Below are 72,089 nucleotides of genomic sequence, written 5' to 3' on the forward strand. Positions count from 1 at the left end.
ACCTATGCAAACCAGCCACACCAAAGCAAGAGTATCTCATATCATCAGGGTCAAAAGCAAGAGTATCTCATATCATGCTTTTTCCCTGTCTTTTCCTTTGCCCTTGTTCTTACCTGTAAGACAAGGAGAAAGAGAGCAATCAGTCAGCACTTGGAATCAAGCTTCCAGTTAGGAACTGACTGCCTGGAACCCCATGCCTAATTACTTACCTGGCATTGCTCTCGGGTACTCATCTTCAACATCTTATGCTTCCAGAAAATATACCACATCTGCCTGAGGAACAAATAGGGCAAGTGAGAAGGATACAAGGAAGCATATGGAGACAAGCGCAACATAACACATGCCGATTCATCTATTACTTCGTCAACAGCAAAAATATCTCATATCATCAAGGTCGAATGCACTCTTAATTTGATGGACTTGTTTTGACCCTCAAATTCTTGAGTCGGCCTTATACTCTGGAGGAAACCAGAAAACCCTCCAGCCTAGTTCAAGAATAAGCCTGTGGAAAGTTACTTCTTCAAAAGCAAAAGAATCTCTTATCATCTCTTCTCCATTTGCTTCTCCTTATCCTTGGTGCTATTTACGACACAAGGAAAAGGATAAAAATCAACCGGAAGCCGAAGTCGAACCTCCGATCCAGGTTACTTGCTTAGAAGTCTGATTGCTTACCTTGTCTGTTACCTCATTCGGCAAATCTCCTAGCTCGACGACTTGGGGGACTCCTACTATAAGGTTTGTAGCACACTTGACCAAGCCCGAAACTACAAGTAAGCTTCAAGCGAAATTGATACATTACCTTGTGCATCTTCATCGGTTAAAGATAGCACCCCTGGATGGAGGAAAAGTACTTCCAGAGAAGATGCCACATCTACATATAAGACAGATAAGGCAAGTGAAACTTCGGTACTTAGAAGTTTCATGATTACTCAATGGCTTGGATCTTGCAAGTCCCCAACTGAGGAGCTTCCTTCACTCAAGAACTTAGGGGAGCACTGTTTATACCATACTTGACCAATCTCGAAACTACTAAGCACCGGTCAACGTTATACCGTCAAGGACCCAGAAGAGTTTCCCTCCAACCAGGAGGCCAATCACAGCGTGACATGTGTCGACATCAGAAGTCAATCATAGCGCGACACGTGTTAACATCAAAAGCCAATCACAACACGACACGTGTCAATGTCAGAATGAAACTAGAAACTCTTTTCTATAAATAGAGATCATTCTCTCACAATATTTCCTAATGTCGTTTGTACTAAATCATTCACTAGTACTCACTAAAGGAGAGCTTGAACCTATGTACTTGTGTAAACCCTTCACCATTAATGAGAACTCTTCTACTCCGTAGACGTAGCTAATCTGGGTGAACCACGTACATCTTCTGTTTGCTTCCCTATCCCTATCCATTTACTTACTTATCCATACTAGTGACCAGATCAAACTTGCGAAGGTCACAAACTTAACACTTTCTGTTGTACCAAAGTCCTCGTTGATTTTGTGCATCAACATTTGGTAATCAAGCATATTATTGGGATAAAATTAATTTGAATAATCAAATAACATACAATATAATTGGAACCAAATTGACACAACACCACGGACGAAAGAAGTGTGCAAGTCCAGCTATCTGCAAGAAAGTAGATAACCGACGTCAAACCTTGATACCGGTAAAGCATCGGCCAAAGGCTCTCCAACGGTTAAGTTAGTAAGCGTTATTAAGACTTAAGCAGTAGACAAGAAAGTATTGTCTGTTAGGGAAGTGTTACCAAAGTTATGCCCTAGATGAGGGTATAATAGTTAAGACCTATGGAATCCGTATTAAGTTGGGAGAATTCAAGAGGATATTTAGAAGTAGATATTGTTTTTCTTACAAGTGTGATTACTTGCAGTGCATTCCCAACCCTTATAGATTGTAAGAATTTCCAAGTGTAGAAAAATCGTCTAATCCCCAGTTGGATTAAGTTTATGTGTGTTGCAAAAATAAGAATGGTCAATCTCATAAAAGTCATGTATCTTCGTACCCATACATATGAACCCAAGTATCACACTATCAGTCTCTGCGAAGCAATGAAGGCTTTGAGTTGAAATCAAAATTCATATCTATAAGCATAAGATACATATGATGCCTCAAGTCTGATAACTACTTGCAAACTACAACCAAAAGTTTTGTCATGTTTGACATCTGGTAAGCATCCATACGTTTAAACTTCTTAGGGGGTCAATGTTTAGTGAACTTGTTCAACAAACAAACACCTATATATCCACCATGTACCTAGCAAGTGTAGCACATTTTTGCTAACCCATTGTAAGTGAGGGGTCTTAGGTTCGATTCTGGCCAAAGGCGAAATTGAACCACATTATTGCTAGCCCATTGTGAGGATAAGACCACCCCTTAGACCTGGCATTCGTATCGTGTTTCTCGTTTTCGTACCATACCCGATAGCTTAACGGGTTGTGTTGTGTAATACTCATTAAAGTAAACGGGTAATATGACCCGACCCGTTACCCGTTAAGAAAAATATATTTTAAATCAATAAAAATGAAAATGAAAAACATAATTTGACCCAAAAAAATGTAAAACATAATACTAAATTAGTATATACATACTAAATTTCGGAGTTGATCCCTTCATGAAAGTTGTAAAGTTTTTCATTACGAGTGATTACATTTTTCACACTTCTACAATAATTATTATTAATTTTATTAATTTTGCACTCAAATAAAAAACATTGTTCATGAGATTTGGAGGGTTTTAAAAATCTAAATGACCATGTAACCATCGTCTAAGTGTTGAGGGTGCAATTATGAACGTTTATTATGCTTTCACATCTTTCAGACTTATACATTAATATTATAAATTTTGTTTATTTTGAACTCCTTTAAAAATACTATTCATGAGAGTTTGTATGGTTTTAAAAATTCAAATGATCATATACCCATCCTCAAAGCGTAGAGGATGCGACTACGAGCGTTTGCATATTTTTTTCATATTTTTCACACATGTAAATTAATTATTATAATTTTTTAATGTGTTTGGTATTTTTAAATTATTTGATATTTTTATTTTTAATGTGTTTTATGATTTTTAATCTCAATCTTTGCCTATAATATACTATAAAAATAAATAAATAAATAAAACTTAAATTTTAAAATAATAATTAATAAACAATATATACATATTCATTATATCTTGTATTTTATAGTAAGTTTTTTTAATAGTTTTAAAAATTAAAATCATCAAAATAACTTTTTTCTTATCATGTCGAAACAGGTTACCCGCGTGTTACTCTCATGTAAACTTGTTAAGGACCCATTATTAACGGGTTATTATCGTGTGACCTGATAATGACCCGATTAGTTATCGTGTTGACCCGAAACATGTTATTTTCGTGTTGTTTACGTGTTGTGTTAACGGATCATGTAAGAAATTGTCAGGTCTACCACCTTTCCCCCCTTAGACCTATCCTAATTTAATTTTATGAACATTTTAACCTAAAAATATTTAAATTCCAATCATTACTGAAAAATCACTAAACTGGCGCTATAAAACTTGTTGAACACTATAAAAGAATACAAAACACATGAAATAATTTTTTTTAAATTATTTTAGTTGTTGAATTTAAATTTGAACAGTTAGATCTTTTTTTTTTTACCGTTGGATTTTATCATATTAGATCTTAGTCGTTGGATTCAATAAATTTATAAATATAAAACTAAAACAAATGCACATATATGGTGGGCTAGCCCACTAACCCAGGGGAAATCGTGGGCTAAATTTACCCCATAAATGAGTTTTGGGTTCAAACTTATATTTGCCTCAAGGGTTGGAGCAAGTTAGTGGAGGTTTAGAACCTAAAATTTGAGTTTTACTCCAAGGGTTGAAGTAAGTCTAAGGGGGGGCTTAATTTCACAATGGGCTAGCAATAATGTGGTTTAAATTCACCTTTGGTGAGAATTGAACCTAAGACGAATTTGAACCACATTATTGCTAACCTATTGTAAGGCTAAGCCCACCCCCTCCCCCTTTAGTATAGATAATATCAATTGTTTAAAAAAAATACACCTATTGTAACTTAGTAAAACATAATTTTTGGTAAAAAGAAAAGTATTTTCATGTTATGTGGCCGTCTTGACTATTTGTAGCGTTTTTCTTCTTTTTCTATACATTTGGAACAAGATTCAGAGTTTTTAATTCGTTTTTCTTATTTTTCTCGTCCTTTGATCTTTAGCAGTCTTGAATTGAGTTGGGTTTTGTTAGCTACGAAAGGCAAAGGCCCATCTTAATTGCCCTAATCTAATATGGATCTAAATTCGCAATCTTTACTTGAAACTCTGGTGAAATTACATCGTACTACATGATCACACACAACATGCTGACATTGCTGAGCTAGCACATATCTTCAGCAAGATGGAAACACCTTTGGTGGTGTTAGATGAGTGAGACCCCACTTTATCATATGAAGTCACACGTGGCAGATGATCATTGATCAAACTCCATCCATGCAAATCCCTTCTATCTTCCCAAAAATTCTCCATCAACAGCTGACAAAACTTAATCTCGACCACCATCTTCACCAATAATATTTCTGACTCACTCACTCCAAAACTTACAGCTCTGAACCGAAAAAATGGCAGCAACCATGGCGACCGCATCAACCGTGATGGGGCTGGGCAGTTCCTCCCTCTCACCAAGCAGGACATGCCTCTCTTCAGGTTCATACTTCACATACACACACACGCACACGCACACACACATATATATATATATGTGCTCTCACTAAAATGCGCCTTTGTACAATATACTAATGTTGCAATGCTCTTTAATTGCAGGCTTTGTGAAGCCTATTGTGGTTGGCAACCCTCTGAGGCAAGTTAGGGCTTCTGGAGGAAGGTTCACATGGTAATTTACCTAGCTATCGTTTTTTAAGAAGATCATGACCGTTGATTTTGTTGTTGTAACGTAGAAATTGTTGTATGCGGTTGTGTCAATGTGTCGATCGTATTAATACAGGTACAATACGTGGTTTATATAAGACAATACGCGGTTAATTAATTATAATCAATGTTTAGCCTAAATTAAGCAGACAATTAATGGTCAGATATCCATGCAATCCATGCACTGATGCATATATGGTTTTGTTTTGTGTTGAATGTGTTGGGAACAAACAGTAGCTTTCAGAGAGATTGGCTGCGGAGGGATCTGAATGTGATTGGGTTTGGGTTGATCGGATGGTTGGCTCCGTCGAGCATACCATTAATCGGAGGTAAGAGTTTGACTGGGCTCTTCTTTGAGAGCATTGGTGCTGAGCTCGCTCACTTCCCCTCACCTCCTGCTCTCACTTCTCAATTTTGGTTAGTAACCCTTCTTCTAAATTTTGTTCCTTTAGTGTTTGATCTTGTTTAGATTGATATCACAGGTTTTTCTTTGTTTTTTTTTTTTTTCTTCAAACCCAATATTGCACTCCAAAGGGCACAATTACGACATCTAGGCCCAAATGGCCAAGACAAATACAACTAGCCCAGCAAAAAAAAAAAAAAAAAAAAGTTTTTATCACAAATGAACTCTAAAATTGACTCCCACCATCAAAATGGTCACTAAATTTGAAAATTCTAAATATGGATGTTGCAAATCAATGTCATCATTCGGTTGAATATTGGAGTGGTGGACCACAATGTGCCACATCAACACACTAACAGACTTTCTAACATAATTAAGATGGAAGGATGAGAGTGATTTGCAACACTCATATTCAAGAATAACATTGATCAATTTTCAATTTAAGGGACTATCTTGATAGAGTGGGTCAATTTCAGAGATCATTTGTGATAAAAATCCAAAATCTTTTATAGGGCCCCTACCACATATATGCAGCAAAACTCCCTTAAAATAATCCCAAACAACCCCCAATTCCCAAATTAAAAGTTTTTCTAACACAAGCAGATACTAGGGAAGGTGAATTGAATTAAGGTGATATGGGGGTAAAGTTGTAACTAAATGAGCTACAAACAGCTACAATCCCAAAATAAAAGGTTAAGTGGTCAAAAATATACTTGTACTAGCTCTTTTATATGTACTTGAGTGGTTAAGTAGGTTATCTCACTAATTACGTTTTATAGAGTGACTTGTTTGTATTCTCGATCAGTTTTGCATGTTTACTAATATATTGAGCTATTTCAAAGCGACATAAACTTGTCTATTAGATATAAGATTGATTAGGTCGTGTGATAAACTTAATCGTGTGATGAAGAAACGTAGCACTTCTTGAGATAAGGAATTAGGAGGCTGGTTATTATATGTTTGGCATTTGATTCTCAGTAAGTGTAGAAATAAAAAAGGGGGAAAAAGAAAAGAAACGAAGGTCCCACCACTAGATCAGTTCTTGTCAAATCTGTATTTTTGTTTTATTTAGTCAGTTCACTTTCTAGCTATCTAAAGAAAAACATTAATTACATTTTTTTTTTTAATACATCGATATTTTTACATTAAGGGGAGGGGGAGTTCGGCTATACCACACTAGGCTAATTACATTCTAAATCCTTTAAGTTTGGGTCATTTTCCATTGTAAATCCTTTAATTTAGGGTGATTTTCTAATTGGGCCATGAGGTTTCAAATTTTCATATTATAGCCTGAGGTCTTAAAATGGTATCAATTTGTAATGACAACCTAATATTTCAAAAATAATCCATTGGGAAACTTGAGATTAAATACTAAATACAACAAACAATTATTCTTTACATCTCTACTCTTCTTCATCCCTCATTTTCCCTATGTGTTTTTCCTCCACCATTATAGTTATCAAACGGGCTCTAATTTTTATGACTTAAACTAAAGTAATGAGCTGAACCGTCGTGCAAGTGTAAAGAAAGAGTACTACGCTTTTATAAGAAAAAGAGCAAAACTGGCATTCAATCTAAATTTTCTAATGTTTTTTGCTTCAAGTAAATATGACGAGGATATACAATTTTTTGAGCAGGTTGTGGCTGATAACATGGCACCTGGGGCTTTTCATCACCCTTACCTTTGGGCAGATTGGCTTCAAGGGGAGGACTGAAGATTACTTTGAAAAATGATCCATTTTTAATTAGTTTTTGTAAAATCTATATATATGCTTAATGTTCAGTTATCTCAATTTCTTTTCCTTTCGTCTCGTACTGTAACTGCACAACTTAATCCTCCTGAATCAATATTGTGTACCTTTGTGTAAATAAATATGTATTCAAGTCTGTCTACTGACAGTAAACACAGTGACCACTAGATAAAAAGAATTCTACTGACTGCAAAAAGAATCCAAAATTCTAAATTACGGTCTTCTGCAATACATTGAATACACCAATGTTTGTACGATTGGATTAAAACGGTTATAATCTAGTCATAAAAATAATGCATTCTATACATCGGTGAATAGTAGAATTCTCGCCTAAACTATCAGTAAAAGCGAGTTAAAAACTGAAAAAGTTGCATGTGTGATAAGTTCAACCAATTCACAAAAAGATTTCTGTTTTGATGTATCAGGTTTATAGACGAACTCAACATTTTGTACAAGTTTAGTTGAGACAACTGATTGCCATGAAAAGTCGGAGAAGAAGGAAGGTGGAATTAAGTCATTACATGTGGGTTTTTTTTTTTTTTTTTTGTCAAACAATAGATTTGTTAGATTAGATGTTAGATTAAGGAGGAGACGGGGTTGGAACCTGATAGTGATTTTTACCACCTGCAAAAGTAGAGATACAAGCACATAAAAATACTTGCAAGAGTATAAGGTTATTATAGTATAACAACTCAAGTAATGTCGTTTTCCATAAGGATTGCATGAATAATTTATACTAATCTTTAGCTAATTATTTAGAACAAAGTTGTGAAAATGATGTTTTTGGAATTTAAAATAATAAAAACGAATTTAAATTAAAAACAATTAAATAAATCAACTAAAAACCAATTTAAAGAAAATCAATTTGTAAAAGCCCTAGGGTTCAGCTGTTACCTTAACAATCCTACGTAGTTCTTCCAATTACTTATGAATTGCCCATATTTTGAAGGTTAGGTTTTCCTAATATATACTCTACTTGGAACATCCAACATAGAACGTATATCTAACATGCAACCCGTACGGACGTTCGGATCAAATATGAACATGAAAGACTCATTATGCTTTATGAAAAGCTATGCAACCCTTAAGACGTGATGTTCATCCTAAGTGAAATTACAATTATTAACCACAAGAAGCCAGCGCCAATTTTAGGGAACCTTTTGACCAAAATTGCATCAAATTACTTTTCTAAATATCCTAATGGTGGTCAATCATCAAGACAATTAGATAGTTTAAACCAATGATTAATAATTCAAAACTTGCATGTATAATATCATAAGCAAATTGAAAAAAAAACTACATATTCTTGCTAAGACTCGTGACCTCGTCCTAGCAAAAGAAATTAGCTACTAACAATCATAAAACAAAATATTATTAAAAACATGGATAGAAAATACCTTGAAAATAAACTTGAATATTCCAAAGTAGTGCGTTTGTTCCCCCCTTCTCCTCTCTAACCGTAATGGCTAAATATCTTTATTTATACTACTACAAAATAAAACCCTAAAAAATCTTAGAATAAAATTAGGAAACAGAATAAAATAATAAAACAGAAAATAAAAAGGTTTCCTATTTGAACTAAAATTCGGATTTCTCAGAAAATCAAACTTTTGACTAAGCAAATCAATTCCGATTTGGCCCCAAAAGGTTTCTTTTGAAAGCTTAAGTCGTCCCCTACAAATCCTCAGAGGGAATCTTTCTCAAAATATGCCATCTTGACCTCCAAAATACCCAAAATGTCCAAAAACGTCAATCTGGGAAAGCTGCGCGCTGAGCCTTTATTTCATTGCCACGGTCAAACAGCTTGGTAGAAAAATCTGGATTTTTGATACAATCATCTTGAAAGCCTCATGAACATTCTCCAATTAAAATCACTAAAATTCATCCATTTGGTCATTTTTTGCTCCAGAGGAAGTCAAATATCCTACATTGAAAATATATAACAAAGAATCAAAATTCTACCAAAATAACCAATAAACTATAACTAAGAATTAATAGGGTAAAATATATGGTATAATATGGACTCATCAAAACCCATACCATGGTGCAAGGACATCACTTCTCTCCACCACTATGGTACAGGGCCACTTGCGTTACATGCTGAGGTTAGGGTTTAGTGTTGAATTTTGGAGACTTTTGGCTCCTCGCTAATAGAAGAGGAGGTCTTGACTATCACGTGGATATGTCTATATTCCTTACAGGTTTAGTGTTGAATTTTGGAGACTTTTGGCTCCTCGCTAATAGAAGAGGAAGTCTTGACTATCACGTGGATATGTCTATATTCCTTACGGCTGTGAGCATTTCAATACAATGTTAGAGGGGATGCGGAAAATGAGCATCACAAAGGCCTCTAAGAGGGGTTTGCAAATTTTTACTTTGAATGAGTCATTTACAAAATTTCTCATATATTCTTTTGCAATGATTTTGAAAGACATTTCTAATCCTCGTGAAGGACATTTCTTATCCTCTCTATCTAACATTTTATAGTTCATTCTTTAATAACTTACCCTGAATCTCTTTGGACTTGAATTAAAAATCTTACGTTTAATATGATCATGAAAGACATTTCTAATCCTCATGAAGGACATTTCTTATCCTTTCTATCTAACATTTTATAGTTCATTCTTTAATAACTTATCATGAATCTCTTTGGACTTGAATTAAAAAATTTACGTTTAAAATTGTCACGAGCATGGTAAATAACATGTATAGTTATATCTCAGTTGTATATGATGTAGAGACTTTCCCCAACTATTAATTAGTGGTTTTGGTTTATTATGAAAGATGACTGACAGGTACGTTCATCTTTCAAGGTTATATTAAACCTAAAAACAATGGTATGGTTTGAAACTTTGAAGGTCCAACACTGTTATCCGACAGTTATCACCTACCTTCACCCTACTTTCAAACTGTTCACACAGTCAAGCTAATCAGGCCCGCCATGGGAATAAGATTAGGGTTTCTCTCTCCATTGCATAAGTTTGTCGTCATCTCGATACCATTTCCTCATCAATTATGCATGATGTAAACAGTACTTGGCAATTATTTGCTAAAGCCATCAACCTTTTTTGACCTAATTTGCTTTATATCATTCGTAAGTAAGATGCTATTATTTCATATCTCTGCTACATCATTTTGTGAATACACTTTATGAATCAGTCTGTGTTCTGATAAGATGCAAATCGACCTTGGCCAGCCCTGATTGCAAAGGTATACTATCTTCTATTGAAAGAGAACATGTCACAATCATACACACTGACTTCCTAAGAACTATATAGAACCATAGCTAATTAATAACAAACATTTAACTGTATCAGGTTAGGGTTTTTTCACAATTGGAACAGTTAGGTTGGAGTTTGTTCACAATTAGAATGGTTAAGCCAGATTGGGTTAGAGGAACCTGCTCTGATATCATATTAAGATTTTAAAGTCAAACTAGTAGCCCACTACTAAAAACACCAATATTGTCCCAATTTTACCACCCAAATTAACTAGTCAACAAGTGTTGAGTTTTATCATAAAAATTCTAGGTGTTGTTTGTTGTGGAACCATTCATTTATAATTAGTAGTATTTGAGGGAATGCTAGCAACCTTCTTGGCTTTCCTTCTCATTCTGCTATGTAGAATGATAACCCGAACGGCTGAACCATCTATTAAATAGGTCACTCTTTAAAGATATCTCTACAAAAAATTAGCTAAATCCAAAATCCTTTAGACATGTAACAATTATACAATAAATAGACGAACAATATTTTTTACTTAAACACTAAAATTTTGTGAACGTTAATTGAATAGTTAAATGATTGTTGATTTGGATGATATCTTTTTTGCAGAGTTGATTTTTAAAGGGTGATCTAGAATTTAGACGGTTCAGATCATGAAGCAACATTGTCAAATAAGGAAAGTCGAGAAGGTAAAACAAGAAAGTTCAAGTGAGAAGATTGCTATATTTATATGTAGTTTGAAGAAAATTCAATTTTGATCAAAACCAAAAGAACCTTGACCTACAAACAAATTTTCAAGGAAAAATAAGAATATATTACAAAAATATTTTTCATTCAAAAAGAAAACATGCAGTTCAATGAGGCATTGGGTTCTCCTCATATTCAAAAGTCAGAGGGAGGCCTTCCAAGTATTATCGTAGCTCTTATTATGTGTACACAACCTAACAATAATTTCTTCATTATTTGAAGCACATTAAATGTTTCCCGTTTTCAACGTTCCCTTATGAACTTGTTGTGTTCGTCCTAATCACATAATTTAACAAGAATACATCACCTTGTTAGGTAAACTACTACTTAGCTTTTTAAGTTTTACTTCTGTATCTCATTTGGAGCTTCTTAGAATATCGAATAATATTACAATCAATCACACATGAATAATGACTGGTTGATTCTTAATCTTTCATGCGTCATAGCCTCACTTGCATCAATATTAAATGTTTAGGAATCATGTATGCTTGTGTGATTGATTGATTGTAGTATAATTCAGATTTATTTACTCTCTTTCAATAAAAGATTAAAAACAAGATGGAAAAAGTATCATTTGCCCTTCCCTTATCCTAATCCTTTCTTTATTCACATCATTCCCACACCACACGATTTGTACATACGCATGTGAACAAAACAGTCCTAGCTAGCTATCGAGTTTTTATTTTCATTTCATTGGTTGTGCTAGGAAATTGAGGAACATGGTGTATTTGGTTGTAGATCCATGCTCCCACTGCCCGAATAAACACAACTTGTGGGGAAATGTTACTTGAAATTAAAAAAAAAAAAGAAAAAAAAGAAATTACGGAGCATGAACATGAACCACCAACATCAATATTTGGAATAGGATCATCTTTGGATCTTTTTTATGAGGATCCTAAGGATTAGTTCATCATATCCGTTCATCAATCATTCTGTGGTCATAAATCATTTTAAATTTTTTTATTTAAAATTAAACTCAAATAATGCCTAATGAAAATTGATTATACGATGTACGATAAAATACTAAGATAAATTGATTCCTAAGATCCTTATCCTCACTATTTATCAAGTTTGTTGTGAACGTGACAGTCCATAAACCTCAAGGATTTGAATTGGAATTAGCCGCAAAAGACATGAACACAATGGGCAGTGGCTTGGGATGCAGGTGTGGGGGCCCGCATGCATAATTATAAATATGTGGGCCTTTTTTTAGCAATAAATGTTTGAGTGTAAGCTCCAAATACAAACTCCAACCAGTCCCCCAAACACTTTGAGCCGTTGGTAGGGGCCCCCCTTCCTCTTGGGTTGGCCTCTATTAGAACTTTTCTTATGAAGAGGGTTCTTTTAGGGTTTGATTGACAGATTGACATGTTGTGAGCTTGACTAGCATTTTATGATAAGATGTTCACAATTATTATCATCCTACTTATAAAATTTGGTTTACGTCATTATTGTTTAGTATTATAATTTAATGATATTTTTTATTAGTAAATATAAGTATATTTTTGCATATAAAAGAATTTTGTTGACCCCAATTTATGATATTTCCTTCTCGTCATTCTATTTTGGTAAAAAGAAGTGATTTCAGCATATTTTCTTGCTCTTCTTGAACACTTTTGTTATTTTTTTTGTTTTTAGACTGAATATATTAAAACATAATCAAGAAATAAAAATCAGCAATGATGTGCAAAAAGTGAAAAGAGGTGGTGGAGTATCATTTTCATAGTTAAAAATTTCCTTAACCCTATGAAAAGATATGATCTATTGATTCCATTACTAGCTTGTTATAAGTGAACTTTTTCTTGGTCAATGAATAATTTAGTTCCAAGATTCCTAAAACTTACTTTATGAATTTGACACTAAAGTAGCTCAAGCAATCTAATATAATTAAGATAACATTCTCTTAATACACGAGATTACCTCAAAACGTTATTTTGTAAATCACCATGACCATTCTTGACATACCCCGATCAAGATCAAGGCATGTTGGCCGTCACGTGAGAGTAACGTAGTCATGTGCACAGTGCGGAAGCAATAGATATAAGAAATATACGAATAATTAAAAACCGAATTACTAGAGTGCACTACTAAGCAGGAAGTGATAGGAGTTAGTTACAACGTAAACACTCCTAATCAGAGCATAATAAGTCTAGGTGCAGTCTAGTAGGACAAGTACTAGTTATACAGTACCAGGAATGTCCTACTATTATTTAGGTAGATCAGAACTGCCGATGTCCTCAAGCCACCAACAACAAGCTTACTTAAAACCTGGAAGGGTGCAAAACAGAAAACGTGAGTGGGCAACAACAAATGTTTTACAAAACCATTTCATTTATCAACATATCTAACCCCTCGCTGTAAAACATGTATAGTTTTCCCAGAATCAAGATATAAGCATATACATAAATATATATGAAATCATATCAATTCAATTCATGTATCACATAATCATAATCATATATATATGCCATGCCAAGATATAATAGAATAAACAATTCAGGTAAGAACAATTTCATATAAACATAACATGTTAGCCGGAACCCCTACGATAGTCTGTACGGCTGAATTCATAGCTCAAAAGTCACTCTAGCCGGAGTCACTACTATGACCTATACGGCAATATATTGCACAAGAGTCGGAACCAAACAAAAAGGTCTATACGACAATAATGAGTGTAATACAATCATGCTCAATACTATTCTCACATAATAGCTGGGCGATAATTCGTCAGTCACTTACAAGTCAGAACCATAAGTAAGGTCTGTACGACAAAAATGTGGACCTAAATTGGATCCAATACGAGCATATGGTGCGGGATGTGACATAATAAACAGGCTTGTGCCATATCTATGGCTAAATCACAATCACCCTAAGTGCAGTTTTATGAGCTCAACATTATTCAATCACATATCGCATTATCGATGATTCACATAACCAAACACAACTTACCTAAGCTTACCTGAGCGTCCACAACACCAATTCATGTATGAATTATAAACTTATATGCATGGCATTTATGGCATATTATCATTCAAACACATTTTTCTGGGAAAGTATTAAGTATATAAATATATACTGAAAACCAAAAGCCCACTCACTGATATGTCGATAGGTCGTAACCCCCGAGTCGTCCTTGGATACGCTCGTCCTCGGGATAAGTCTCATCTATATGCGAATTAACTATAAAAACGTTATTTTAAAGAACATAGGCAAAACTAGCTAATAACTTCTCATATATAGCTCAAAATGGGTATATGAATATACCACAGGAACCTACACAACTTCAAGAACATCCCCATATTTTTAGATTAATTTTTGGACCCCTCACGCGCCGCCACGCGCCGGCGAGTGCACGTCAAAACTCGCGGCCACGCGCAGGGAGGATTCCCTAACTGTCGTTAGGAATATTCCGTTAAGTCCAACAGTAACCGTCCAAACTAATTGACGGCGTCAGCATATTCCGTCAAAACTGACGGAATATTCCCCTTTCTTCTCCGGTGAGTCGCTAGTTTCTAGGTAAAACTTTAAAATCACTATTCTCCTTTGATTCTTCACCATTTTTCATGAAATTGGTACAAAAATGAAGCTAATAACATGTAGAATCACATTATACAAGTTTCAAGGCTTAAATTCTACTAGATTTTTCCTGAGAAAGGTCGAAAGCTCGGCTTACCTAGAAACACGTTGATCTCAATCCTCCGACGTCCAAATCCTTCCAACGAAGTACCCTAGACTCGTGAGGACATTCTTAAGCTTCCTATGTCCTTAGAATTCCCTGAAACACAAGGTTTTACGTGTGCATGAACAGTGCACAAAATTGAGGTTAGGTTTCTCAGGTTTTCGAAGCATTCACGTCCAAACAAGGGTACCAATATACTCAGGAGGTTACAATGAGCAAGAACCTTACCTTTAAAGCTTCGATTCGTGCCTGAAAGGGGGAGTTTGAAACTTGTCCACACGAAAGAGGGAAGAGAAAGAGAGTCCGAGAGATGAGAGAGAGAGAGCACGAGAAGGAGAGAGAAGGTAGGTGGGTATGTGTGGTCCAAAAGCCACCAATCATAACTAAGAGAACACTTAGTTATAATTGGTTCCAATAATAGAGGAATATAGCTAATTGCTCCACACTCTTAAGTCTAACCCACAACATCCATAATAATTCTCAACGTCCAAGGGTAATTCCGTCATTTCACATCGTTGAAAATTATATATTTGGGACGGGCTGTGACAATTCTCATGTTAAACAAATGTCCTGATGCATTTATTGACACAAACAATATTTCACACTAAATTTATTTTGAAGTCGGGAGGATTTGAGTTCGAATATAGAGGAGAGAGTACATTGTTTAGTCAATTTAACTAAGTCTAAGGAGGGTGTATTCAATTGGGATGTTGAGGGATTTTAATTCTTTTAATGAATCTAGGGGTATTCAATCAGTAGTTTAAGTGATTCTTTGAAATTCAATGTGTATTCAATCAAGATTTTAAGATATTTTATTTAAATCCTTTGAAATCTAGGTGTATTCAATTAGAATTTTAAAGAAGTTTATAACATTTCAGGTGTATTCAATTATAATTAGAATTTAGAAAATTTGGAAAGGTTGAGGAATTAGAGGGAATTGGAGAGATTTTGTAGTGTATTTTAAGCATCAACAAATCTCACATATTCTCATGAGATTTCGAGGGAATTGAATCAAAATTTTACATAGAATCTCTACAAATCAGTTAAAATCTGTAAAAATCCATTAAAATCTCTCAAATTCCTAATTGAATACACCCCCCTAAATATACTAGTTAACATAAATTTTAAACCAAAACTATGAAGCAACAGACGATCGAAATAAAAACTCTCGCAAAGAAAGTCTCGGCGTCTCGCTATCATTTTTCTTTTTCTTTCCTTTAACCTAATTTCAAGTTTTAAATAGATAATTAAATAAGCACTTCTTCTTTTGATCTCATTCCTTACTTTTTTTTGGTCAAAGGATAAATTTTATTAAATTATAATTGAAATGTTTACATCTTCAGCAAGAATATTAAATAAAAACTTTAAATCAAGAGTATCCTAACGGAAAGAATCTTCATACGAAGCAATATATGATACTACAACATGAGCAGTGGGATTTCCATTCCTTACTTGGTGAATCATAATTTTGAACACAAGTAATTAAAAGTTAATTGCGTTGATTAGAAAAAGGAGTCGAGGAATAAGGATTAAGCAGAGAAGGTGCAAGATCCGAGGATAATTAAGCAAGATTAGAGAACATTCCAGCAGAGAGAGAGAGAGAGAGAGAGAGAGAGAGAGAGAGGGGGAAGGAGACAAATTAATTAAGTAAAATACTAAGAACCTAGTCAACATGGTGGGCCGTTTATAATACACATGCACGACCCTGATTCAATGCAATTCGATTCACATGTCCGCCACGTTATCACTCTTTCTTTAATCCAAAAATATAAAACCAAAAATTTTCATTTCCCAACTATAAATCAATCTCCACTTGACTAATTTTTGTGTGTACCTGAAACGCTTCAAGTAATGTTATTATTGTACGTGTTATTATTACTTATTATTACAATGTGGTAGTACTGTAGTATTATCTTTAATTTATAAGTGAGATGTTTTAAGTTCGACTGAAATAATAACACGAAAAAATATATGCAATCAATATAATTCAAGTAAAATAATAACACGAACTAATACATACAATGAATATAATTCAAATAAAATAATAACACTACTTGACAATAACATAAAAAAGGTTATTACATCTACTCACCTGTCTTCCTTTTTCACGCAATTTACATTGATTTGTCATATATTTGAGTTATGAGTATACTCCTGTCCTAGTCTTCTTTACTTCCCTCTCAAACATTTCTAAAACAAAATAAAGCTTCCATTGATACTTCCAAAAATCCCAAAATCCCACCCCTCACCTTCCATTTTTGATTAGTTTGACACCTTTATTGATTAGTTTGACACCTTTTTGAGCTTCTTTCATCTTCTTTAAGACTGCCCAAAAATCCACGAAAGCCCGGAATCCTTGACACTTTTTCTTCTTTGATAAATTCAAGGCTGACAGTTTGAAAATATTTACCTAAAAAGAAAATCTGTACACCATCATTATTTTATCATCAATGTACTTCCATCAACTTTTTTCAACCCCTTGATTTTTCATTATTTTTCTTCCTCCTCCAATCCAATCTCTCCATTCACTACCCAAATCTTCAACATCTTCCATTTGGGTCTCCATCATTTGCTCCAAAAGATTCACCCACACCCCAATTTCCCTAAAGTTTAACCCACCATTTTCTCTGCACTCTGCAGTCTTCTGTTCCAATTTCTATGTCTTGGAAAAACCACCAGCATTGCCACAGCTTGGTCGTCGACAGGCAATGCAAGATCAGGAAGCGCGGTGGGGGCTCGTCTTCCTCCTCGTCTTCCTTGGTCCATAGGTACAGACTCAAGAGGGCAATCCTGGTAGGAAAACGAGGCGGCTCGAGCACCCCAGTCCCCACCTGGAAGACTGTAAGCGCGGCGGCGGCAGCGAGATCACCTTGTGTGGCGACGATGATGTCAAATGGGGGTAAGGAGGACGATGAGATGGCAACGGTACAGCAGCAGCGGAGACCGGCTTCGAAGCACGGCGGCGGCAGCAGCGGAAAAGGGAAGGAAGTGGTTTCGGTTTCGGCGAGAAAGCTGGCGGCGACTTTGTGGGAAATTAACGAACAAGAACAAACTGCTTTGAGAAAGAAGGCTTCCAAAGTTGCTCAATTTCCTTCCTTAGCCGGTTCCTTGCCGCCAAAGTTATCAGATCCATCCTTTACTCCTATTTCTGAGGTAAGGATTATTTAAGGGGTGAATTTACGCTTCCCTTGTCTCTTTTTCCACTCATTTTGTGTGATCGGAATTTTTATTGATGTATTCAAAGAAAATGCAGGAGAAGAAATCTAAAAGAGTTTTGCAAACATCTTTCTCTTGATTTAGGTCTCATTTAGAAATGTTTTGAAATGACTGAATGCGCTTTTGATGAAAATATTTTTAGAACTAATTATTAATAAAATGCAAGTTAATATGAAAAGTGTTTTTTTGTGCTTCTTGCCAAAAGCACTTCAAGTGCTTTGGAATTCAAAAACATTGTCTTCAAAAATGTTTTCAATCATTTTAATAGCACTTTTAGTTCATTCTAAATGTCATAGGTCAGATAAACATGTGAGTGACGGGGTAGAAGATGTGCAAAAATCAATTACCTATTCTTTTTACTATAAGTTATATTTTGTACTAATTTATGTTAAAAGGAAAAAGAAAGAGTTTAATCATCACACAGTAAGGTTAAAAATGAAACTCCCAACCACTAAGACAGTACCATACTTGTTACCTATTTTCTTCGACATGTAGATTATTTTTCTGTTTGGACTTTGTTTGTTCTACTATATATTATGGAAGTGTAAATTTCTTATTTATTAAATTGAATTTGAAAGTATTAAATTTTGTTTTGGGAATTTTGTGCAGAGGAGAAATGGATCTGGGAATGCTGGACGCCAGAGAGGGTTGTCGGCCGTTTCTCGGAAACTTCCTTTGAATCATTACCAAATGGGAGGTTTCCAGACTCACACTACAAGTGCCAGTTTAACTCAGGTAAAAAAACAACTGCATTTCAATATGTATATTATGAGAAATACTAAGGAGACTTTCTAAAAAATGAGATTTCTAGTGGACTCTCTGTCATTTTATATTTTTGGCAAAATTTTCGTGTCAACATTATGAAATGTTAAGTAAAAACTATGAAGTGGCAAGAAACCAATAGAGTCTCACTTTAAGAAAGTTCATTTCTCATATATTATATATTACATTGGTGAAAAAATAAACAGAGGAACAAGGTTGCTGGAATTTTTATTTTTACCGTTTGTGTCACGTAAAATTATAAAAAATGACAACAAGATGTTGACAGTGATTCAATACAAATTGGTCCCCATAAAATTTGTCCAATAATAACCCATGGATCATAAATTTCAAATGTACTTTTCTGCCTTGTCATTTTCAATGAATAAAATTTTAGTTTTTTTGTTTGAAAAAGTTGATCTAGCTCTTCACTTTCGTGTTTAAAAATTGGACAATTAACTGGAATTATTATTTTTTATATTTAACTGTAGAAGTGATTAGTTTTTAACAATTACGACGGCATATTAATCATATACCGATAACACAATGATGATGTAACGACCATACAACGATGATATAATGACGATATGGTAAAAACTGATCATTTCTACAACGAAAATGTCAAAAACTGATTAGTCCTGTAATCAAATGTAAAAAAAATGATCATTCCTTCGATTTGCCCTTAAAAATTAGCTCTTCAGTTTAATGACTTTCTCCTGATATAATTAATCTAAAGCATTTGTTTAATGGTCAACTAGAATGTTTGTCTTAATGAATGAGTTCTTAGCTAAGTTAGTTAAGAGCATTTACTCTCTCCATTCGAGTTCACTCCCTCACTCCTCTAATATCTCTTCTAAAAAAGAATGTTTGTTACTTAACATAAATTCTATGGTGCTCTGGAGTATCTCCCACCATAAAAATTCTTATTGCTTAAAGCACTCACTCCCTGCTCCCGAGATTTCGAGTACGCTTTCTTACTCTCTCATATCGCTTGTATCAAAAAGAAAGTTTGTTACTTAACTCTTGAGCACAGCTATTTTGAATCTTTGAGTAGACATGTTGATTGCATTAGACTGCATGGATTCCTAGGATGATGAATAAGTAAGCATGTTGATTGAATTTCACAATTTGCAGCTCAAAGATCAATCTTGTGTGAAACCTGATCGAAATTGCATACACGGATTTAAGACCTGTTTGAAGGATGTCAGTAGTGGCCTTTCTACATCTAAAGAGCTTGTAAAAGTTCTTACTCGCGTTTCGGGTCTTGAAGAGCAGCATTCTTTAAGTACAACCTTACTCTCGGCCCTACGAGTTGAACTTGATCGAGCTCGTATCCAGGTTCATCAAATGATCCGAGAGCAGAGGTCTAACTGCAACGAAATTGAGTATCTCGTGAAGAAATTAGCAGAAGAAAAGGCGGCCTGGAAAAGTAAGGAGCGAGAGAGGATACATGCTGCAATAGCGTGCGTAGCAGAAGAACTCGAGGTGGAGAAGAAGCTAAGAAGACAAACAGAAAGGTTGAACAAGAAGATAGGGAAAGAACTGGCAGATAAAGAGGCAGCTCTGTTGAAGGCCACGAAAGAGCTTGAGAGGGAGAAGAGGGCAAAAGAGATTTTTGAGCAAGTTTGTGATGAGTTAGCCACAGGTCTTGGGGAGGACAGAGCACAAGTTGAAGAGCTAAAGAGAGAATCGGAGAAAGTTTGTGAAGAGGTGGAGAAGGAGAGGGAAATGCTTCAGCTAGCTGATGTGTTGCGCGAGGAGAGAGTCCAGATGAAGCTCTCCGAAGCCAAATATCATTTCGAGGAGAAAAATGCCATTGTGGAACAGCTGAAGAATGAACTAGAGGCTCACTTGATATCCAAAACGTATGAAGGTAGTGGCGGTTCTCCAGACTTCAGTAAAATCAAGGAACTCGAGGCTTATTTAAAGAAGATCAATTTCGGATCATTTCAGAACATGAAGTTAGAAGGGAATGGAATGGAAGTTGCTGCATATAGAGAAGAATGTGAAGACGATTCAAAAAGGACTTCGGTTGATAGCGATCTTCATTCCATCGAGTTAAGCATGGACAATAACAACAAGAGCTACAAATGGAGTTATGCCTGCGGAGATGATACTGAAGATGATTCAAAACGGACTTCAGTTGATAAACAATTCAAAGGGAGGAGATCACTCTCCGAAAAAATACAATGGGAAAGCATATGCTTGAACAAAAATTCCAGCGGCATTGATTGGGAGTTTGGCGTAAAATCTCAAGGGCAGTCAGACGGGCGGCTTATGGAAATATCAGAGCTTGTACCGCAAACTCAAACGCCAGAAGATGAAACCGAAACAAAGAAAAAGGGTTCTGCTAGGGGTCTCACAGACCATAGGTTATCGAATTCAAAAGTAGTTCCGATCCACAGCTTACCCGGTACAACTTGTCAGTTTCAATCCTTGCCGATGAAGGATCCTGGAACCGGAGTGTGCGGAAGTTAGACGGATGTTCCACAAGAATGATTCGGAGCTCCAACTAGCAGGAAGAAAAGGCCAATGCCAGGATCAAGAGTATATAGATGTTTTCATGCTATTTCTGTTGATTTCTGAGAATTATACATCGTTTTGCAGCATGCTTTCTTCTTGACCGCGTCATTCAAATCTTTCGGGATAGCGGACGTTAAACGCTGATCACGGCCAGCAGCCTCGACAAGTCAACAGTGACATGGTTACCAAAATTCCGACGTTCAAGGCTAGATGCTCGCGATTTTCTCATTAGCTGCACTTCGACAACACAATAGTTTACATTTTTATGTATTGTAGAGTATATGCCGGATTCAATGCGCCCGGTTCTAGTAGAACCAGACAGTTGGATTCAGAATCAAGATAATAAATTCAACATGTTTGCAAACATATTTATGAACTTTATCTCCATACACATGAACAAAGTACAGAACCATATTAAACTTCATCTGTAGCAACTTCTTTACGGTACAAATGAGTTAAAACGATTCACATTTGATGAACGCGAACCATATACGAAATCAAGGCGGACCGGTTACATTGGAAATACATCAACAATGATATCTACAAAAGGGTCTTCTTATTATTATTGAACAGGCCGGCATTTTGCAAACCACTGTCAGTTGGTGAACTGATGAAATCCAATTATGACTTATGGGAGACTTCGCGATCGGTCTTTGCTGAGGCTGATGTGAATGTAACTGGAGTTGCTGGATGGTCCCTCACGATCAAGCTTAGCACTTCAGGCCGTGAGTAGTGTCCAACCACATCAAAGTCAAATTTCGCCCTTGCTATTTCTCCAAGATCTATGCAACATTTGGTCATTAGAAAAAAAATCAGAGCTCGGTTCACTTAAAAGAGCTAGAAGTACAATAGTTCTACTAAAGCTTGAAACCATACCCACTGTAATCTACGTGCGTGTGTGAGAAAGGATCAATCAAACTATATTATCAATTAAACCATATTGCCTCACACCATACACATAACAACAGAGAGCCAAGATCAGAATGTTATCAGTATATTATACCAACATTTACTTTCAAATCCCTCTTATTTTTAAAACCCCTATTGCGCTTCCCCGCCATATTGGAATTTAGAGAAACTTCTTATCATACTATACTAGGGTTCTCGTTTTACTAGAAATCTTAAATTAAGGTTGCATATCAATTGATGCATCTGGAGTTCGTTTTCTGTTTAGATAGATCCGAACTGACGAAATATAGTAAATATTGTAAAGGCAACTGACGAAATATAGTAAATATTGTAAAGGCAGATGTAGTAACTGTAAGTAAATTGTGCTGAAATCTATCATGGGTTGTGAGGGTACTTTAATTTCTGAAAATATAAAGGAGGTTCCTACAATTTCGCTCGAAGTTGAAGTTTTTCTAATTTCCGGTATATCTCAAAGCCAGATTGTTGTAACTCAAAATTATGTCAGCACAGCTTGCAATATAGATACTTAATTGCTGTTAGGAGAGAATAAGCATATGACATACTGAGATCTGCTGAGATGAGTGCCTCCCCATCATAATTGGGTCCAGCGAGAATAGTCCCTGACGGTGAGATGATGACACTGCCTCCGGCACAGACAACAGAATCTGGAGCAGGTTCCTCTTCTGTGCCTGCAAATACATATTCTGGAGGAGGGGGGTAGTCTTTCCTTTGACAGAACGGATTGGCTGATAGGAAAAAACACCCACCCTCTAAGGCAATATGAGTCATTGATGATTACCATAAATCCCTGGAATCAGCTGTAGGAGCACAATAAATCTCAATGCCTGCACAAAACAAAGCATCCTGCATCAAATCACAGTACTAAAGATAATAGTATCAAAGTGGTACTAAGAACACTTTTTAAACTCCACCAAGAAATGCATTGTTTCTACCATAATTTTCATGTTCACGTTGAGTAAAAAAATGTTTTGAACTAAAAAAACAGTTGATGCATCAAGTTGGACCAATTTAGATCTGACCGTGAAATCACACAAACGCACAGGAACACAAAGATGTATCATGGTTCATCCGAGGTTGTGCTACGTTCACGCTGGTGTAGTTCTGTTTCACTATGCAAATGTAGGTCACCTTGTACAGGAGTTTGAGAGAATAGAGAGTCTAGGGTTTACCATGAGAGTCCTCTTTCAAATGAGGGTGGGGTTTCCCAATAGAATAGGATAGAATAAGGGCAAGCCTCCTCTTTACATATATTCAAGAGGGCTAATTGAGGCCCAAATATGATATAAACACACTTACAGATGTTCTTGAGTCATTGTGTTGGAAAAGAAGGTAGCTAGGAAAAACCATGTATTGAATGGATGGTAAAATGCCAATTTGGTAAGGAAAACCAGATTATGCCACAAATATTGGCAGACTATTCTTAAGTCTTTTGAAAGAAGTGTAAATCAACCCCGTGTCTTATTTCAATTTGAGTCGTTTGAGTAGCAACATACTAGACCAATTGCCCAGGAACCTAGAAACTGACTCAACCCCACACAAAGATCGCAGAATAGTATACTTAACTACCTAGCGAGCCAAATAATCTTTTTGACCTGATACTGGTCTGTATTCAAGTTAACACCACATATGAAACTCAAACTTGCATGGCAGGGCATTAAAACTGGAAGAAAGCAAGTTTCAAACAGGGCTATAGCCCAGAAGTAAAATGAGAAACCCAGATCCTAGTGCACTGCCCATGAAAGGCCATCCTCCATTCATATAACACTAAACTTAAATAATGTAATTATGAACACCAAAATAAGAAGTGAAAAAAAAATTGAAGAAATAGCTTCGAAGAAAACTGAAGTATTCAAAAAAGTGAGCCAAAATATTTAATTAAGTGTGATATTTCAAATTTTCCTGTTCAGATAACGAACCTATAGCATACATTGCTGTCCTTAGAAGTGGCATCTTATTTTCCCAACAAATGGCAGCACCTATTTTTCCAATTGGAGTCTCAAACACAGGAATTGTAGATCCGTCTCCAAATCCCCAAATGATCCGCTCCAGTGCTGTGGGCATCACTTTTCGGTGCTTTCCCAAGTAGCAACCTTGAGAATCAAAAAACAGAATAGTGCAATAGAGTGTATATCCATCACTCTCTATCACACCCATTACCAAGAATACCTTGTACTTTCCAGCCATTGCTGCCAATCGATCAACTTCAGGACCTGCATTGGTTAATAAAAAAAGTGAAACTACATATTGTATGTTCACAATTCTATTCGTAGAATGCACTTAGGTCAAACAATGACAGTTTTAGAATACATTGTCCGCCTGCATATTGATTTAAGATCAAAATATGATAGCATGCCTCAGTAAAGTTACTAACACTTTGCGTAACAAGATTTGAATTCCATATATCAAACAATAAGCAAACTGAGATACTTCCAACAAAATTTAGTTGATAACATCCACTTGCAAAATAGTGGTGTAGAATGTTTCGCTGAGAGAGAGCCTGACATGAACCACTAGTGTCCCTTTTTAGCGGCCACAATTAAGTCATGAAGAGCAGAATAAATAGGCCCGTATTTCTCAAGTCAACCACCGGCATCCTTTTGGCCAAGTAAAAATAGTTAAGATGCGAGTCAATGCACTGAGAAACCATTTTCCAATGAATTAAGGTTCTTTTCTGAACTTCTTTGACATGTGAAACAGAAGAAATAATAGTCTAACCAACAAATAAGAAGAAAAACTTGCAAGTCTTTTTTTCTCGTTTTTGTTGTTTTGGCATCCGAACATTCATCGGAGTTCTCACCAAAATGTAAGTATTCAATAGAATCAATTTTTCTCTAGAATATAACTTTCATCGGAAAAAAAGAACTTATAGCAACTAATAGATGAATTTGAAGTTTAACCACCAACTGACATTTCGCTGCACCGACTTCATTTCAATCCACCACTCAATCACACTGGCAATTCTAATGAATTCAATTTATTGCAGTTTCTTACGCATAACCAATGGATGAAATCATCAAGAAAGAAAAAGAAACAAAGTAGTTTTACCCTTAGCTGTTCTGTTCCCAATGACAACGCCAAAATTCGACCCACGGGGATAACCACCCACAAATGCTTCAGGGAACACAACCAGCTGGGCTCCGTACCCAGCCGCTTCAGCCAATAATCTCTCAGCCTTATCTATGCACACAATCAGAAATCAGAACCACCAAAAAACAGAACATCTTCAATCTAACTAAGAAACACGAATGCAGCTAAACTGGGCTAAATATCTGATATCTCGAAAGTTTATTTACCATTCAGAAATTAAAAAGATAAAAAGAAATTAATAATTACACTTCGGAAATTATGGCTAGCAATTTATGCATATTCTTTTCAATAGGTCAGCTTGACCAAGCACCGGATTTGCATTAGTCTTGTATAGGATCCTAAAACAAAAATATGTTGGGAAATGTACAAGCAGTTGAATATCAGTGTGCGCGATAACCAAGATTACAAAATAATAATAATATTATTAAATAAATAAGAATGCAGGAACGGTTACAAAACTCCAAGAAGCTACATTGTGAATAATTTATTCCATAGAGCTATGAAGCATTATATGTATAACGAATAAACCTAATCCTAATACTAACAGGCTAGACCCAAACTAAACTTATAAGAAAACCCAAACAATATAATACCTTAAATACTAATATATTCCAACACGCCCGTCAAACTCATGGCGATATATGACATGAGTTTGCAAACAAGCAGATGTAGACTGACTCCGTTAGGCGGACTGACAGACATGTAAACTTGACTTGACTTGACTTGACTCCACTTGATTGGTGAACTTGACTTGACTCCACTTGATTGGTGAACTTGACTTGACTGTCAAACTGGCAAACTGATTCTTGTTGGCAAATTGATTTTGATTCAGATTGACTAGCATTGAGAGTATGGAAAGAACCCGTCACTAAACGGATGAGATTTTTATATTTCAATTGTAACTACAAACAAACAAAAACAAAACCTATCACTCGAGTGGTCACACGTTCCAAGCACTCTAGTGATTGGCAAGGCTTCAATTAACAAGGGCCCAACCTTCAACTCCATTCTCTTTCTTTGGTTCACGTTAGCAAACTGTGTGCAAAATAAGTGCAGACCAACATTTTGAACTCAAACTCCGAGGTATGGTTGCAGGCTTTTTAGGCGAGGAAGCAATACACAGCAGCGGGATTTCAGGCAATGGTGGAGGCGTGATTGGATGGCTTGGCGGCGGGGTGGATTCGGACCACAAATGTGCTAGGTTTCTGGTTGCAGCGGTAGTGTGCAGATAGGGTTTGCGGGTCTGGGTGAGAGTGAGAATGAGCAGTGTGGTGGTGGGTAGACGCGTTTACGGGTTCAGCGTGAAGTTGCAGCAAATCGATGAGGATTTGCGGCAGTTCAAGGTGCAGATCAGCAACATGTGATGGTTGCAACATATCTGAGATCCAAACTACACAACAACATGTTCAAACTTCAGACATCAGGCATCGGCTCCGCTCCGGTGAGACCAGTCTCCGGCGGTGCGACTCAAACACCAATAACTGATTCAATTTTTGTTTTCTTAACAAAAATAGTAACTAAACAATCTAAACGTAAATGGCATAGGACAAACAAATAGATACGAACAGAAACAGATTAAACCTGAATGATTAAACCTGCTCTGATACTAAGTTGAATATCAGAATGCGCGATAACCAAGACTACAAAATATTAAGAATATTATTAAACAAATAAGAATGCTGGAACGGCTACAAAACTCCAAGAGGCTACATTGTGAATGACTTATTCCACAGAGCTACAAAACATTATATTTATAGCAAACAAACCTAACCCTAATAGTATCAGGCTAGGCCCAAACTAAACTTACAAGATAACCCAAACAATATAATACCTAAAATACTAATATATTCCAACACAAGCAACCCCCATGTGGTTTACCCCATTCAACAAATGAACATGTGGTCTGTTAGCCATTGCGGTTTCTTCAGTTAGTCAAATTTGGTAAGACCGAAATCATATTCTGTGCCCACATCTGAACAAGTATCTATTGCAACCTCCCAAAAAAGTGCTTCCTCGTGAGTTGTGACTACGCTATTATTTCTCCCCAAGTTTTCTCCATAACATAGTGCAAATCCCTCTCTTAGAATTCAAGAGCTAATCATGCAAGGAAAGTGTTTGGGCGAACATTTCTCCGGAGAGGGCTCCTCGGTTCTCAGTACAGCTCTCCAAGGGATTGGCACTTTGGATGTGTAGTCGGGCTTTTTCTTGCTAATTTACTTCAAGAAGAGGATATAGTTAGTTTTGAAAGGTGCCTTTGTAGGGTCTTAGGTGTAGGCCTTTAGGCTCGCAATGAAAACTAACTAAGTGCTAGGCTTGCCACTGCTATCTCAGTATAGCAGGTGTAAAACAAGTGTATTTAGTTGATTACTTGCGCCCCAAGTTACTTTGACTACTTGTTATCAAAGGATTGTCGTGGGTGGGTTAAGTCTACATTGAGTTCTTTTTCTTGCCTTGTGACCAAGGAATTTCAATTCATAGTCTTGTATGTTCGACTGAGGGGAGTCCAGATCCCCTTAAGTCATCTAGTCGGTTCTTGATTGGTTTTAAATGAAGGTGTATTCATTAAGGTGACCAAATCCAGGCACAAATGAGACTCTCAAAGTAAGAAAACAGATGGATATGACTTGAATACATGCTAGAGAATACATTAAGCAGTAAATCTATTAACTTATAAAACAAACAAAGAGCTTTGAGCAAGATTTCACCTTGTTGGGCAAGGTTAAACTTCTTGCAATCACTTCTCTCGAGTTAATAGGGTTTATATACTAAGAAGGGATGGATGGTGAACAAGTTTACATGAGGGAATCACTACTACACCACTAGGGGTGATAACAGAGCTTCTAAACTAGACAAAAGATGGCTTTTGTGGAGGATGATCCTGAAAAAGGATTAAGATCTGGGTTGATTACAGCTTTTAGATGCAAATCTGGCTTGAGAGCAGAATTTGTATGTTTGTTTGTTTGATTGGTTGAGTGTCCTTGTCTTTGGGGCCTCTTCCTTATTTTATAGTTAGCCTGACTGCAACAACTTTACTCTTGCTCGAAAGTTGTTGAAGGGTAGTGAGTCATCAACTTTTTACTTGTATTTCCATCGAAAAGTGCTTTTTGGCTGATTGTGAGTTAGTCCCCATCATTTGACACTTAAATCATAGGCACATGGCTTATGCATTAATAGGAAGGCGCCAAGTTGTCTCTGGTCTTGATGCTGGGCTTCGTTTAGGTCTTCCTTTAATTGATGTTTTTGGGCTTCCACATACTTATAGCCCAAAGTTCAAATATTAACTCAAACAATGCCCCCTTTAATCATTGTTAAGGCTGCAATCCCAGGCACTAATAATGATTAAATAGCCGTCACACATTAAACAAACGTCACATGCCTCCACTTAGAACTTGTGCCTTTTTAAAGCAACCGTTGGTTTATCTAAAACCCCTTGCACTACGAACTCCACCGTTAGCTAACTGCTCCCCTATATTACCTTCATTTAATCTTTTTGGCAAAGCAACCTAGAAATTTCAAACTCTCGAATCTTTAGAAACTTCTTCTTGCTATCCCAATCCCAACTTCAGTTTAAAATTTAGTGGCACCAAAAACAACTGCTCGATCCCAACCCCCCTGGGAAACTGGCGAAGGCATTTCTACCATGCGCCGCTTGCTGAATGGCCTTCATAGCCTTCGGGCAGGCCTGCACACTAAACTCTTTTTCGAAGAAGGATGAGTGCATTCTTTGGGGCCTGCATGGATTTCTCAAGTCCCAATTGCTATTGAAAACAACATGCCCAAAGAGAAGTGGTTGACCACTAACCCATTTAAGGCTATGTCGAGCATCTCGTCCTCTAAATGGTTGAAACACCATCGTGGCTTCCCTTTGATGAAGGATGAAGGATGAACGTAATGGATTAACAAGCTCGAGCCAATCTTTAAGAAAAAATCGATGAAAAATGAAATTTATGAATTGATAATGTTATCCAAATCAACTGTGACTGCTGACAACTGCACTCATCTTTTGGAACTCGGGCACCAACACTTTCGACTTTAGGATGAGCCCTATGTCCCCCACCATCCTAGACATGGCTTAGGTTTTCGGGCTAAGGCCCTCGGGCAGAATTGTGGATGTTACCTATGACTAGGCCTTTTCCTCTTTCCCAACTGCTGAGAGCTTGAGCAGCTTTCCACCCTTCCTTCGTTTAGAGTACAACTCTGCAACTTTCAAGAGTTATAGGACTTCATTCAAGGGTTTTATCCCGTTTGTTAAGAAGGATTTTGGCCCTTCTTCATCCAATGCTAACAGAGATCAGGAACATATGTACTTTTTCCTCTACTGGCTTAACAAACATGTCTTCCTAAATAAATCTAAAGGAGTGAAGGTGGAATGGATTCCTCTAGTAGAGGCTCTTCATAATTTTGACAATGTAGCCACGAGCCTTTTTCTTCTTGCTCATCTCTATCATCTCTTGTATGAAATTACAAAGGGTGAACCGTTCGAAACCAACCTCAATGGTCTATCTTGGATGATCCAGCTTTGGCTTCAATGTTATTTCCCTAAGCTTCGGGCTCCCAACCTAGAATTTCCAGAATGAGTGGCCCCTACTTGAATTTTAGCCGAAACTTCTCTAACCAATCACTCTATCTTCGCCTGTCTTTATTTCTTCAGGGTCTGCAGGACTCAGGCAGATATGGAATTGGGGGCCTCGACCCTAAGGAGATATCCTTGGTTCACTGACCAGGCCTTCCAGGACGATTTTGGAAAAGATGCTAGTCCCCTTTGTAAAGAGAGATTTATTAGCTGCATCCAATCAAGAGATTTGGCTTAGGGTGTGAGGAGTGACCACTATGAGTGCGGGTTAGAAGTTTATCATCCAAACTTTTGTAGTAGGAAACTGGGCTTTAGGCAAGCCATTCCAGTTCCCTTTTTTTACTCTGTTCAATATGGCACTTCCTATCGTCTTCATTCCCCACCCGAAGTCACTTTTCAAGCTGCTCGACGCAGTCTTGAGGTCATGAGCAAGGTTGCCCGAAAGCCCATGGCTCTGAACTTCGAATGTACTTCAAGCTTTTCATCTTGGTGGGAAACAAAATGGACTAAGAAATATGGAGGAGACCTGCGCGAAGCTCATGATCGTCTCTTTAAGTGATTATTCATCAAGTCCTATCCAAAATTAACTGAGCTTGAAGATTGAAAGGAAATGATTCATCAAAAGAATCAACTCCTTTTAATAAGTATTTCTTTCTCATTTAACTTGAAATCTTCACAAATATGCCCTCTCTAACTCTACTCTTGGTTCCTTTGTACTTTCAGCCCAAAGCAACCCCACAACGGTGGTCATCGGGCAAGATAAAGATGCCATAAATGCCCTCATCCTTCAAGAAGCAGTAGCTGAAGCAAAAAGGAGAGGTACTGGAAAGGGCAGAGATGTATTTGAATTACTTGGAGATTCTGAGGACGAAGTTGAACTTGTAGTTGAGTCCCGAGCTACACGACAGACACAGGCAAAGGTGGTAGAGACTTCAGAGTTTGAGCCCGAAGCGCGGCTAGCTCCAACAAAGAAAAAGACGAGGGCACATACTTCTACAGCCTCAAAGTCTTCTACTCCAGTAGCTAAGGTGGGCGTGGGTAGAAAGAAACATAAAGCTTCCAGTAAGTAAATCTTGCTTTATTCCTTCATCCTTATTCACAACTTCGTGATGAAAGTTGACAACTCTATTTTCTTTTATTCTAGGGCCTCAAACGACTAAAAAGCCTACTATCGCTTCAAAGGAGGACCGACTGTGGGCTGAGATATATCAAAAAGCTAAAAACCTACAAGGTTTCATCCTGGAAGAACTGGAGGTACATTTCGGATCTTAAATTTTATTCCTTTGGGTTCTTCCCTTTTCTTTTCTATTCTTTTTCTGACTCTCTACCTGTTTTCTAAAATAGGCCATAAGGGAAGGAAAAATCTCTCCGCCCGAAGCCTCCTCACTTCCAGCCCGAGTGGTACAAACTTCTCGCCCTTAGGCTAAGTCTTCAAAGGTATATCTTTTCTTTTTGTACTTGTATCTTTAACAATCATGGAGTTTTTAACACTTGTTTACTTTTGTAAGCTAAGGTCGGAGAGGCAGCTTCCTCTGCTTGGCATAGTTTTACCTTTATTCCTTCAGCTTCTCCTCCACTAGTGGTGGCTCCTACTTCCCAGTTTGATCCAAGCACTGGGAAGTTGCTACACTTTGTGGAAGATAATAGTCACCTAGTAAGTACTTATATTATCCTTTTTATGTTCAGAGTTCCATTCTTCTTCTTTACTTATCCTCTTTTGACATTTGTAGCCTTCCCCAGCACAAACATTTCATCAACCAGCTATGTTTGCTTTTGGGGAGCCCGTAGTCCTTGAGACCCCGTGGTCTCAAAGGTGACTAGCCTACGAGCTTCTCGGGTATAGTCTTCTGATGCAGTTGTTGTTTCTGAAGTACTCATCTTTCAACTTCAAGTATACCATTATCTAAACTTTCGCTTCTCGTTTTTTGCAAACTATCATTTTGACACTTGTTCTCTTTGATGTCTACAAACCTTAGGTAAGGGCTCAGGCATTATTCCTTCCTCCTTAACAAGCAAAGATGGTCATTCTCCACAACTAAAAGAAACAACTTCTCCTCCATCTCCTTCCTTGGCTCCTGGCTCAACCCAGGTATATTGATCTCTCTTGTCTTACTTTCCTCCATTCTGAATTATAAATGTTTTCTCAACTCTTCTCCCTTGGTTGCAACAGGGCTTTGGGGAAGGTTCGGGTAAGTCACCACCATGTTTTGTTCGCAAAACAAAACTTCCCCGACCTCCTCTAGCTTCTGGAGTCACAGGGACTCCTATCCTAAGGCTAAAGAAGAAGACCAAGACCACCATTACTTCTATCTCTTAGGCTCCCCCCTCTGTTGAAACTTCCTCCATTGCTGCACCATCTGAAGTAGTTGGAGCACGACCTTCTTTTCTTGTACCGGTTCATTTGATAGTATCTCTACCTGAGCTTTTTAAAGAATTTGGGCAACTTAAGACAAAGTTAAGATCTTCAAAGCACCTATCTGAATCTTCAGGTCTTCAAGATCAACGTCGAGTCTTTCGAGAATGGTCTAGGAAGGATTTCTCAGCATTTTTCAGCCTCAAAGCCCTCCATGATGTAAAGAAAGCCGTGACCGACCTTTTAAAGGCCGATCAACTATCAAGAGTTCAGTACGAATAATTTTTCTCATATTTCAAGAACTTGAGGGCTCTTAGAAAGTAGCAGAGTTGGGCTGAGAGGCAAGCCAATCAAGTAAAGTGCTTCAAGGAGAAACAATCCAGTACTTCAACTCAAATTCAACAGCTAATGGATGAAGGCTCAGTCACGGAGGAGAGGATCAAAATGGTGTCTTCTGATATATAGAAGTTAGAGGAGCAACTTGTTGTGTTGAATGCCAAACAAGCGACTTTCCTTGGCAAGCTTCAGCAGCAAATTGAAGGAGTGAAGAAGGCCAATATCGAACTGAAAGATGCCGAATCTCAACTTATCAATAGCGACACTGTTTTGGCCGAGCCTACCAGAATTTTCACACTTATACAGACTTATTACTTCAGAATAATTACTCTGGGTGAAGATGTACATTTGTTAGGTTAGGATCAAATGTAATCCTTTCTAAAATATACTTCTTTTAACTTGACTTGTTTCACTTCTTGCATTATATTGAAATTCTTATTGCCTCATTTGACTTCACCTTATTTTTGAAATTATTAACTCTTTTTAATATAACAATTTCTAACCCCTAGACAGTTGGATGTCATTTCTTTTAAACACTTAATACTAACTGGATGTCCTTGCCAGTTTTCCCTAATTTGGTCAAGTAATATTTCCCTTTATCCTGTGCTTTTCTCTCTTTTCCATACACTAACAGTCTTTGGATTAAGGACCTGACTACAACTACCTAGTCCTTTCTTCTTTGTTCTGACATTACTAGTGTTAGGGAGTTGGGACAATATGGGGTCGGTCCCATTCTTCCCTTGTAAGGAACAACCTTTGTTCCAAAAGCTTTTGGGCCGTCACCTTAGTTGGGCAGTCGTTCTTATCAGATCTGAAACATTGAAGAATCCCAATGCTAGGATTGTAAAAATTGGCTTCTGCTACATTGGCAGTGGGAAGGAATGGTCGTAACTTGGCTTTTACCATTTCCCAAAATCTAGGTCTCATAGCTCCCCCTTCGTGGTAGACTGCCACTTGTTGATGCAAGGTGGATGGCACCGAGAGACTCTGATGAGTTTTGGTGATGGCTCAAGAGAAACTGGAAACTGTTAAGTTTGTGGGGATAAGATCCTCCTTACTTTTACATACCCTCTTCATCTGCTTGAAAGGCAACACATTGATTGTGGCTCTTTCATCAACCAAAACCCTCTTGAAGGGCATTCCCTCCAGATGAGCAATTACATAAATGGGTTTAAAATGGTTAGCCATGGCGAAACTCGAATGACTGAAGACTATCATATCTGTGTACTCTCTCGGGCTCTCTCTTTGTGGGCTCGGGAAGATCTACTCTGTCTGACTCCTTTTTTCCCGCCTCTTCAACACTAACATGTGCCATTATAGGTTCTGTTGCTAAGTAGTCACTCTCCATTGTGGCAGGTTGATCATGTTTAGCATAAAACATGGTTGATAAAACATAGGTCATGTTTACGTGGAACTTGCTAGGTCCGAATAAGTTTTCATTTTTGCCCCCAATGTGGTTCATGAACTCATCTAACCAGGCCTGTGCTTCTTTTGGCAGCCTCAGCTCGGGCACCTTCTCTTCCCAGGTTATGCCAAAGTTTGGCATTTGTTTTGGAACTTCGGAGAAAGTATCAACCGACAATGGTACGGACAACCCCCTCTCAGGTGAGATAGTTCCAAAGCATATTGGTTCTGGGCTCCATCTTGGGGTTGGCATCATCACCATGTCCTCTTGAGCTCTTCTTAAGATTTTGTATTTCCCGGGATGAGGGTTCTGCAGCACATGGTCTCTTTCTTCTTCGGTCTTGCTATTAGCCTTCTCCACCTCTTACTTGGTTCTCTAATAGAGTTGATTTCTTCCCTTATCGGGTACATTCTCAAACTTTACATTTTCTGAGGTTTCTAATGTAGTGGGGACTTTTAATGAGTTCATGTGGGCTTTATGTTGCCTCTGGACTCTTCTAATCATGGAGGCTCTCATTTCTTTAACATGTCTCCCATCCTTTCTGACCACATACCATTTTCGCCCGAGTCGGGCAAGATTCTTCTTTGTGACTGGATTTACGGTTTTCCCCTTAACTCTGACATCTCCACCAACATAGCTTGGTTGGGGTGACCTCTCATCCACCCATCATGGCACCTTGGCCTTTCTATCCTCTACCTTTTCAGAAGCTTTGTAATTTCTGAACACTTCTGATAAATCCTTTGGTTAGGAGTCTCCTCCCAACCTTTGGAAAACATTCCTAGAGGTTTCTCTCTTAGTTGCCCGAATGACATTTCTACGGGCTTCCTGCTTTTCTTTCTCTGTTCTCTTGATTAGTTCCTGATCAATAATGGTTCCTGATGCTGGGACTTCCAACTCACACTCACATTGGCATCTACTGCACAATACCCATTTTTTGATTATGGCCGCCTTGGGTTTCTCAGGCAACTTTATGGCTCCCTCAGCTGGCCTATCAACTTGCCTTCGTTCTGCTTTCACCTCCTAGGTAGCTTTTCCTTTCCCCTTCTCAGCCCACGTATGGTTGATCATGTTTATTAAGACTTCTGGGAAGGGGTCAGTGTTAATCATCATGTTGGCCTGTGGTTTCTCCAACAACTTTCCCTTTACTATAAGGTCTTGTATCCAGTCCCTGAACTGGACACAGTTGGTTATGGAGTGATTGAAAGTGTAATGCAGCTTGCAATACCTTTTGCCTTTCAGTTCTTTAGGCTTGGGCAGTTTTTTGGCGTTGTCGGGCATGATCACCCTTGCCCGAACCAACTTCTTATAGATCTTCGTGGCCTTGGTTAAGTCAAAGGAATAACTTTGGTACTTGGGGGGTTTCATGGGGACAAATCCACCATCATTCATGACCACTTTTTGGTCCTTTACTGGCTGGACTAACCCTTTAACAGTCAAAGGTTTGAAATGGGTAATCATCTCCGCTGCGCACAAGTTCATTCTCTCTCCTTCATGGCCATTATTCTTTTATGGTTCTTCTTCAAACACCACTTGGTAAATAGCAATTTTGCTTTTGTAGAAAGGAGGCACTTTAGACGAACGCTTTACTTGTTGTTCTTCCAGTAACAACTTCTCATACTTGGTGGCCACAATTACCAACTTTTGCAGCTCATTGAACTTCACGTCATAAAACTTCTTCCTTAAAGGTAATCTCAATTCCTTTTGAGTAATGGATATGATCTATGCATGATTTATAAGGAACTGGCACCTCATCCTCGTCCTCATGAACCTTACCATAAAGTCTTCTATAGACTTATGCTCGTATTGCTTCACCTCCACAAGGTCATTGATAGACATCTCGGGCTCGACCCTATAAAACTGCTGGTGGAATGCCATCTCCATTTACCCCTATTTGGCAATAGAATTAGGGGGCAACAAAGAATACCACTGAGATGATAAGCCCACCAAGGAGTTCCCAAACAATCTCAACTTGTAGTTAGGATTGTTTTCAAATGCCACATTGATTAGAGAACTTAAAATGTGATATCTGGAAGACACATTACCATATTCTCCGATGAATGTTGGGAATGCGGGCATCTTGAAGTTGACTGGAAAAGGGCTATGCTCATCAACGTACTCAAGATAAGGCTTCTGATAAGTGATCTTAAACAGCGAGCGAGCTTGTGGCTGAGCATTCTGGGCCACTATCCTCCTTAACTCGGCTAACTCATCCCTGAGCTGTTGGTGAGCTGTATTATCAGGAAGAGTATGAGGGGTTCCCATTTCGGGTTACGATCATTGCCCGAGAAAGGCTTTTTTCTTGTATCGAGCTTCCTCCACTTGGCATCCTCTCCCTTACTGGCCAATGGTAGAGGCCTATAAGGAAGAGGTTTATCTGGCTTAATAGGCCCGCCTTTTCCATTGGATTCCCCGATCAACTGGGGCATCCCATACTTCATTCTTTCTTGACTGCCCTGCCCCCTATTATTAAATGAAAATAGTGAAGGGTCGGGCAACTCCGCTTCTAGGATTTCCTCCAACACTGGCCCACTAGTGCTAGATTCTTCCTTGTTTTTATCCTTACCATTCTTCTCCTCGAGCAAAGGAAAGAATGGAATAATTGGTTCTTCTTCGAGGCTTGCTCCCCTCACATAACCATTTTTTGGAGTAGAATACTCCAGATCTAGTTGCTTCTGCAAACTCTTTGTTAAAGAACAGAGTTTGCTGACTTCTCCCCTGGTTTCTAAGGAAATCTTCTCTATATTCCTTAACACCATTCCCTCTGACTTCTCAGATAAGGTTGGGTTTCTCAAAACAGCTGGTCCTTGTAAGGAGGGAATGTTCTCTATGTGGTCTACCATGTTTGATTTTGGTAGAGACTAGGGTAGCTTGTACTCTGTGTTCCACCTGAAGGTTTTCTCGTTCCTTTTTCTTCTTGGCATACAAGACTAATGTGGTCCTACCAGGCGTGCCAAAACTATGTTCGGGCGAAGATTTCTCAAGATATGGCTCATCGGTTCTCAGCACAGCTCCCCAAGGGCTTGGCACTTTGGATGTGTAGTTGGGCTCTTGCTTGCTGATGTAATGCAAGAAGAGGATATAGTTAGTTTTGAAAGATGCCTTTTGTAGGGCCTTGTTGGAAATGTGCCCTAAAACCAATCATATGATGATACTTTACGGACATTTCACATGTTAAACTAATCTAGTTTAATATAAAGGGCAAAGATTATTGTTTTAAGCCGTCTCATATCAATGTTATATGCTTAAACAATAAGTCCAAGGAATATGTAATTGGGAGAATGTGACTAAAGAACTTAGATTCATGAGACCATTCTTTTTTGTATACATATCCTAAACGTTCCTAATCATAGGATTGCCAATTGGGCATTAACGGTTCGTTAAGATCAGTACGTGCTATGTTTTCTCTTAATGAGAATGACTGGTCTCGAGTCATTGGTGTGACTGACACCAAGACAAGCATGTATGTGCTCAATAGAGAACGAGTCCACTAAACATGATCAACAAGGAGTTTTCATATTCATGTTACATGAGAACTCATGGTTGAGATAATGCAAAGTAGTCCTTTGACCTGAGGCATCATAGTTGTCTTGTGGTTAGGTCCTTGATGTTTGACTATGTCAAAGTCACTCTGTTAGAGGGTGTCCACGATATAGTTGGAGTTAAGCCACTTAGCCATGGAGGCAAGTGAATGCGCAACAAGGGATCTCTAACCTTTAAACTGTTTGAAGGAGAATACTCTATGATATGATTAAGAATCTCTGGCCAGAGTATGAATGAGATTTAGGAAGTCGTTCCAAATCACATTCAAGGTAATCATATAAGTAAGAGAATCACATTGGATAGTAGACATGAATAAACTATCAAACCAAACAATGTGGTCAAGAGTATTGTATTGGAGAAAGACCGTATTGCATTGTAATCCTAAACTAATTAGGTTCTCCACCTCTTTTGATTAGCTTGGGTAGCCATGATATACTGTTAGGTGTCACTCATGGTTTGTGGAAGCCCTAAAGGTGTGTAATCACGAAAGGGAGAATTGAAAGTAAGTTTTAATTCACAATCGATTTGAAGAGTTCTAATCGCCCACTGCCTCGCTAAAAGGAACCTAATGGATCGTACACCGTGTAAGGTAGAGATTGAAGAAATAATGAAGATGTGTAAGGATAATTAAATGGTTTAATTATTTATGGCTAGGATTAATTAATATGTTAATTAATCAAATGAATAAGTTCGTTATAGACCTCGGGTTAATTTTGGGCCGCAAGGCCCAATACGGTTTGAATGTCAAGCCCATTAACTCAAGTTGTATGACAACTTGAATACACAAAGGGCTTGAAATCTTAATAAACCCTTAAGGCCGGCCACATTAGAGGATGAAGGGTTTTGGTTCTTTTGTCACTTAATTGAAGGGACTATATAAAGAACTTTATAACATTTCATCATTAGGGTTTCTTTTGGAGAAAAGATGAGAACACAAAGCTCTCTTTTTTCTCTAAGAGGCTGGCCACCCTAGAGGAAATTAGCTAGCAATTTTACTTCCTCTAGGTCACTCATCTCTTCATCAATACTCTTCTTGGTGTGGAGACTTATAGGTTCTCTATTTTGGGAACTTGGAGAATCCATTCTACCATCCACATCCAAGAAATCCATGGAGCTAAGAAGTAAGGATTGAAGGCCTTATCTCTTGGGTGATTAGCCTTTGCTTATGCAAAGAAGAGTCAATAAAGGTATAATATTTCTCAACTCACTTTGTTCTTGAGTTGAGTCTTGGTTCACCACACTTACTAGGCCTTGAATTTCATGGGTAAAGTTTTGTTTTTGAGTGCATACAAGCATGATTCCGCCTTTAATTGTTAATTTCATGTTGTAGATGTTGCTCACATGAACTTGTTTTCACAAATATTTCCTTCAAGCCTTAGGTGTAGGCCTTAAGGCTCACAATCAAAACTAACTGAGTGTTAGGCATGCCACTGGTATCGTAGAACAAGTGTATTTAGTCGATTACTTAAGCCCCAAGTTACTTAGACTTCTTGTTATCAAAGGATTATTGTGGATGGGTTAAGTCCACATTAAGTTCTTTTTCTTGCCTTGTGACCAAGGACTTTCAGTTCATAGTCTTGTATGTTCGAGTGAGGGAAGTCCAGATCCCTTTAAGTCATCTACTTGGTTCTTGATTGGTTTTAAATGAAGGCATATTCATTAAGGTGAGCAGATCCAGGCACAAATGAGACTCTCAAAGTAGGAAAACAGATGGATATGACTTGAATACATGCTAGAGAATACATTAAGTAGTAGATCTATTAACTTATAAAACGAACAAAGAGCTTTGAGCTTGTCGGGCAAGGTTGAACTTCTTGCAATCACTTCTCTTTGAGTTTACAGGCTTTATATGCTAAGAAGGGATGGATGGTAAACAAGTTTACACGAGGGAATCAATACTACGCCACTAGGGGTGATAGCAGAGCTTCTAAACTAGACAAAAGATGGCTTTTGTGGAGGATGATCTTGAAAAGGATTGAGATCTAGGCTGATTACAGCTTTTAGATGCAAATTTGGCTTGAGAGCAGAGTATGTATGTTTGTTTGTTTAATTGGTTGAGTGTCATTGTCTCTGAGGCCTCTTCCTCCTTTTATAGGCAGATTAGCCCGACTGTAGTAGCTTTGCTCTTGCTCAAAAGTTGTTGAAGAGTAGTGAGTCAACATCTTTTTACTTGTATTGCCACCGAAAAGTGTTTTTTGGCTGATTGTGAGTTTGTCCCCATCACTTAACACTTAAATCATAGGCACATGGCCTATGCATTAATGGGAAGACGCCAACTTGTCATTGGGCCTAATGCTGGGCTTTGGGCAGGTCTTCCTTTAATTGATGTCTTTGGGCTTCCACACACTTGCAGCCCAAAATTCAAATATTAACTCAAACAGAAAGTATAGAAGTCTTAAGTATTTCCTTGTTCCTCAATCAACCCACTCACGCCCTGAAAGTCTGAATGATCAATAGGGAATCCTCATAAGGATAAATTTTTTGCCACAATCTTAATGCAATTGGAAACGAAGAAAAATGATCAACGTCTTGAGCTGCCTCATTCCATGTGATACACCAAGTCTTATTGAGCTCTATGATCGAGTATAGTGAAGCTAAAGATCATATGAGCCTAACATTTTGTTTGAGCTCAGCTCATTTCTTTTACAAACTGAGTTCAAACAAGACGAATCAATCTCAAACTGTATGGAGCAAATTTACAACCTACACTAAATCATATTAGCAAACGATATTTCCACAAAACAAGTAGTAAAAATATATACAACCACAACAATTTTGAGCAGGCAGCATTGGATCACACTAATTTGCATAGTCATTAAACTAAGAACTAAGGAAAGTCTTTCAATTTGTCAAAGTTTACTCGAAATTAATAAGAATCTGAAACAATGAACTGGAAAAATTCCAAATCCCAAAACCCAAAACCCAAATTGAAATTAGAAGCTCTGAATTGAATTTAGGAAAGCAACATAAACACAAACAGTGAGAAGAAAAATGAAGTAAATAAAAAGAGTTGGTGGGGGTGTGAGAGAAAAGGGACCTAGAGCGGCAGGGGTGTCGTAGAAGACGGTAGAGGCTTGGAAGACGGTGGCGCGGACGGTGGGGGCGGAGTAGTCAGCTCCCATGTCGACCTCCGCGATCAGAGGGGTGTGGTTCAACGCTGAAGACGACGGTACCAGAGCCATTTGAATTAAATCTTGTGTGTGTTCTTCTGGATTTTTAGTGTGTGGATGAAGAACGAGAAGGACCGATCAATTTTGAATGCGGACGATTTGTGATGATGAAGTGCCTGTAATAAAATATGCGTCGAGTGAGGAGTGAGAGTGATGGTTTAGTTTTTTTCCATTTCTGGGGGCTATGTGTTTGTCGCGCTGTGTCAATGATTGGTTGTGTCGGCGGGAACTATTGTTTTTGGCACGTGATATAAAAAAAAGGAACTTTAACGAAAAGCATCCGGTACTGTTCATTTTTTAACGAAAAACCACATTTTTACACTAAAAAGTCAATCATGGTACTATTCACTTTACCCTTTATTTTGTTCTTATCATTAAAACTCAAAGTTTTCAAGCCATTTTCATTAGTTTTCCTTAAAAATAAGGCTTATCTATAGTAATGGTTTCTCAATTTTCAGTTTTTGAATTTTCATATTAGTTTCTTTAAGGGTTTTTATATTACAAACAGTTTTGAAATTGATCCTCATCATCAAAATGGTATTTGAAATTGAAAATCGATTAATGTAGTCCTTGAAAATGGAGGCCGCAATTCAATGGTTGGTGGCGTCAGTGGGAACTATTGTTTTTAGCACGTGATATAAAAATATGGAACTTTAACGAAAAGCTCCAGGTATTATTCATTTTAATGAAAAATCACATTTTTATACTAAAAAAGTCAATCATGGTACAATTCACTTTACCCATTATTTTGTCCTTATCGTTAAAACTCAAAGTTTTCAACCATTTTTCATTAGTTTTCCATAAAAAATAGGGAACTTTAACGAAAAGCACCCGGTACTGTTCACTTTAACGAAAAACCACATTTTTACACTAAAAAGTCAATATTGGTACTATTCACTTTACTCTTTATTTTGTCCTTATCATTAAAACTCAAAGTTTTCAAACGCTTTTCATTAGTTTTCCTTAAAAAGTAAGGCTAAACCTTAGTAATGGTTTCTCAACTTTATCCCTAGTTTAATTTTAGTCTTTGAACTTTTATATTAGTTTCTTTAATTATCGAACTCAACAAGTGTTGCACTATTGGGCTTTTTTTTTTGGTAATAATAGAAACTCCATCTCACATCACTAAAAATGAATTTAAAATGAGAAATGAGAAAAGAATAAAATCTTAAAAAATCAGATTTTTGTGTGTAAGAAAATAGAATATTTTTTTTCGTAGTTCAATATGTGATTTGTTAGTTGTTTAAGTTTAGCTGCAATTCAATCCCCTAGTAACTTTGAAATCACATTGCCTAATATTTACAAGCTAATGTTTCAACCCATTGGTAAGTTTGATAACTAAAAAAAAACTAATATAAGAGTTCCGAAACTAAAATTAAACTTAGAGTAAAGTTCAGGGACCATTGCTACAATTAAGCCTAAAAATAAATAAAGATCAAAATTGTCAGAAAAATGATTTCGGCACAATATTTTTAAGAACATTTGATTCATAACCAAATCTTAGTTGCAAAAATGATCGCTTTCCTATGCATTACTACAAAAATGGCTTATTATGTCAACGGTTGGTGTCGGCTTTATATAATATACTGGTGGATAAGACATTTCCAACAACCTCTTTACATGACACACCCCGACCCCAATCGAGGCATGCTGGCCGTCACGTGAGGATGATGTAGCCATGTGCGCTGTGCAGAAGTAAACGTGATATAAAAATGTGAGTAAATAAAAACCAACTAGCTAATCTACACTAGACTGGTATATAAGTATGCGAGAAAGGGTTAGAGTATAAATACACACATAACCAGAGCATAGGTATCGAAATGCAGTCCAAAAGCTAAGAACTAAATTATACAGAACAAAAAGAAACCCTACTGCGATGGATGTCTGTCAGAACCGCCGATGAGTCATCGTGAGCCACCAACGTGAACTTCTATCTAGAACCTGGAGGGGCGCAAAACAGAAAATGTGAGTAGGCAAAAAAAAAAAAAAACAAAGCTTTTCAAAACAATTTATCTTTCCAAATATAATAATCCCTCACCGTAAAACCCGTATAATTTCCCAGAAAATAGTACCATATACGTGTATAATAACCATGCTCAAAAGTAACAAGAATCAGATAAATGCCATGTCAATTATCTCAACCATGAGTAAGCAAGCCAAGTGGAATAACTCGATATAAAATAACATATCAGCTGGAGTCACCTAACGTGACCTGTACGACTGAGTCTAGAACTCATCAATCAAGTCCTGCACGTGAGTCGTAACCACCAAATGTGGTATGTGCGACATGCTAGGTGTAAATGAATACGCTCAAGTGCTAAAATCACGTGAAGTCTCTGCAAAGTATCACAAGTCTCCTACGAGTCGGAACCACCTAATGTGGTATGTATGACAGGCTAGCACCTGCCTTGGATCCAAGGTGAGCATATGGTGCGGGAGGTGAACGATCATGTGAAGGTTATCCCTGGTCTCGGGCAGAGCACTAACATCGGGGTGCAGGATAATGAGCACTAAATGCAACTCATTATAATCATACACACTACCAACGCTACCATCAATATATACTCACCTAAAGCTTACCCGAGCGTCTGCAGCATCATGCAACATTATGCAAAGCTATACTAAATTCATATGCTAAAATATAAAGCAATTATGACATGGCATTTTCAACGTAAAGACCATTTAAAACTATTTTTGGGAAAACGTATAGCATATATACGTATATATAGAAAACCAAAAGTTCACTCATTGGTATGTAGCCAGGTTGTAACCCTTAAGTCTCGCCTAGTTGCGTTCGTCATCTGGAAACGTCTAACCTATATATGAAACCACTATTTTAACATTAATTTTAAGCATATAGTCAAAACTATGTAATAACTTCTCATACGTTACTCAATTGAGGTGTTTGAATATACCATCAAGTTTCTGGATGCTTAGTATCGTGCTATGTTAAGTGCTTCCAGTGTTGAAGAGATATTTCCCTCATTGCTGATGGAGTGTTTTCCTCGGTAGTGATAGAGTGTTTCTCTCACCACTGATGGAGTGTTTCCTTAGATACTGATAAAGTGTTTCCATGGGAACTAACAAAATGCTACCTTGAGGGCTGATGAATTGCTTCCTTGGGCGCTGACAGAGTGTTTCCCTGGACGTTAACAAGTACTTCGTGCACTGGTCCTGGAACTTTGAGGAGTATTTGTTAAACTAATAAATACTAAGAACGACTAAGTAATGACAATAAATTATGACTTGCATGAATGATGCATGGTGTGAAAACTAAAAACCCACTAGTTTAGCATGAGAGATAGGTTGTTCTTGGCTGTAGGTATTGAAATAGGTAATCTAGGGTTTCTGATGGCTTTGGTGGTTTTGCAGGAGTTAAGAAAGATTATTAGATGGCTTAGGATGAAAGGAAGACTTATCTCTAAAGAACTAGGGTTTCTTGCACTTAGAGGAAGCTTGCTCTGCGTGATGCATTCTTTCCCTTCTCATTCTTCTTCCCTTACATGGTTATCTCCCCCCTTTACAGCGTACTGATGTTGTATTTATAGAAGCAGGGATCATTTTAGTCTCTAGTTGGAAAATCTCTTGGTTTCTTCTTTATGCTTCAAAGGAATCTCATTTTGTGGCTTGGTCTTCCCTTTCCTTTCTCCCTAGCTCTCCTACATTTTCACTTTTGGTGTAAGGTAGCAGCACTGTTGAAACCTGCATTATGCTTCTTCCCAAGGTGCGGCTTTCCTGGGCTAGTCTTTTGCATGTGCTACTTCAAGTGATGCGCCACATGGCTTTCATGTATTGATTTAAAGTGCATGTTAGAAAAGGAAAGTTAGCATTAAATGTCTGACTTGCTGGGCTTAGAGGACATTTAATGTTTGAATCTAGTTTAGTCCTAACTAAAAGGGTCGGTTTGGTAGGGAAATAGGCAAACTAGGCTAGTTCTCTCTTAATGCTTGCCTACATGAAATGCAAATGGTATGGGCTTGAATCCTTAGGCCCCCAAGTAGTCCAAAATCTTCCATAACCCTGATTTCATGTAGGCTCAATAAACTTGTGTATCCATCTACACCATGAACCACTCGGCAAGCCCTGTTAAGTGGCTTGGGCTCATTTAAGCATGACGTATGCATGGCGTGACTAGTATCATAATATTAATGTATTAATGGCTTGATAAATATGTGTGATTTGCAAGGGCTCGACGTTCAATAAACTATTATTTTATTGGCATGGCATGATCATAAATTTGCATACTCTTCATTTCATACTATATGAATGGATTTAAGGTTAGCTTGTGACGCTTCCACAATGATTGTGCCTTGAGACATGATCGGGCTTGTAGGTGACATTTTTGGGCCCCAACAACCACAAAATCCACCTCCAAGTCAAGGTGGTGAATATTATTGTGATCACTAATTTTTTGTAGTTTATTAATTATCGTTTGTATTAATTTTGTGTAGTTTATTAATTATCGTTTGTAATAATTTTATGTAGTTTATTAATTATTGTTTCTGTTGCAATCATATTTAGAATAAGAATGTGATTGTGTGAATCCTAGTGTATCTAGGGATATCTTTTATATTCCCTTTAGTAGTTTAATTCCTATTAGAGTTGTAATCCTAAAGGGGTAAGGATTTAACCTATCCTACTACTATAAATAAAGACAAATAAAGACACAATTGGGTGATACAACACACACCTCACAATTAAATCTCTATCTTCTCTCTTATTGCCGCCGGTCTCCCCCTTTCTATTCCCTTAGAATAGCTTAGTTAAATTGGCCTACAACACGTTATCAACACGCTCTTGCCAAAAGCTAAGGAATTGCAGGATCATAGAAGGGGGCTCTTTTCTTCAAAATTCAAAGGCTTTTATTTGTTTTTTGCCAATCAGGTATGCTTAAAATAAAGGAAGATATTTGAAACGTCCACGAAACATGGAAACATTCCCCATGATGCATGAACCCCCTATATTTATATTTTCATTCTGATATATATATTGTATATGTTTCATATATTTGTCAATTTATGTTTCATGCATTACGCAATTATATTGCTATGTGGAATTTGTGAGTCAAAGCATATAAATAAATTAGAAGCAATAGGGTTTTTCAAACCCTAGTTATGTCGGAATAAAAAATTATGGGAAACTGTGCAGCATGGCCGCCTCACCACCATTGTGGCACAACCACTATCTTCCGCGTTGGCTTGTAGCCTAGCTGTGTTGAGCATGCCACTAGGACAATGTCGTTCCAACGTTAGGACTATGGCAGTAGCCATTTGGGTTTTGCTGCGCCCACACGAACACACCAGGCCTTCGGCCTGATCGGCTTACCCAGGCCCAAATCCCAGCCCATCTCCTCAAAAAGCCTGTAGCTTTTCTTGGACCTACCAGCCCAACCTGCCAGCAACCTTGTGCTGCTGGGCTTTGTCTTGGGCCTTAGGCCCTCATGCAACAAGCCCATGCCGCTTGCTAGGCTTTGACCTTGTCTAGGCTCGATTGCCTGCAACTTTTGTTGCTGGGCTTGGCTTGCCTAAACTTGAACCCAGCTTCGGCTGGGCTTCCTGGACCAACCCACGACTAGCTTTTTGTTGGACCAGCACTAGTGTCTAATTTTTAGCCCAATGCCAGCAATTATTGCTACTGGGCTCACCCAGACCACTCAGCCTAAGGCCTGCATCCCTTACCAAGGCCCAATAAGCTTGTAGTCGAATCTACAGGGCCCACTTCTGTGTTTTTTATTTTTTTACCCAATGCCAATTTTTGGCATCCCTACGTTATAAATCACGCCCAAAATATTTTTTGGTGGTTTACGCTAATTAATTCTAATTTAATTATTACTTGGTTTATCACCAATTGAAGCTAATATGACCCGTTTGTCATTATTTTGCTTCCACGATCGACCTTGTTTGGTCTTGATCTATTGAATTAATTAAAAGTGACCTCAGTCCATTAATCTGATAATTAATCTAAAAGTATTGACCTGAAGATCACTTTTGGACATTAACGATTCAATAATTTATTTTATAGTTTGAACCGTTGACATCTTTTCCTAGTCCTGAAGCTCTCACACTTGAGTTCCCGAAGCAACTCAAATCCTCTACACTTAAATCAGCATATTGCATTATGTGTTCTTGCAGGAACATCTCCCTTATAAACTAATATTTCATAAAACTAAATTGAACCTGTAGTTTCCTAGTTATTGCCTTTGAAACATGAATTTTTCATTCAAAACTTACCATATGAAACATGTAGCTTTCATGCATCAATTAAACCAATACATGTCTATAGAACTCGAATGTTCTATGATGTATGTCTATGGATTACTATATGACTAACCATGTTTTTGTTGTACCCTCCATTTTTGGGACATGTCAAACTTGAACAAGCTTGATTTCACCGCTCTGGAAGTATCTGGAAGAAACTACTCGAAGTGGGCTCAAGACGTGAAACTCCATCTTACTGTAAAAGGTATTAGAGCCACCATTGGGGCACTTACCGATGACAAACTTGTGGACGAAGCTCAGAAAGCCACTATCGAGGCACCTACCAATGATCTTTATTCGAAGACACATCCATGATGCAATGCAGACCGAGTACCTTGCAGAGGAGGACCCACGCACCCTCTGGCTTGCTTTAGCTGACCGTTTCAATCACTAGAATGACATTTACTTGCCTGAAGCAAGACACAATTGGCAGCATTTTTGTTTCCAAGACTTTAAGTCTGTGAATGAATACAACTCTGAATTTTGTAGAATCCGATCACTACTTAAGTTCTGTAAAGTGGACTTAACCAAATTAGTTCTCTTGGAGAAAACTTATTCGACCTTCCATGCCATTAATATTGTTCTACAGTAACAATATAAGGCACATAAGCTCACCAAATTTTTGGACTTGATCTTTGTTTTACTTCTCGTTGAAAAACAAAACCATTTTTTGTTGAAGAATCATCAAGCTTGACCCACTAGCTCAAATGCCACGCCTGAAGCGCATGCGACCAATTCTAGCAGCCATAAACGACGTAAAAATCGTCGTGGCCATGGCAATGAGTGGCAAGCCCCACCATGGACCAAAGGTCAATGCCCATCCAAGGGAGGAAATTTGACCTAGAAGTGCCAACCCCCTGCCCCTAAGGCCCCAAACTTCAAGAACAATTGAAAAGCTACCGTTCAATCGGCTTCCACTAAAATGGACATGTGCTACCATTGTAGATCAAATGACCATTGGTCACGCGTATGCAGAGCTACCCCTGAGGCTATTGCCAAGTATCATTCCCATCATGAGTCTAACTTTGCGCATGTAGAACATCCTGAAGATGCTACTATATCTATGGAGATATCAAAGTTTCAGGAGGCATCGGTTCCTATGGACGAATAAATTTTATTCTTCTAGACATGTTTTTAGGGTGTTTTATTCCTAGTGGCCAAATGATAGGAGCATATTTATGCGACTGAGTTAGCTTGTTCTCATGCATTTATGTTGTTATTTCTTAGTTAATTATGTATTTTAAGCTATTTTCGTGTGTTTGTAAGTCCATAGGCCTTATAAAGCAATAAGATGCATTTTGGTGCATTTTGGAGCAGTTTTGGGCTTGGAATGGATAGCACATGCATGGAGCAAGGTGGATGGATGAAATTGAAGACTAAAGAGGCTAGGAATGTGTTAAAGAGAAAGAAGAATTAGTGTAAAAAGGACAAAGAGCTCAGCCACAAAGGGGTGTCACTCCACCATTCACCTTTCCATCATTGCCGTGCATCATCATCCATGTTCCCTCCATTGATTCATTTGTTGCATCATTCCACTTCATTTCCTTTGTCTACCATGTGCACAATATCCTTTCACCTTCTTGCACTCATTGATTCACCACTTACTCACCTTTCCACCCATGCCATGCATAATCACCCTTGTTCCCTTCATGCACCAGATTTCTTGCACTCATTTCATGTACCATTACACTCATTATACTTCATTGCCGTGCACCACCCTTGTCTCCTTCATTATTTCTGATTTCATGCATCAATACATTGAATCATTACACTCAATTGCTGCACACTCTTTGTTCCCTTCACCTATCAGATTTCATACAACTTTTACCTCCACTACATGCATTCATTGATGCCCCATCCACCACCTTTGGAATCCCATGCCATGCATCATGACATTTGCTGCACCTTTGAGTCATTTCTGCACCATTCCACCTCCCTTTCCTTTCTATACCATGTGCACAATCATTCATGTTCCCTAGCTGCAACACCACTCCATTTTACCCCCCATGCTTTGCATCATCACTTCACTTTTACCTTTGAATCATTTCAACACCACTCCTTGCACTCATTGCTGCAACGCCACTCCATTTTACTCCCCATGCTTTGCATCATTACTTCATTTTCACCCTTGAATTATTGCACACACCACCATTTCACCTTCCTTGCCGTGCACTTCCTCTATAAAAGGAAGTGTGTGTGGCAGTCATAGAGTTTAGTTTTTAGTTTTGATCATTCATCCCCATTTCAATACAACATTCATATAAACATATCCATTCATCTTTACATCCATTCCTCCATACAAACAAACCTTCAAACACTCACCAACACCTTATGCCGTAGTAAAGGAAGGGAAGGAAAGTGCTTGGACGTGCTTGCTGTCCAACTTGGATCGTTGGAGCGTTTAGGTGTTTTCTTTCTTTTGTTTCTAATGTTTAAATTTATTTTCTTTCGTTTTGTTGTAAATATGAATGGCTAAACCCCTCTTGGCTAGGGGTGATTTCAAAGCCATGACTATGTGTGAAATATAATTTGATAAATATCAGTTTTGAACTCTTGAATCATGAATGCAATTGGCTTAACTATTTGATTGATAACTTATTTGTATTTGTTGATTAAAGGTCGACACTTAATTGGCATGCATATATCCGATGCTAGAATATAAGAAAGTTTCACATAATTGTATTTCTAGTATGAGTGACATGATGTCATAATTGCAAGTGCTTTGTCAACGCTTATGATTTTCATTAAACGTAATGATCTTTGATTGTATCTTTATTATAATGTCATGTAGGGAACTTTTGAAGAATGTTTTGGGTTGTCGAATGATGTCATCCAATCCAATAAAACAAGGAAAATCTGAGAGTTAACTAGTGATGTCATGGTTCATTTGGAGCATTGTCATTCCTAATTCAATGAAGTAGTAACTGGAAATCGAGTTATTTGTATACATGTCATGTGTGGAGAAAAAGCCTTTAGCTATCCCATCCATCATCTTATTTCTCACATTTGTTTTACAATCTGTCCAGTTTTTCATACTTGTTTGTTTGGTTCAACTTCATCCAAATCAAAACCCCCCTTTTTAGTTTCTTGTTTCAAAGTGTTTCAAATCTGTTTTAGTTTGTGTTTTTAAGTGTTTTGATTCAAGTAAAAGTCAATTTTTGTCCAAAGTCATTCCTGGTGTCTAGTTTAAGTTTATTTGGTTGTTGTAAGTTGTTTTGAGTATTTTAAGTTTGCTTTGAGTCTTGTGAGTCTTGTTAAGTGTTTTTAAGTTTAGTTTTATGTTTTTGAGTCAGTTTAAAGGTTATTAGCAAGCCCTCCTAATTGCCGGTCAAGAACGATCCCTACTTATACTTGTACTACAATTGTCAAAGAGGGTTAAATTTGTGTGTTCAGATAATTTTCGCACCAAGTTTTTGGCGCCGTTGCCGGGGATTAGCAACTTTGCTAATCCTTTGTTATTTCTTTTTGTTTATTTTCATGTGTTTTTATTCCTAGTTGTTGATTTTACTTGTTTTCTTGTTTTAGGTGGTTTATGACTCGAAGTTCTCAACCTGTTCATAAGCACAACTTTGACTTTGACGACGATTTTGATCGAACTTTAAGATGAGCAAGGAATCAACATGATCCTCAACCATCTCAACCTGCACCAGATCTTGAAGAAGACAAAGTAGAAAAGCAAGAGGAGGCCACGGCAAGGACTTTTGAAGAAGTCCAAGATATGGCAGTAGACAATCAAACAATCAAGGAGCTTTCCGCTTCGGGATTGGACAATGCTCTGCCTTTATACATTCAATATCCAAGGGTGGCCCAAAACAAGGCCGACGAGTTATAATTAAAGTCCAGTTTATTGCACCATATTCCTAAGTTCCATGGGTTGTCCATGGAAGATCCTAATAAACATTTGAAGGAGTTCTAGGTTGTTTGTTCGAGCATGACCCCTGTGAATGTTGATGGGAGCATTCTGAAAATGAAGGCTTTTCCCTTTTCTCTCTTGGAAAAGGCTAAAGATTGGTTGTATGAGCTAGCCCCCGGAACTGTCACATCATAGGAGAGTATGAAACGGGCATTTTTGGAGAAGTTTTTCACAACTTCTCGAGTCATTCTAATACGCAAAAGGATTAGTGGCATTCAGCAAAACCAAGGTGAATCCTTTCCCACTTACTATGAGGGTTTTAAAACCCTTGTTGCTTCATGTCCACAACACCAGATGAAGAAGGAGCTTCTTCTTAAATATTTCTACGAAGGGCTTCTACCAATTGAACGCCAAATGTTAGACGTCTCAGCGGGAGAAGCTTTGGTGGACAAAATACCCATGGTTGCCAATACCTTAATTGCTAACCGAGCATTGAATGCCCAACAATATGAAGGTGTTGGTCAAAGAGACAACCCACGGCAGCAACAAGTTAATGAGGTAAGTGCTATTTCCGAACTTCAAAATCAAATGGCTAATCTTACTACTCTTCTTTCACAGGTGGTTGAAAAACCAAAAGAACAAAGTGTAGCTGCTTGTGGTGTGTGCTCAATGAATGGACATCTCACAGATAAGTGCCCTCAATTGATCAAGAACGGAGGGTGGGAATCTGCCAACGCCGTGGGTTTTGGGAGTCAAAACCAACCAAGGAATGATCCGTTCTCGAATACATACAATCCAGGTTGGAGAGATCATCCAAATTTCAAATGGAGAGAGCCCCAACAAACCCAACAACAAAGTGCATTCAGACAGCAACCTTCAGGATTCTATCAAAGGCCGTATGCACCCGCACAACCCCAAACACAACCTGTCTAAAATAACTCAGGTTCATCTTTTGATAATGCTTAAGTTATTCAGTTACTAACTACGTTGGCGAAGGGTCAGGAAAATCAAGCCAAAGATATGCACAATTACGCCAAGGAAATGCAAAATCAAGCTCGAGAGGTGACTGAATTGAAAAGACAAATGGGACAAATGGCTGAGTTCATGGGGCAATTTAGTAGAGAACCAGGTAAGTTACCTAGTTCGACTGATGTGAATCCAAAGGGAGGCTTCGAATCTGCCAAAGCCATCACCTTATGAAGTGGAAAAGAAGCTGGATCTGATCCCAGCCCATCCAAATCTAATCAAAAGGAGGACGAAAAGATGAAATCTGAGGAGAAGGAACAAGGCCTGCTCTCGGCGAGCAATCTTTGCCGCAGCCACCTACACACCCTAATTCGACCACCAAAGGTAAGTTAGGTTCAAATTCCATGACTTCTAATTCCATTCAGAAAGGTGCAAGTCAACATTCCACTTTTAGATGCAATTAAACAAGTCCCCAAGTATGCTAAGTTCCTGAAGGAGTTGTGCACTACAAGGAAGAGGGCTTCGAACAAAGAGGTGGTAAGGGTAAGTGAGAATGTCTCAGCTGTGTTGCAACGAAAATTACCTCATAAGTGCAAAGATCTCGACAGTTTTACAATTCCTTGTGTTATAGGAAATACTCATTTTGAATCTGCTATGTTAGATCTAGGTGCATCAATAAATGTCATGCCTTATTCAATATATGCATCTATGAACTTGGGAGAGTAAAAAAATGATGGAGTGATCATTCAACTAGCCAATAGATCTAATGCGTATCCAAAAGGTGTTTTGGAGGATGTTTTAGTGCAGGTGAATCACCTAGTCTTTTCGGCGGACTTCTACGTGCTTGAAAGGGAAGACTCGAACCATTCCCCTCAATTACCAATCTTACTTGGCCGACTATTCATGAAGACTGCCTGTACAAAGATAGATGTATTCAAGGGAACATTGACCATGGAATTTGATGGGGAAGTTATTGATTTCAATATTTCTGATGCTATGAGATATCCTCATAATGGTCACTCTTGTTTCTCTATTGATGTGCTTGACTCTTGGGCACATGAATTCCTTGATGATTTAAGTGAGGATGCACTTGAAAAGACTCTCACGCAAAGCATTGGACTAAAAAACGAAGGGTTAGCACTTAGGCATGCACACGGCAACAACAAGGAACATTTTGCTGTGCCTATTCGAGAAGAATTGGTGGAGATGGTTGCTGCCCTAGAGTCAAATCCAAGGCATATTAGTAAGTCTCCTAACCTAATTTCAATTCTCAATTCAACTAAAAAGTTGCTTCCTTCTGTAATCCAGCCCCCCTCCCTAGAGCTTAAACCATTGCCGAGCCACTTGAAATATGTGTTTTTGGGAGAACAAGAGACATTGCCCGTCATCATCTCTTCTTCACTCACTGCACAAGAGGATGACAAGTTGGTGAGGGTGCTTCGGGAATATAGAATTGCCATTGGGTGGACATTGGCCGATATCAAGGGAATTAGCCTTACCACTTGCATGCATCGAATACTCTTGGAAGAAGGAGCCAAACCATCTAGAGAAGCACAATGCCGACTCAATCCACCCATGATGGACGTTGTGAAGAAGGAAATCATCAAGCTACTAGATTGTGGAGTGATTTACCCAATTTTTGATAGCCATTGGGTCTCGCCGGTCCAAGTTGTTCTTAAAAAGTCCGGAGTCACTGTGGTAAAAAATGAAGATAATGAGCTTGTGCCCACCCGAATCTAAACCGGATGGAGAGTTTGTATTGACTATCGGAAGCTCAACACTACGACAAGAAAATATCACTTCCCGCTGCCCTTTATTGATCAAATGCTGGAAAGGTTAGCCGATCATTCATTTTATTGTTTTCTTGATGGCTATTCGGGTTATAATCCAATTGTGATAGCTCCCGATGACCAAGAAAAGACTACCTTCACATGTCCCTTTAGTACCTTTGCTTATCGACGCATGCCATTTGGGCTATGCAATGCACCAGCCACATTCCAAAGGTGTATGGTAAGTATTTTCTCAGAATTTGTGGAAAAGATCATTGAAGTGTTTATGGATGACTTTAGTGTATTTGGTGACTCATTTGATGCATGCTTGAATAATCTTACTCTGATCTTACAACGATGCATCGAAACTAATCTTGTCTTGAATTGGGAAAAGTGCCATTTTATGGTAAAACAAGGTATAGTTTTAGGGGATATCATATCAGAAAAAGGGATTGAGGTTGATAAATCTAAAATAGATCTTGTACATCACTTACCCTCTCCCACTTCGGTGAGGGAGGTTCGTTCTTTTCTTGGCCATGCAGGATTTTATAGGAGATTCATCAAGGATTTCTTAAAAATTGCCCAACCCCTTTGCCGTTTACTCCAAAAGGAAGTAGCCTTCGAGTTCAACAAGGAGTATGAGACCGTTTTCAAAACCCTCAAGGACATGTTGACTTCGGCCCCCATCATCATGCCACTAGATTGGAGCCTTCCATTTGAGCTAATGTGTGATGCATCCGATTATGCCTTTGGTGCTGTTTTAGGCCAAAGGAGGAACAAACAGCCCCACGTCATCCATTACACTTCCCGGACCCTAAATGATGCTCAATTGAATTATTCTACCACTGAGAAAGAACTTCTTGCAGTTGTATTTGCTTTAAATAAATTTTGTTTATACTTACTTGGTACTAAAGTGATTGTATATTATGACCATGCAGCGTTGAAGTATCTTCTCACCAAGAAGGAGGCCAAACCAAGGCTGATTCATTGGATGCTCTTACTTCAAGAGTTCAACATTGAAATAAGAGACAAAAAGGGGAGTGAAAACGTGGTAGCTGACCACCTCAGCCGTTTAGTGCACGAGGAAGACTCCTTACCCATTCTAGAGACCTTCCCTAACGAGCAATTGCTGTCCCTAGAGGTAAGTGAGCCTTGGTATGCTGATTTGGTCAATTATTTGGTCACAAAACAAGTTCCTAACACTCTAGATAAATATAAGTGTGATAAACTCAGAAATGATGCACGATTTTATGTGTGGGATGATCCATATTTGTGGAAGTATTATCCTGACCAGATTATTCGTAGATGTGTGCACAATTCCAAGTTTAATTCAATTCTTGCATTTTGCCATAGTTATTCATGTGGGTGTCATTTTGGCACCCAAAGGATAACCCTTAAGGTTTTAGAGAGTGGTTTCTAGTGGCCTACATTGTTTAAGGATGCTAGAACATTTTGTATAACTTGTGATAGATGCCAAAGAATAGGTACAATAGGTGCCAAGGACCAAATGCCGCAAACCCCTATCTTTAATGTGGAGATCTTTGATGTATGGGGTATGGATTTCATGGGACCCTTTCCACCCTCATATGGTTTTACTTATATGTTACTAGCCGTTGATTATGTGTTGAAATGGGTGGAAGCCAAAGCCACCCGTACTAACGATTCTAAAGTGGTGGCAGATTTTATCAAGGCTAACATCTTTTCCAGATTTGGCATGCCGAGGGTGTTCATAAGCGATGAAGGCTCCTACTTTTATAATTGCACCATTGAGGCACTGTTTAAAAAGTACAATGTGAAGCATCGGGTTTCCACACCATACCACCCTCAAACAAGTGGCCAAGCCGAAGTCTCGAATAAAGAAATCAACCAAATCTTGGAAAAGACTGTTGGGCCAAACTGGAAGGATTGGAGCTTGCGTTTAGAAGATGCACTGTGGGCATATCGCACTACCTACAAAACACCTCTAGGGATGTCTCCATTTCGACTAATCTACGGCAAGCCATGTCACCTACCTGTGGAAATGGAGCACAAAGCGCACTGGGTTGTGAAAACATTCAATTTAGACTTAAATGCTGTTGGAATAAATAAGAAGCTCTAACTGAATGAACTTGAGGAGATACGAAATGAAGCCTATGAGAATGCATGAATTTACAAGGAGAAAACAAAGGTGTTTCATGATAAAATGATTCGGGGAAAAACATTCTCAATTGGATAGAAAGTGCTACTATTCAATTCCCGTCTACGATTGTTCCCTGGTAAGTTACGGTCTAAGTGGATTGGGCCATTTGTTGTCACTAATGTTTTTCCCCATGGTGCAGTCCAAGTTAAAAGCTTAAGGAACGACGACGAATTCAAAGTGAACGGGCATCGCTTAAAGCTATACTATGAGAGTGATGTGGGGCAGATTGTGGAAGAAATCCCACTCAGTGTCGTGGGCCCTATCCAAGCTTAGAAGGAAGTTTCGTTCGGCTGCAAGATGTTAAAGCAAGCGCTTTTTGGGAGGCAACCCATGTTTTGCATTCCTAAAAACCTTCCCTTTTCTACAGTTTTATTTTGCCATGATTGTCATTTTTATTTGTTGCTTGTTTAATTGTTTTTGGTTTGGGTTTATTTTTGAAACATTGATAGATATGCAAGGTATTTTTACATTAAAATTCGTTGAAAATGAACATAAGGCAGAAAAATACAAGAGAGAGCCTTCACAAAGGCTGCTTAGGAGAAGTCTTAGTAGTCGGCGGAACCTCAGTAGTTGGCGGAGCTACAGAAAGAGGAGGTATCAGAGGTTGATCATTTGGAGCTTCACTACGCGGTACAGCCCCAGAAGACGAAGGCAAATGCTGTTGGAACAAACCCACAAACCTCTGATGATCAAGTAAAATCTGACCATCAGATTTTTGCATCTGGTCAATCTTCCTTTTCATGTTTATAGCATAGTTGTGTGCAAGCCTGTGCAACTGTTTATTCTCATGCTTGAGCCCTCTAATCTTCTGTTTGATACTCATCACTTCAGCCGCCAATGATTCAACTTGACGGGTTCGAGCAAATAAACGTTGGGCTATATTGGACACAGAACCTGCACACTGCACACTGAGAGCCAAAGAATCCTTAACAGCCAACTTATTAGATCATTTGGAAAGTACTCTGTTATCTTTGGGAGTGACAAGGTTTCGGGCCACCACCACAGCGATCATATCATTTTTCATCACCGAATCCCCAACAGTAAGAGGACCAATAGGGGATATGAAGGATGGGCGCCATATATTGTCTAGAGAAGGCATGGATGCCTCTTCACCAAGGTTCAAGTCAAAATGACGGTCGGAGGGGCCAGACATTTTCAAAGGTGTTGAAGAAAGAAGAGGTCGGACAAATCAGAATCTTAGAACTGCAAGAAGGGACAGGCGGAAATTCAAATGTACTTTGAAACGAACTGTGCGCCTCTATAAAAATCAGCACTCGACGAGATTTTAGAGATCGAAAAGGCGAGCTCAGAAATCGAAGAGGCCAATTCAAAAATTGAAGAGGCGCTAGCTTTTTCAAAAGCTGGGCTTGCTCATAAACCACAGGCCATCCTCTTTTCCAAATTTGTCCGCACTTGTCACATGCAACCTCTGCACTAGACAAAGCTCAGAAATCGAAGAGGGAAGCTCAGAAATCGGAGAGGCATTTGCTTTTCCAGACGTGTCAGCAACTGTCACATGCACACTCAGCCATGCGAAAATTACGGGCAATCTGTCGAAGATTTCTGGTGATATAGAAAGCACGTGAAGTTTACTGTTCAATCATCCAACGGTTGCCGACAAGAGTGAAAGAATAGTACCGGTTATTAATTCATATAAATGTCGACCTTCACCCTCTATTGCAAGGTAGACATACATAACCCTTTTTCATCTCCGAGAATGCCTTCTCAACAAAGCCTCTCGAGTCACTCAGTGTTCCTTATTCCTTGGGATACCTCTGCAAACAACCCATCAAAAGAAAAAGTATTTCATATCATGAAGGTTGAAAGCAAGAGTATCTCATATCATGCTTTCTCCCTGTCCTTCTCCTTGTCGTTGTTTTTCACCGGCGGGACAATGAGAAAGAGAGCAATCAGCCAGCACTTGGTATCAATCTTTCGATCTGGAACCGACTGCCTGGAACCCCTTCCTGATTGCTTATCTAGCCTTGCTCTCGAGTACTCATTTTCAACATCTTATGCTTCCTCATGCTACCACATCTGCCTGGGGAACAGATAAGGGAAGTGAAAATGATACCTTGAAGCATGTAGAGACAATGTGCTAATTCATCCTCAGCTACGGACAAGGAGAAAGAAAGCAAATGGTCGGCACTTGGACAGATTGAACAAAGAAACAGACCAACACCTCTACCTCGTGCTTACCTGCCGTGCAGAAGAAACAAGCAAAGAAGAATGCAGACTGCACAACTAAGGAACTCTAATATTCCTTGCTCAGAATTCCAAACCAGTTCGAGATCAAAGCTGTGGAAAGTCAACAAGATCATTTATCTCCAAAACCAGATTTGCGTTCTTAAACTCTACTCTGTCTGGTTTTTACTTTGCTATACTTGTCATGTTTATTTGTTGTTTGTTTGTTTGCTTGTTTTTGTGTGAGTTTATGCTTGAAACATTGAGGACAATGTTTGATTTAAATGTTGGGGGGGGGGGTAACCAAGTTGTTTTACATGAAATTCGTAGGAGTTTATCACCCATTACTTCTAGTGTTGTTCCTTGCTGTTTTTAAGTGTTTTTAAGCTATTTTGGAGTGTTTTAGTATGTTTTGACATAAAAATCCAAAAATCTCATAAAATTTTGAAAAATTGTTTTGAAAAACCCAAACATAGTTGTTTTTATGTGTTTATTTGTGTCTTAGGGTACCTTCCAACACAATGATGAGGATTTGGTTTTTAATGACATGACTATTAAAGAGAGTTATAAACATGGATGAAAATTTGATTTACTCTTTGGTGTATGCTTGGTTGTGGTTGTAATTTATGAATTCACATGCAATCATAAAGAAAAAATCAGTTTTTGTAACATGCTTGAAGGAAGGAACTTAAATGAACGCTACAACCTTGTGAGACTTGAGCCTAAACATTTATTTGGAGAGTTAATAATTGTTGGAAGTATGCCCACAAAGCCACTCATTTGATGTAATAGCTTTTTGGAATACTTATTGTGTTAAACTATTATATGTTTAATGGAGGGCAAATCTTATTGTTAATCACTATTTATTGTATCATGTGTTTAAGCAATAAGGGAATCCAAGGAATGTATTTGTTTTAAGAGATAAGTGATCTAATGAGTTAGATTATCGAGACCTTTCTCTTATGTTCATTCCTAAAACGTTCCTAGCCATAGGATTGCTAATTGGGCATTGACAATCCGCTAAGGCTAGTATGTGTTATGTTGACTCAATCGTGAGTATAACTAGTCTCAAGTCATTTGGTGTTGGACACTAAGACAAACACATAGGTGCTCGAAAGAGTACTCGAGTACACTGAACTACGATCAAAAGAGAGTTCGAACATACATGTCATGTATGAACTCTAAGGTTGCAATATGCAAAGTAGTCCTTTGACCTGAGGCATCATAGATGTCTAATGGTTAGGTCCTTGATCTTTGATCATGTCAACGGCATTCCTTTGGAGTGTCCACGGCATTGTTGGGGTCAAGCTATCTAGTCATGTAGGCATATGAATGCACAACAAGGGATCTCTAACCTTCCATGGTGGAGGGAGAATACTCTAAGATATGATTCTAAAGTCTTTGGCCAAAGCAAATGAATATGACTTAGGAAGTTTGTTCCAAATCATATTCAAGGGAATCATATAGGAAAGTATCACATTGGATAGTAGACATGAAACAAACTATCACTTAAACAATGTGATTAAGAGTATTGTATTAGAGAAGGACCGTATTGCATTGTAGTTGTAACTGGATAGGTTCTCCAACCAATTCTACTTAGCTTGGGTAACCATGACATACTGCTAGGTGTCACTCACGGTTTGTGGAAGCCCAAATGATTAGGTAACACTAATCATTAAAGGGAGAATTGAAATGTGGTTTCAATTCACAATCGATAGTTAAGAGTAACATCGCCCACTGCCTCGCTAATTGAAACCTAATGGATCGTACACCGAGTAAGGATGTATGTGAAGAAATTATATGAAATGGATAAGCAATTAAATGGTTTAATTGAAGAATGGTCAAGATTAATTAATTAGTTAATTAATTTTCTGAAAGGTTCGTATTGGGCTTATATGTTGGTTTTGGGTTTCGGGGCCCAAAAGCGTTTTGGTCCAAAAGGCCCATTATGTTTAAGTTGTATGACAACAAAAACAAAATGGGCAAATTAGCCCAATAACAAGGAGAGGCCGGCCATTAGGGTGAATGGGCAAGTTTGCTTAATTACAAGTTTGCCACTCACCAAAGAAAATGTTATAAAAGCAACTTTATAGCAATTTTCTCATAAGGGTTCTCTTGTTGAAATTGGGTGAAACATTTTCTCTCATTTTTCTCTAAGAGGCCGGCCACTAAGGGGAAGGACATCTAGCAATCTCTTCTTCCCTAAGTCATCCATATCATCTTCACAAGATACATCCTTGGTGAAGAGACTTAGAGACATCAAGCTTTTGGTGTTTTGGAGAACAAATCCTTATTTCCTCAAATCTTCAAAGGAGCACTAAAGGGAGGAAAACACAAGGTGGATTCAAGGAGCTTGGAGGTGACTTGAAGGCCCTCCACTTGGGTGAATCCCTTGTGTAAACAAGGATGAGCTTCAAGGGTAAAGAAACTCTAAATCTTTACTTCTCTTTAATGTTGTTAAAGAGTTTATTTTGGTTCACCATATACTAGGCTTTGAAAGTCATGGGTTTTATGAATTGTTTTTGGATGCATGCCTACTTTAAAGTGTTAATAGCTTGCATGTGTATTCAAATGTTCATACTTGTTCTTAGCTAGGACAATTTTTTTCCTTCAAGTGGTATCAGAGCCTAGGCCTAGTGTATGGTGAATCCTTTTGGGTTTTGTGATGTTCATATTTTGTGATTTAAATGTTGTAAATGTTACAAGCTTTGTTCTTGCTTTTGAATATATAAATTTTGCTAGAAAATTTAGCATCTCAAATGTTGTAGATGTATTTCATTTAAGCATGAATATTGGAACTAAAATTTGGTGCCATGAGTTTTGGGAAATTCGGCCAAATCCATAGGGTGATTTTTTGGGTTCATGTTTGTCTTGTTAAAATGGTTTTAAAGTGACTTTTGGAACCCCTAAGTACCCTAGGATATTAGCCCTCTTTTGAGTGGTGAAAATTTGAGTTTTGATGAATGAAAACATTCATGGAGCTATTATGAGTTTTCATGGTGTTCTTCATTGTTCTTGGTGTTCTTGCCAAGAACATAAAGTTTTGAAGTTTTGATTCAAAAGTTTTATGTTTTTCATAAAGTTTTGGTTTATTATTTGATGGGTAAAGGTTATTGGTGAGATGTGATGAAATGGTTTTAATGTTTGTCATAAAATTTATTTTTTCTTACAAACCATCACTTTCACCCTTTTCCTCACCCACTAAAATCAACTTGCAAAAACTTTTTAGAAATTTTTTCAATTTTTCATTAAATGGCCGGCCACCCCTAGTGGGGGTACTTTTGGGGCCTTTTGTGCAATTACATAAAGTTTTAGATACTTTTTTGTATTTGCATTTTGACCCAAAAGTTTACGTTTTTACGTTAAGGCCCTAAAACTCTAAAGGACAAATTGTTTTGATCCTTTAATGATGTTTTTACATTATTAAAATTTTGGGATCTAGTTGTAATTACATGTAGTTGTGGACTATTGTGTTTTTACAAAGTGACCCCAAAAGTTTTTGTATTCGCATTATGGCCCAAATGTTGTGGTCATAGTTTCCTTTTGGCCCAAAAGGATGAGAACAAAATTGTTTTGTCTCTTAAATGAGAATTGGATTTTCATTTCATTTAGTTCCATTTAAATCAATTCTATGGATCCAAAAACCAATTGTTTAAAGTTGTTTTCTTAGTTAATATGATTGATTAAGAAAAGGGTGATTATGAACCAAAGGCCACGATAATTGAGCTATGTGATTGGCCGATATACATTATGAATGTTTGGGTTTTAGTAGTATAGATTTGAATGTAATTTGATTAATTCAATTTGTTGTAAATGGACATAAGTCCATCATTTGATTTGTGTTGTAAAAGGGCATAAGCCCTTCTTATTATTTCATGTATTCCTTTTGTTTATATGTATGCAAAATGGAATAGTTGGGTCCAACGCCCAATAGGAAATAACGGTTTAATTGGATTAAACGCGTAACTAAAATCAACAACTATCTACCTTAAACCCAAGGTCCAACACAAGGCTCGTGTTGGATCAAATAAATCGGTTCATAATCATCCTAAAACCTAATATGACTATATAGTCCATATGAGGATGCAATGCATTCGTTAGTAGTTCTATATAGTCTCGCTTGTTTCTTCGAAATAGTGGGAGTATTATAAACTACTAAATTCATATTAAACTTGGACCAATAGTTGTGATAGGCCCAAGTTCTTTTAATGTGATTAAAATGTTTTGATGTAGCCCAAAACTACTCCCTCAAAATGAAGATTTAAGTTGATAAGCGAGAGATGTTTAGAATATCTCTTCGTAGGCCTTCCACCGTGGTGGGCTCCAAGCGTTTGTGACTCATGCACCGGCTTCACCCTATCATGGGGGAGTACAAAGTATGTGCTTACATCCAGGAGGAGTCCATAAACATATGATGAGGTGAGTGTATGCAACGAGGGTAGCCGACATCGTATCATCGTGAGGCTATTCTTGAACCCCTTCACAAACTAAGCATGGTGGGAGTAACTTAAACTAAGTGCAATGGTGCCAACATCATATCATCGTGAGGCAACATTCTCTAGAGGCCAAACGGATGGGTAATTACAAAAGTTGTAAATGAATAATGTGTTATTCTCTCATCATTATTTTTGCTAGCCAAACATCGTATCATCGTGAGGTGGGCTTGGTAATGGTGAGTCTCCCATAACCCGCTAAGAGTTCAATATGACTCTCGAATTCTATTGAGGGATGTGGAATTTGCCAAAACTAGTGGGTGGTACTATTTGATTAAAAGACCCAATCAAATAGTTTTGAACAAACAATCTAATACGATTTCTGTTATGTTATGTAGTGAACGACATGCCTAAAATTATACCCACCATTATACTTGACAAAAGTGGCCTTAAGGGCCAACGTTTCCTTGCTTGGTATCGCCATATTGAGAATGTCTCAAAGGTGAAAGACATATTGTATGTGCTTAAGAAATCCCCTCCTCATGTACCTCCTACGAAACTAGCTTCAAATGAGGAGTGTCAAAATTATGTTAGACACTATGAGGATGACTTACAAGCCAAATGCTTAATCCTTACTTCACTTAGTGAGGAGCTTATGAAGCTACATAAGCACATGGACACTTCTTGTGCCATGGTTGAAAGTTTGCATAAGATGCATGACATTGAGACTAGTAATGTACGATTCTCAAATGTTTGTAGTCTAATGAATGCCAAGATGGCAAAGGGGGCATCGGTTCATAAACATGGACAAAAGGTGGAAAAGATATTTAGAGATCTTAAAAGTTTAGGAACTTCCATCGATGGGAAAATGGCCCAAGACTTTTTCCTTACATCTCTCTCGGATGATTTCACTAAGTTTATTGTAAACTATAAAGTGAATAGATTCGATCATTCTTTGAAAGAGATGATTGACATGTGCTGTAGATTTGAAAAAGGTTTCAAAATGGACAGTGGGAGTGAGAATGCAAACATAAGGAAAAGGTTGCATAAGAAGAAGGCAAAGAAATCCAAAGGAACATGCTTTCATTGTGGAAAGGATGAACGTTGGAAGAAGAAATACAGGGTGCGCATTGCGAGCCTTATGACAAGAACTTTTGAAGAGACTATTTCTGTCATAGAGAGTTCTTTTACAGTGAGCTCCAATTCCTGGATATTTGATTCAGGCGCTAGTCAACATATCTGTAATACGATGCAGGGACTAGTGGGGAGCAAATCACTGAGCAATGGGGAGATGATTGTGCGAGTTGGGAACGGCACTAAAATCTCAGCAAAAGCAATAGGCACCTACATGCTTAACCTACCCTCTGGGGAAGTCCTGGAACTTAAAAATTGTTTATATTTTCCTTCATGTATAAAGAATTTGATTTCCATCTCTAAGCTTTTACGAGATGGGCACTCAGTATTGTTTGACAAAATGAGTTGCACTTTATACTTGAACGGTCGTATTATCTCTCATGGTAATATGATAGATGGACTTTTTCACCTAGAGACGAATAGTGGGATGCACTGTATTGCAAGCAGGAATACCTCAAAACCCAAAAGGGCCAGAGAAGATGTTAACCAAGAAAAGATGTGGCATCTTAAACTTGGACATGTGAACCTTGATAAGATTTGCAAGATGTCGAAAGACGGATATATCCACCCATTAGGTAATGACCAGATGGGTACTTGTGAATGTTGCTTGAAAGGGAAAATGACCAAATCTCCATTTACTGGAAAAGGAGAGTGTGCCACTGAAATTCTAGGGTTAATCCACACTGACGTATGTGGACCTATGTCTACTACGTCGAGAGGAGGCTTCTCCTACTATATCACATTCACCGACGATCACTCTCGGTTTGGCTATGTGTATCTTATGAAGTACAAGTCAGAATCCTTTGAAAGGTTCAAAGAATTCAAGAATGAAGTTGAGAAGCAAACTGGGAAACAGATAAAGACCCTAAGATCAGATCGAGGGGGTGAATATCTGAGTAATGAGTTCCTAGATTATCTCAAAGAGTGTGGAATAATATCACAGTGGATTCCTCAAGGAACTCCACAACTTAATGGAGTTTCTGAAAGGAGAAATCGAACCTTGATGAACATGGTTCGTTCTATGATGAGTTCTGCTGATCTACCAGTAACATTCTGGGGATATGCTCTATATACAGCAGCTTACTTGCTTAATAGAGTACCTTCCAAGTCAGTTCCACAAACGCCCTATGAGATATGGCATGGAAGAAAGCCAAGTCTTAAACATGTTAAGATTTGGGGTTGTGAAGCATATGTCAAGAAGCTTGAAGCTACTAAGCTTGAAGCGAGATCAGTAAGATGTTATTTTGTGGGATATCCTAAAGAAACTATGGGATATGAGTTCTACCATCCTGACGACCAGAAAGTCTTTGTCGCCAGAACTGCTAAGTTTCTAGAGGACGAATTTGTTCTCAAAGGAACTATAAGCAAACAGATGGAAATTAATGAGATTAATAATGAACCACAAACGAGCACTCGACATATTGACAATCCTGTTCCTGAACCCCTAGCTCCACGTAGATCTGAACGGGTTAGTAAGCCACCTAAGAGGTATGGCTTAGACAATGACTTTGATGAATTGTACCTTCTGGGTGACAATGAAACAAATGAGGACCCTAGAGACTACAATGAAGCAATGTCCGACATTGATTCAAAGAGATGGCAAGAGGCCATGAAATCCGAGATGGATTCCATGTATCAAAATCAGGTCTGGACTCTTGTAGACCCTCCAGAAGGTATTGTACCTGTTGGAAACAAATGGGTCTTCAAGAGGAAGATAGGCGTTGATGGGAACGTGGAGACTTATAAGACTAGATTAGTAGCCAAGGGTTACAGGCAAATAGAAGGGATTGGCTATGAAGAAACCTTCTCTCTGTAGCCATGATTAAGTCCATTCGGATTTTGCTTGCGATAGCTGCGTACCATGATTATGAGATATGGCAAATAGACGTGAAGACGACCTTTCTGAACGGCTACCTAGAGGAAGAGCTCTATATGACTCAACCTGAGGGTTTCGTGTCCATGTCTGAAAAGACTAAGGAATGCAAGCTTCAAAGGTCCATTTATGGACTTAAGCAAGCCTCAAGGAGCTGGAACATTCGTTTCGACACTGAGATCAAAACGTTTGGTTTTACTCAAAACGAAGACGACAATTGTGTTTATCAAAAGGTCGTTGGGGATGCAGTTGTATTCCTAGTGTTATATGTAGATGACATATTACTATTCGGGAATGACACTGCAGTACTTTCTTCTGTAAAAGTGTGGTTGTCCAAAACCTTCCACATGAAAGATTTGGGAGATGCATCTTATGTACTTGGGATAAAGCTCTATCGTGATAGATCCAGAAAATTAATTGGATTATCCCAATCTATGTACATTGATAAGGTGCTAAGTAGGTTCCAGATGGAACAATCTAAGAAAGGTTTTCTTCCTGTTGGACATGGAATTCACCTTTCTAAATCCATGGAACCTAAAACTCCTGAAGAGATACGGCAAATGAGTTGTATTCCTTATGCTTCAGCCATAGGAAGTCTCATGTATGCCATGATATGCACAAGGCCAGATATTGCATATGCTGTGAGCATTACTAGTCGATATCAATCTAACCCAGGATCAGAACACTGGGGAGCTGTCAAGACGGTCCTTAAGTACTTAAGAAGAACTAAGGACATGTTCCTCGTGTATGGAGGAGCATCAGAGTTGCGAGTGGAAGGCTATACAGACGCAGATTTCCAATCTGACGTCGATGATAGAAGTTCCAACTCCGGATATGTATTCACTTTGAATGGTGGGGCTGTCAGTTGGAAAAGCAAGAAGCAAAGTGTAATTGCTGATTCCACGACAGAGGCTGAATATGTCATTGCAGCTGAAGCCGGCAAAGAAGCGTTCTGGATGAAGAAGTTCATCACTGAACTTGGGGTGGTTCCAACCATTACATCACCAGTAACTTTGTACTGTGATAATAGTGAGGCGATAGCTCAAGCCAAGGAACCCAGGGCACATCAAAAGAACAAGCATTTTGACAGACGCTTTAATATCATTAGAAGATATGCTGCCGAGGGGAAAGTCAACATCCTCAAAGTTGCTTCAGCCGATAACGTAGCAGATCCACTGACAAAGCCAATGTCTCAGATCCAGCTTGACCGTCATATGGAAAATATGGGTATTAGATACATGGGAAGGTGGCTTTGAGTGCAAGTGGGAGATTGTTGGAAGTATGCCCACAAAGCCACTCATTTGATGTAATAGCTTTTTGGAATACTTATTGTGTTAAACTATTATATGTTTAATGGAGGGCAAATCTTATTGTTAATCACTATTTATTGTATCATGTGTTTAAGCAATAAGGGAATCCAAGGAATGTATTTGTTCTAAGAGATAAGTGATCTAATGAGTTAGATTATCGAGACCTTTCTCTTATGTTCATTCCTAAAACGTTCCTAGCCATAGGATTGCTAATTGGGCATTGACAATCCGCTAAGGCTAGTATGTGTTATGTTGACTCAATCGTGAGTATAACTAGTCTCAAGTCATTTGGTGTTGGACACTAAGACAAACACATAGGTGCTCGAAAGAGTACTCGAGTACACTGAACTACGATCAAAAGAGAGTTCGAACATACATGTCATGTATGAACTCTAAGGTTGCAATATGCAAAGTAGTCCTTTGACTTGAGGCATTATAGATGTCTAATGGTTAGGTCCTTGATCTTTGATCATGTCAACGGCATTCCTTTGGAGTGTCCACGGCATTGTTGGGGTCAAGCTATCTAGTCATGTAGGCATATGAATGCACAACAAGGGATCTCTAACCTTCCATGGTGGAGGGAGAATACTCTAAGATATGATTCTAAAGTCTTTGGCCAAAGCAAATGAATATGACTTAGGAAGTTTGTTCCAAATCATATTCAAGGGAATCATATAGGAAAGTATCACATTGGATAGTAGACATTAAACAAACTATCACTTAAACAATGTGATTAAGAGTATTGAATTAGAGAAGGACCGTATTGCATTGTAGTTGTAACTGGATAGGTTCTCTAACCAATTCTACTTAGCTTGGGTAACCATGACATACTGCTAGGTGTCACTCATGGTCTGTGGAAGCCCAAATGATTAGGTAACACTAATCATTAAAGGGAGAATTGAAATGTGGTTTCAATTCACAATCGATAGTTAAGAGTAACATCGCCCGCTGCCTCGCTAATTGGAACCTAATGGATCGTACACCGAGTAAGGATGTATGTGAAGAAATTATATGAAATGGATAAGCAATTAAATGGTTTAATTGAAGAATGGTCAAGATTAATTAATTAGTTAATTAATTTTCCGAAAGGTTCGTATTGGGCTTATATGTTGGTTTTGGGTTTCGGGGCCCAAAAGCATTTTGGTCCAAAAGACCCATTATGTTTAAGTTGTATGACAACAAAAACAAAATGGGCAAATTAGCCCAATAACAAGGAGAGGCCAGCCATTAGGGTGAATGGGCAAGTTTGCTTAATTACAAGTTTGCCACTCACCAAAGAAAATGTTATAAAAGCAACTTTATAGCAATTTTCTCATAAGGGTTCTCTTGTTGAAATTGGGTGAAACATTTTCTCTCATTTTTCTCTAAGAGGCCGGCCACTAAGGGGAGGGACATCTAGCAATCTCTTCTTCCCTAAGTCATCCATATCATCTTCACAAGATACATTCTTGGTGAAGAGACTTAGAGACATCAAGCTTTTGGTGTTTTGGAGAACAAATCCTTATTTCCTCAAATCTTCAAAGGAGCACTAAAGGGAGGAAAACACAAGGTGGATTCAAGGAGCTTAGAGGTGACTTGAAGGCCCTCCACTTGGGTGAATCCCTTGTGTAAACAAGGATGAGCTTCAAGGGTAAAGAAACTCTAAATCTTTACTTCTCTTTAATGTTGTTAAAGAGTTTATTTTGGTTCACCATATACTAGGCTTTGAAAGTCATGGGTTTTATGAATTGTTTTTGGATGCATGCCTACTTTAAAGTGTTAATAGCTTGCATGTGTATTCAAATGTTCATACTTGTTCTTAGCTAGGACAATTTTTTTCCTTCAATAATCTGTGCAGCATTGTTTTCTAAAGTCGTTGCATGATCTCATTATTCTTTGCTTGGTTGCTACTTAGAAGGCGTTTCATCATTTAGTTCCAAATGCTAGAACTCATGCCTATTTCATTCAAAGCATGCTATTGATTTGCATAACACATATTCAAGATGAAGTTGTGTAGTGACCACTAAAGCCAAATTGCCGTGCCCCTATTTCATTATATGTTTAAGTTTAACCCCGTTGAGCCTTGTTAAGCCTATGTTCTTTGTTAACCCACACTATCCTTACCTAGCCTAATTTTAGGACCATCCATACCCTTATTCTTGAAGCATAGTAAAGCATGACTTAAAATGAACTCCTTTTTTATCAATGTATTGCAGAAAGCAAGTGTGGGGGAAGTGATTCTGGTGTGTGTGTGTGCCAAAGTCCTTCATACGGCACAGGTAGAAAAAAAATAAAAAAAAGAGTGAAAAGAAAAAAGAATTGAAAAGAGTATGAAAAAGAGCTCTAAAGTGTTGTTTGTTAAAAAAGCGTCCAAAACATTGAATTTGGCCCTAAGTGTTGCATGAATCTTCCCTTTGTATTTAAAAGTTGATTTTGCATTCTAAAGTGAATTCCAAGTGTCTATTTCATTGCTTTGCTTGCTATCGCTTTAAGAACGTTTGTTATTCCTATCCTTTCTTTATTAGCCATTACCCCCAAGCCCTGTTACAACCCTTGACTTCAATCTTGAGTGTTGTGTGTTTCAATTTGTGGTGTTCGAAATTGGTATGAGCATATGGTGTCACTGGTTCTCGCATCTAAGTAGTAGCATTCCATTCATGAGATCATATCTAAACATGCTTAATAACTCTAGCAATAGCTTTCTTTGTTATAACATATGTGAGTCCTAATCTTTTGTATTTGCATCAATCTTCTCACATATACTAGTGTAAGGTGTGTAGTCAGAAAATGTGTGTGAAAATAAAGAGTATCTTGTAAGGAATTTGATAGGAGCATATTTATGCGACTTAGTTAGCTTGTTTTCTTGCATTTTCATAGTTTGTTTGTGTTTATTATAGTGTTTTAAGCTATTTTTCGTGTGTTTGTAGGTCCATATGACAAAGTTGGCAAGAAAGTGCATTTTGGAGCATTTTTAGGCAGTTTTGGGCACCAAATGGATAGCTTATGAATGGAGCAAGATGGATGGACGAATTTATAGTTCAAGAGGCTAGGAATGTGCTGAAAAGAGTGAAGAAATAAATCCAAGACAAAGAAGATAAGGAATTAGCTCAAAAGAAGGAAAATTATCCAACCTTATCTTATCCAAACTAGCCTTATCTTATCTTATCTTATCCTTTCCAAATCAGTTTGTGCCTGAATTCTAGCTATTTCTAAGGGATAATTATACAAATAAAACACATTAAAATTGGTTTCTAGAAGCCCTTATCCACTCCTACAAAGGTGCCGCACCTTATCCCTTGTTTTTCTAGGAAATCAGCCACAAAACAACCTTTCTAGAAGGCCTTATCTCTTGTCCTACAAATCTGGTGCCTGGGCCCTTTTTAGAAGCTCTAGAACCTGCAATCCTTTTCCCTTAGGATTGTGCAATCCTTTTCCCTTCAGATTTGGGTGAACCTTAGTCCTTTTCCTTCATGAATTGTGCCAAATACAAATTCCTTTCCTTCAAAATTTCGTGGGTTTCCCTAGCCCTATAAATACAAACCTTTGTGCAGCAATTAATCCACCACCCTCTACCATAAATCACCTACATCCATCCACCACAATCCTCTTATGCCGCAGCTAAGCAAGGAGAAGAATGAGCCATCTGTTGTGTTTTTAGGTGTATTCTATCTTTGTTTTCAATGTTTAATTCAAGTTATCTTTGTTTAATTGCGAACATAAGGAACTAATTTCTTTATCGTTAGAGGGGAATTCGAAACCATGATTATACTTTCAATATGAATTGATTACTTTCAATTGCGATTTGATAAATTGTGAATGCAATTCGCTTAACTGTTTTACTCAAAACTTATTCTTGTATGTTGATTAAGGTGGCCAACTACGTTTGCATGCATGAATTTGATGCTAGAATATAAGGGATTTTCACCTAATCGTTATGAACTTATATTCACAAGTAGTGAAGGTTGCTTGTCACAATCGTGTTAAGTGAATGCTTGGCATAAGTTTCATGCAATTCATAGTTACAAGTGCCTCGTCAATGCTTATGATTTTCATAGAACTTAATGATCTTTGGTCGTTTCTCTATTATGCAATTCATGTAGGGAACTTGTGGAGAATAATTTGGGTTGTTGTATGCAATCATCCAATTCAATGAAATTAGGAAAATTTGAGGGTTAATTAGTGCAATTCACGGTTAATCTGGGGCGTTGAGGTTCATGGTTTATTGAAAAGCAATTGGAGATTGATTTGTATGCAAGTGTGTCATGTGTGGAGAAGGACCTTCTAGCTAGACCATCACCCATCCAATTTCCCAATTTTCGTCCAAAATCTGTTTTAGTCTTTAATTTGTTTGTTTTACTTTATTTTCGTCCAAAACCCAATCCCCCTTTACTTTGAAGTGTTAGATTAGTTAAAATCTATTTTGGTTTGTGTTTTTAAGTGTCTTGAGTCAAGTTAAAACCAATTTTCGTCCAAATAACTCCCTAGAGTCAGTTTTGAGTCTATTTGGTTGTTTTGTGCTGTTTTGAGTCTTTTAAGTTTGTTTGGAGTCTTGTGAGTCTTGTTAAGTGTTTTTAAGTTTATTTTTGTGTTTTTAAGTCAGTTTCAATTAGATTAGCAATCCCTCCTAATCCCCAGTTTAGAACGATCCCTACTTACATTCTTTACTACAATTATCAAGAGGGTTTAATTTGTGTGTCAACTTAATTTTCACATCAAATTTTGGCGCCGTTGCCGGGGATTAGCAACTTTGCTAATCCCCCGTTGTTTCTTTTTGTTTCTTTTTTGTGTCTTTTGTTTTAGTTACTGATTTTGTTTTGTTTTGTTTCTTTTACTTAGGATATTTTATTTAGTTCTCTTTCTTTGATTTAAGGTACTAGAGAAGTAAGACATGGATTTTGCTAATCTTCAAGCTCAAATGGCGAATCTTACTTCTCAATTGTCGCAATATGTCGAAAGGACCACAAGACAAAGTATCCCTACATTTGATTGGAGTGATAATTCAAACTCTATGTGGTGGGAACCTCAACCATTTCAACACGAAGCATATTGGCAGCCATATGAGGAGTTCTATTCAAGACCTATGCAGCCACCACAACCTCATATACAATATGCTCAATCAAACTCAGGTTCGTCAATAGATTATAATCAAATTCTTAATGAATTAAATTCTTTGGTGTAGGGCTCACAAAATCAAGCCAAGGAGGCTCAACAAGATGCATATTGGCAGCCATATGTGGAGTTCTACACCACGCCTATGCAGCTACCATCGCATCCCCCACAACAATTCCAATCAAATTCAAGTATGTCCATGGATAGTGATGAAATTCTTCAATTACTAACCTCTTTGGTGCATGACCAACAAAATCAAGACAAGAAGTTGGGTAAATTGAAGAATCAAATGGGAGAGATTATGGAGTTCGTGGCACAAATTCAAGGGCAAAGTGAACTCTCCAACTCAACTATTGAAAATTTGAAGGAAGATTTTGAAATCCATGATGCTATCATTTTGGAAAGTGGC

The 72,089-nt window shown here is 37.9% G+C and overlaps 2 protein-coding genes and 1 pseudogene across 2 annotated transcripts; 2 read left to right on the top strand and 1 right to left on the bottom strand.

Moving 5' to 3' along the window:
* The first annotated feature begins 4,548 nt into the window (after window positions 1-4,548).
* On the top strand, window positions 4,549-7,214 carry LOC126591241 (photosystem I subunit O-like). The gene is made up of 4 exons (XM_050256824.1): window positions 4,549-4,716; window positions 4,834-4,903; window positions 5,173-5,355; window positions 6,979-7,214. Exons 1-4 carry the CDS (start codon window positions 4,632-4,634, stop codon window positions 7,073-7,075), a joined length of 435 nt encoding a protein of 144 aa, XP_050112781.1. The 5' UTR covers window positions 4,549-4,631; the 3' UTR covers window positions 7,076-7,214.
* A 9,693-nt stretch (window positions 7,215-16,907) lies between these two features.
* Window positions 16,908-21,606, top strand: LOC126591040 (uncharacterized protein At5g41620-like). The gene is made up of 3 exons (XM_050256574.1): window positions 16,908-17,895; window positions 18,568-18,693; window positions 19,852-21,606. Exons 1-3 carry the CDS (start codon window positions 17,401-17,403, stop codon window positions 21,193-21,195), a joined length of 1,965 nt encoding a protein of 654 aa, XP_050112531.1. The 5' UTR covers window positions 16,908-17,400; the 3' UTR covers window positions 21,196-21,606.
* A 2-nt stretch (window positions 21,607-21,608) lies between these two features.
* Window positions 21,609-40,792, bottom strand: LOC126591041 (bifunctional nitrilase/nitrile hydratase NIT4A-like; annotated as a pseudogene).
* Window positions 40,793-72,089: the final 31,297 nt, after the last annotated feature.

The sequence above is a fragment of the Malus sylvestris genome, chromosome 11 (assembly GCF_916048215.2).
Source record: "Malus sylvestris chromosome 11, drMalSylv7.2, whole genome shotgun sequence".
NCBI lineage: Eukaryota > Viridiplantae > Streptophyta > Magnoliopsida > Rosales > Rosaceae > Malus > Malus sylvestris.

What these genes read in the sequence shown, in the direction of transcription:
- LOC126591241 (XM_050256824.1), top strand. Translation starts at nt 4,632, where the DNA reads ATGGCAGCAACCATGGCGACCGCATCAACCGTGATGGGGCTGGGCAGT. An exon ending in CAGGACATGCCTCTCTTCAG is followed by an intron (nt 4,717 to 4,833) that starts GTTCATACTTCA and finishes CTTTAATTGCAG; the next exon opens with GCTTTGTGAAGCCTATTGTG. An exon ending in TCTGGAGGAAGGTTCACATG is followed by an intron (nt 4,904 to 5,172) that starts GTAATTTACCTA and finishes GGGAACAAACAG; the next exon opens with TAGCTTTCAGAGAGATTGGC.
- LOC126591040 (XM_050256574.1), top strand. Translation starts at nt 17,401, where the DNA reads ATGTCTTGGAAAAACCACCAGCATTGCCACAGCTTGGTCGTCGACAGG. An exon ending in CCTTTACTCCTATTTCTGAG is followed by an intron (nt 17,896 to 18,567) that starts GTAAGGATTATT and finishes AATTTTGTGCAG; the next exon opens with AGGAGAAATGGATCTGGGAA. An exon ending in CAAGTGCCAGTTTAACTCAG is followed by an intron (nt 18,694 to 19,851) that starts GTAAAAAAACAA and finishes CACAATTTGCAG; the next exon opens with CTCAAAGATCAATCTTGTGT.